General features: G+C 31.6%; 1 long non-coding RNA gene across 1 annotated transcript; it reads left to right on the top strand.

Moving 5' to 3' along the window:
- The first annotated feature begins 29210 nt into the window (after nt 1-29210).
- Nucleotides 29211-59639, top strand: LOC124536522. The gene is made up of 4 exons (XR_006966881.1): nt 29211-29705; nt 36984-37020; nt 50918-50958; nt 59369-59639. It is a non-coding gene; the product is annotated as an uncharacterized LOC124536522 (long non-coding RNA).
- Nucleotides 59640-72089: the final 12450 nt, after the last annotated feature.

Below are 72089 nucleotides of genomic sequence, written 5' to 3'. Positions count from 1 at the left end.
TTTTGGGGTTTGAAACACATTTTGGAATACTTTTTTAACATCACAATATATAATATACATATGTATCTATCAATTTTAATATAATATACATACAGGAAAAGTAAACTATTATATTTTTAAAGTTAAAGTATGGTTAGTATTAATTGTTTCGATTCGTCTATTATCAAATACCTATTAATAGCAGTTTATCCGTAATTATCTTTCCACTAAAAGCAATAACCTGTTATTAAGCAAAAGTTTTTCGGATATCGTAAAAATACTCACATAATTTCCACCGCCACCCCATAATTTGACTAGTGCCAACGAAAAAATCGCCAGATGACGAAATCGTATGACCCCATGATATCCCCCACCCTATAGGTGACGCCCATCGATTTTTTAGGGGACTTATGAACCCCCGGTAGTTTTATAGCGGTTGCTTGTCTTATAAGTTTTTTGGTATCGATTCTAATACAATCGTAAAATCGATTTTGAAGGATTGAAATTTGTAATATACGATATACGAACTCTTTTGTGTATTTAAAAAAATATTCTGGCGACTTTGTTAATTTAAAAAAAACCTACGAATTGTAGTTATAGCCTATTTCATATTATACGGCATATAAAGTTGTCTTCAAATAATTTATAATTAAGTTATGGTAAGTAAAATTAACTAACTAAAAATTGGTTTGTGGTAACACAATGTAACGGTTATTTTTGTTTAACTACATATATGTATTTTTTATCTCTTAACTAAAGCTAATAGAAAAAAGTCTCATAAAATATTATATCTTGAAAGTATTTATAATCTGTGGTTATACTTTTTTAAGTTAATATTTGTTAAGACTCAACGTTTATAACTATAGCTACAAGTCATATAGGTTTGATATACAAATTATCGACTCATTAAAACATATTCGTATTTTCTAAAAATGTCTTTAATCAAATTGATGCTTTTTCTGAAACACAATTGACAATATTTTTGTAAAAAAAACTCAACTCATTATTTTAATAATCTTGTTCGTTAAAAAATATATTTTATAACTAATAAGAATTGGACATTTTAAAACCTATTTTGTACAATAATTCTTATGAGAAAATCGTTTACAGGTAAGGTCACGACGAGCAGCGCCATCTATCGCTTCAAGGGTAAGTACACGAGCTTCTTATAAGAAGTGGTTCTTAAGGAATGAACTAGCAACGCCATCTCTTATCGTACTTAAGAAACAGCGATATCTCTTAAGACATCTATAATTTCTTTTTTTTTTTCACATAATAATTGTTCAAGTGACTTAAGCTGTAATTATTGTCGCCAGTGAAATATTACAAAAAATATATTTTTTGTAATTAAATTGTTAAAGCGCAGGCTGAATTCTTATCAATTATATTAAAATAAGAATTAAAAGCTACAAGTTCATTAAACGAGAATACTTTAACGCTGGCACGCTTTAATCTGTCTGTATCTTATCTATCAGCAATCTACACGCTGAACTGTTTATTGAAACGTGCGTATGACAAAGTGTCGTTAAGCCTATTAAACCAATTATAGACCGAACAGAAATTGTTGGAGATTTATTTATATTACTTTACTTCAATTGCCTTTATCCTTAATTAAGATTTTAAAGATATTTACACTAACAAGACCCACTTAACCATTTAAAGACACCGCAAACAGTTTGCTCATTTAACCATCAGAAAATTCAAATTTAACTATAAATCTGTCATTAAGCAAGCATTTTGATTTAAATGAGGTTATATTGCAAATCAATAATACCTTTTTCCTTAAATGCAATGACCAACAAACGTAAATTAAAAACTAAACAATGACGTCAGCACGTCAACGTGCAAAATAAGAATCCTTGCTTCAACACAATGTGTTTGTTCAAATGGTACATTGTAGTGTCTGGCTGGTCTAGTTTTTAGAATCAACCGCGGAATTCCAGAGAATCAAGTTCAGTCACGGCAAGTAATGAAAGCAATTATCGCAGTCTATTGTCTCACGCGAATGATAGGTCTAACGGAAGCCTTTGACACGATCGTGTTCCTACCTCGTGTACCTTCGCGTTACATTGTTGTATGCGAGGCCCTGTTGCGGATTATACAGTCACAATTTACTCGGCACGTGTAACAGAATAATGTAGTCATCAGGACGTGATTAGTATACAATAAATATTTGTCCGCGAGAGTTCCACAAGGATATATTGTAGGACCGTTCTTTTTACTCGAATACATAATGCAACTTGTTATATTTAAGTTAATAATATAGACTATTATATACGAGGTATTGCCAATAATTGATTAATTTTAAGTAGTCTTATGATGATGTTCAGAGATTAAAAAGTATAGTGAAACTTAGTGATTAATCCAATATACCACAAGACATAAGTTACATGTTAACGAAATATAATAACTATATTTTTAAGCAAAAAAAAACTTTCATTAAATTAAATAATAAAAAAAATAATTAGTTATACGCCGAGTTATTTCGCATTATATAGGTAGTATTTTTGCAATTCATACCTCCAATCATAATATCAAGATTGGGTATTACTCCTTACCTGAGATTCATGATGAATCTTTTGTGATTAAAAGTTCGTTAGCAACTCGACTCGATGTGACAAAAAACTTTAAAAAATATATGCAATTGAAAAACACATTCTCGTAAATGGAATACTGACTCGGAGAATTGCTCAGCGGCCATCTCCGATTATTATTGGAACGGAAAGGAATGAATTGAAACCTTTATCTCTGCATGAATCGCATGATCTTTGCATTCTGCACCGATCTCATTAAAATCGTAAACGGTACGAGATTTTTTATGCTGACTCAGCAATCATATAGAAATGCCATTTTGATTGCCCCGAACGGCCATAGCAAATTTGAAATAGCGTATTTGATATTTCTCCAACGCGCAATGCACTTATGTTTAACTTTTTATGTTTCGTTATAAATAGTATTTAATTAACATGTCACAATATTAATCGCTGTGCAACGTAACTTATATTTTATCTTAGATTTTCCTCCTTAATAAACATCGATTGATATTATGGCCTCATCAGAATGGCCATCGAGTATAAGTATTTAATTAATGTCTTTTCCATCGTGGATAATTTCGAAAGCATCAATCTGGGATCATTGCTATTAACATCTGTAATTTCCCTTAAACATATTCCACGGTTCGTGTCGGTGCGCATCTAATCTGTTTTAAGATTAGACAGGCTTTTACTGCTTACCATTTAAATTTAATATCTGCCCTATAAGCCGTCTCTATCACAGGCTCAGCTCCGTTTATCTCATCCATCAAACTGTCAATCTGTACCCGCCTGAATTGCATGCAAATCGTATGTATTTAAAATAGGCTGGGTGCACATTTACGCTCCTTTTGACGAATGATTGCTCATTGTTGGCACTGTCTGTCTGTCAAGATGACTATTGACAAGTTATGGATTTATTTTTTACATTTTTTTTTGTTTTAAGAATAAATTATTTTAATCTATATTAATATTATAAATGTTAAAGTAAGTTTCTCTGTCTGAATGTCTGTCACTATTTTACTACCAAAGCACTGGACTGAATTTGATAAAATTTGATTTGAAGCAAATTTCAACTCCAAGGAAGAACAAGGGATACTGTTTTCCCAACAAATGACAACTAAACCTCTAAAACGCGTGCGAAGCCGCAGGCAGCAACTTATATATTGAATATGTAAAAACATTAGGTTGTGCAAACAAACTGTAACTAATAATAAAATAGTATGAATCTTAGAATCCGTTTAAATAGTATTTCCAAAAAAGTGACTATTAATCTCATAGATTTGATTACTTCATAATTGTCGTATGCTGCCAACCTTAGAGGTACGCAGTGATTCATCATTTAGAGGTCTTGCAAGGAATCGTATGAATATAGTTTTTGCTGACTAAACGTATCTTTGCAATTTGTTAGAAGTACTATCTAAAAGATAAATTAGAAGAAATTAAATTATTATACGAAATGATTTGCCAGTTATGCTTCTAATAAAACCTAAGCCGTGTTATTTATAAAAGTCTTTGTTAAGCTCGTATTGAATGCAATTTATATAGATTACGCAAGAACAAAATAACTTTCGGCAAAGCCGTCGGAAATTATTTTCAAGTTGATAGTAATGAATTAATCAATCGTAATAATTAATACGAAACCGCTTTGAGTTTTAGTCACAATAAGAAATAAAGTTAAATATCTGTCACAGATTGTAACCAGAGATAAACTAATTGTCATTTTATCTGTTCCCTTAAAGGTTCCACATACCACTGCAGTTATAACGATAGCATCGTAAGCATTCCATTTTCACTAAATCGGGAATAGAATCTGTTAAGGCCTTTGAGTTAAACTAAGCGGCACAAATAACTTGATTAAAATTGACAGTAAATCTGTTAACGTATCCAGTAGACCAAGAACCGTTACGTTGATAGCTTTACTCGATTTAAGCATAAGAAAAATGAGGGACAATAGATCAACTTGATGTGGTTATTAACTTCGACTTGACAATGTTCGGTCTACCTATCAAGTATCAGGGATAAATCATTGCATACGATATTGATACTTATTTAGTTACGAATAGGTATCAGAATGATCTGCATGTAATTGATTTTAAGAAAAAATATGCTTCAAGCTATAGTTCGATTAGTATCGGATTGAATTTCATAGCAATTGTGCAGCTAATTCAGGAATAGCAGAAAGTGATTGTTGAATAGCTTAGAAATCGCAAAACTGCTAGCTTGTTAACTGTTTCTGAGACAAAGTGACGAATGTAATACTAACTGGACCAAACTGTGATTTATTTAACTCTTTACGGTCTATTCTCAGTGAATTATACATTATAAATGGTATTTAATATACAGTGTCAATTTCTGATTATTTTGACCACATTTATATAAATAATTTCAGACTGCAGCAGACTTCTTCAATTAGAATATTTAAAATAATAGCTTAACTTTTTACATTGAAACGTAAAACTGCCATTTCAAAATTTAAACCAATAGGAAGAAATCTGATATGTTACAGATATTTTTTTTATTAACCCAAATACATTATGTCAATATATTTCTTTGCTGTTGTTGTACACGTTCCTAAAACTTTTATCTTATCGTACAGAAGCTTTGTGTAGATATTTTCAATTTGAAGACCCTTACCTTCAGGTTTTTGGTACAGTATTATCAATATATGTCTAAATGAGTCGTTTCATAAGATAAGAATTATACAAAATAATTCGAAACAACGAACGAAACAATGCCACGTAAGCCATATAGTAACTTGTATTATAATTGATAGAATATTTAATAGAAGCAGCTTGACAATGTTTACAGTTATAAAAAAAGGTGTACTAGCTCCCAAATTCATATAAATACAATAAGTATTTTAATTCGAGATATTTTTTACTCTATAAGGTATTATTACAAAAACATCAAGATTGTTTGGGTATTAAAATAGTTTGCAATTTATATATAATTTAATAAATATCAAAGTTATATTTAATATAAAGTTTTCGTTATCAGCTACTATATGGGTACCCTAGTTAACCGCAACAGAACCGCTTTCCTAGCTATTAAGGTATCGATAATGATCGTTGTCGAAAACAAAATATCAACAATAACTTAAAATATTGCAATGTTATTATCGAAAATGATTTTAGCGCAACCAATGATATCAATACTATTGGAGTGACAAAAATTTATTCATTCAATTGTTGTCTTAACAAGCACTTTAAGAATGCGGTTTCTGTGCCATGTAAAATTATTTCTAATACTTTACCTCATAAATTATTTAATTTTACAACTTAACTCTGATTTAATTCAACTCATTGCACAATTGTATATTATTCAGAACAATTATCAAGATACTTTATTTAAACACGTGTTACGTGAAAATCATTCCGTATTATAATTAATGTATTAGCATTGATACTGGGTATATTATTGACAGGAACGGCCTCATTAGCATATAATCCTGCTGTTCTGTAGGTTCTGGCTTAAATGTATTTAACGAAGCAACCAAATTTAAGAAAGTTAGTTAATGTTGTATCGAAACTCAATGGAAAAGTACGTATAAAAAACCAAGAGTATTTTTTGTGGATATATGACCACTTAACATTGGATATATTAAGTGGTCATAACTACCCGTAGACATAGACACAAATAATAACTATTCCTATGATCAAACCATACTTTTTTGATATCGCTGGGAAAACGCTTTAGGTACGCATTTCCTCCAAGTTTAAGTAGGGGGTAAGTGGGATTCTCTGGTGTCCTGGACACTGAGTGCGGTACACCGGAAGTCCTCCTCGTGTTTTCCGTCACCCTATGATCACACCACCACCAAACTTATTATCTTCCCTTGTGCCTGTAGTTGTGTTGACTCACTCGCTCTTTTAAATAAAACATAACAATTATACTGACTATGCTGTTTGGCGATAGAATGTCTGATGAATAGGTGGTACCCAGCGCTTGCACAAAGCCCTCTCTTAGTCAAAACGTAATTACCATAAACATCTGGTATGGTAAAATCTAATTTAATTTGTAAGTCATTACTTTTAATTGTTGTAAATAATAATCTCGTTAAGATTAAATAATATATCGGTAACCAATTAGTAAACAAATTGATGTATAAATTACGAGATAAGTAAGTTTAATTACGGAAATGCGTTCCAGATTAATACTGAAATAAACTAAAAGAACTCTAAATAGTTATAAAATTTTAGTTTTTATTTGATGATGCAATCGCGGCGAGAGGTTGCTTAAGACGATAACAATTAAACACCTTAAATCTCAAGATATAATGGAAGTGACATCAGGCTGAAAGGGAGAAGAAAGTTAACATCAACATCTTGTTCTATCATTAGACCATATATTACTTTAAATTGAAATTTCCAATTTATTAATGTTGGTAAGTGATCTCCAACACCCATAGACAATGACGCTGTTAAAAATATTAACTATTCCTTACATCGTCAATGTGCCACCGACCTTGGAAACTAAGATGTTATGTCCCTTGTGCCTATAGTTACACTGGCTCACTCACCCTTTAAACCGGAATACAACAATACTGAGTACTGTTATTTGGCGGTAGAATAACTGATGAGTGGGTGGTATCTACCCAGACGGGCTTCCACAAAGCCCTACCACCAAGTAGTTATTAGTTTTGGTCAGAGGAACGGCATTGCGATTCAACAAGGTTATGCTGCTAGCATTCTTACCAATATTCCACGCGGTCAAGATTAAGTAAATTATTAAATACAATAAAGTAACTAACATATTTGATACATAAAAAAATAAATAATATCTTTATTCAACATGTACTGGCCTAACAATATTACCTTATACGATCCACTTATATTCATGTTAAAATAGTGCTTCAAAACATATTAAGCTAAATTATAAACGGCATTTATAACAACAATTTTAATATGGAAATTATTCAATTAAACTGGTTTGTTTTGTTAAGGTAAGGTATTATCAGGTGTTTTATTTATATGAATAATAATTGCTATCTTATAAAAAAAAGATGTATTAGAAATAGGAAGACTTCTTGTCTTCAGTCAAATGCCTGCAATCAAAACTTTCGATGTTAAAATAAAGCCTAGTGCAATCAAATATAAATGTATGTAAAAGGGTAAGAGTCTCATGGTGGTAGGACTTCATGTAAACCTGTCTGCGTATGTACCATCCACTCATCATTGTTGTGTTCCAGTTTGAAGGGCGAATGAGACTGTACAAGTAGGTGCACGAAGGACATAACATATTAGTACCTAAGGTTGGTGGCGCCTTGGCGATGTAAGGAATACTTAATATATGTCAAAGTTATACATAAAAAATTTCAAAATTGTACTATAATCACACTTGATCAAATTATAATTGATATCTTATTTAAATGAGCTGAGATGGCCCAGTAGTTAGAACGCGTGCATCTTAACCGATGAATGCGGGTTCAAACCCACGCAAGCAGCGCTGAATATTCATTTGCTTTATTTGTGATTATAATTCATCTCGTGCTCGGCGGTGAAAACAACATCGTGAGGAAACCTGCATGTGGCTAAATTTATAGAAATTCTGCCACACTTGCATTCCACCAACCCGCATTGGAACAGCGTGGTGGAATTCGTTCCAAACCCTCCCCGGAAATTTACAGACTTACTTTTTTTTTACTTTTACTTATTTACTAAAAATACGAAGACAATGAACGTCCAAAACACAAGGCACTTCTAATAGTTCGTATATCTACAGTTGTCGTACGAAGTTGAACAATGTGTACTGTAATTGATGTATAACTATAAAGAAAATTTCGCGTTAACTGTCCGTGCAATTGTGATTCAAGTGCTGCACATCGCATTCATGCAATATCTTTATTAACAGCGCGATCCGTGAACCGAATGACAATTAGAATTGTTATTGTTCATCCATTTAATCCACTTGACATGTACGATGGATTGTCAAGATTTGATTATACTTTGGCATGGCAGACATTAGATGGGTAGCAACTAAAAGATAATTATAATATTTTATTATATCATCATTATATAGTATAAAACAAAGTCGCTTACAGCTATCTGTGTGTATGCTTAGATCTTTAAAATTACGTAACGGATTTTGATGCTGTTTTTTTAATAGATATTTTTTTAATTATTCGAGAGGAAAGTTTTTGTATATTATATTGTCCATTGTAAAGAAACGCTGATTATTTCGAAATTCTCTACCAGATTTTGTATCAGCATTGCACCCGTGCGAAGTCGGTTTAGGGCGCTGGTCTGTAATATATTGTAACGCAATTTTAAGAAGTTACTATGATGAATTAGTGAGCCAGGGGACATAAGTGTATATAATGAATTATTAATATTTCAAACGCCTCTATATCTATCGGCGATGGTGAACATTTACTATCAGAAACCAATTTGGCGGATCGCCATAACATTATAAAATTCAAATCCAGGCAAGCACCACTGAATTTTCATATGCTTAATTTGTGTTTAAAAAAATCCCGTGCTCGGCGGTGGAGGATAACCTGCATATGTCTAATTTCAACGAAATTATGCCACATGTGAATGCACCAACTCGCTTTGAAACAGGTGGAATATGCTCCTTACATTCTCATCAAAGGGAGAGCCTTAGCCCAACAGTGTTAATATTGGTATGAAGGAAACTTACACTAAGGAAGAACATGGGCTACTTTTTATACCCAAATCCTACGAATGCAGCCTCTAACAGGCGGGCGAATCTACGAAAACTACTCTATAAATATTTCAATCAATATACTTATTTATTAAAGGTTAATAGTCATGTAAGACACCTTTTTTGTGAGCCTAATTTGTTTTTAAAATTTTAATCATCCTTGACTGTAAAAGAAGGCTTCTTAAAGATACCTTTTTTAAAAGATATCGTACTGACTAGCTTGGTGAAATATATGGGAAAAACAATTTATTTAATTTTTTTTTATACCAGTCTCACTTATTTGACTTTAATTATTTCAATTTCTCAGAAGTCTATGGCATATATACTAATGTCAATTTACCCGTTATGTTAGACCATATCGTATTTATATTATCCGAGGCACGAACAGGGCTGTGATTATGCGTGATATAACTAAAATCAAGTATGCAACATGACACCATATGCAGTACATATTTGTTTGCGTGAGCCTGCTCCTTCCGTATGCAATTTGAATAAATACAGCCTAAGTATTGTGGTGCGACACGTTTCCATTCGTTTAACACTAGCTGTTTCCTCGTGATTTACTCGTTTTTATTATTAAAAAAAAAACTAAGATTTAAAAAACACGTACATTTAAAAAGTCCATTTGCATAATGGACGTATAATTTTATGAATTGAGTTTAGGTTTTTTTGAGTTTCTCGATAGATTTTAGGTTACCGGTGATAAAATAAATTAACTACTGAGTTTCTTGCCAGTTCTTCTCGGTAGATTCTACATTCCTAAGCAGTGGTAGCTTCACTTAATGTAGTTGTTAAATGACTTTTTAAAAGTGCTTGTAAAAATCTACTTGAATAAAGTATATTTTGATTATTTATAAACTATATTCAATGCAAAAATATCAAATACAAAAATGTTGATATCTTTGCATTGAATTTAATTCTAAAAAGTGTGGCTCAGCACTTCTTTTGGACTGAATGATGACCATAGCGGCTATGCTGGATTCGGGCTCCCTCGTCGTTCCGAATGCAAGCAACATAGTGAAACAGTGTTGCCTAGCGGTAAAATATTTATCTAAGTATCAATGGTTGGTACATTAATGTAGGAAGCGTCTTAACATATGTGTTGAAAACTGGTACACATTTTTTGTGTCACAAAAATATTCTAAACATTTGAATTTCAGATTAAGAGTTTTAATTCGATATAAAATACGTGAGGAATGCCTTCCTAAACGCTATAAAATTAAAAATGAATTTGAGTGAATTAAGTGTCGCATCGTATTGCACCTATCCCATTAACTTTTATAGGTTTTTTATTTTTTTATCGTATAATCAAAATGCTATATATTAAAAATCAAAATCCTTATCTAGATAAAGATAATATTCAATAAAAAAGGAATATCAAATCAAATTACACAGCTGATTAAGTTTATTTAACTAATACTCTCAGACAAAAGTTATTAACGTACAACAATTCGTATTAAGCCTTGAGGCTCTTTAAACACTAGCTCGAGGCATAGTACCATAATTCTTGGTACTCAGACCTTGACAAAGGACTAGGTATTCTAAATTATGTAGGTGGCCAGGTCTTATGACCATAACTAATTGGAAAACGGATTACTTGCATTTACTTGATACACCGCTTGTGTGGGCTGTAGTATTGGTTAAATGTAACTTACGACACACAAAATACAAACGTATCTCAATTGAATAAAGTTTAAAATAAGAATGGCAAATGTGTTAAATCTCCGATAAAGTGTATGAGCTGTTAAGTCAAATATGTACATCCATAAATGTATGCTATTGCAAGCGAGATAAAGGTTACAATTCCTTGACAGTATTGTTTTCTAGAATCACAAACCGCTGTCGATTAATTAGGATAATAGGTAAACCTTAGTTTCGTTCTATAATAAGGCTATTGTTGTCATAAATACAAGCCTGATCGTTTTTAATCACTTTAATATTTAAATGCCTGTCAAACTGTTTATCAAAGATGCAAATTTGCTTTATAATGTAGATACAAATTGTAAATATTTTAATTTAAATGTATACGTACGTTTTGTAATGCACGGAGGATTGTTTGAGCTTACTTGAATACTATTATAGGAGTTGTAGAGTCACTTTGAAGGAAATCAACTATAAAATACTGTTTCCCAAATCATCGTCTGATTTACCGAATCTGAAGGAGATAATTATTGAGTATTCTTGTTGCTACTTTCGTTTATATAATGCCTGAGAAGTAATTAGTTGGTGTACTAATATAATAAGTACTAGGTAATATAATCTTAGGTGTTCTGATACGCTGCGCTAAGGTGTTTGAAATGGTTTAAATTTCATCGTTTATAGTGACCCAATTATAAATCTGCTTTACTCAAATGCATTACAAGATTAGTATACGTATTTCATTTTGATGAGGTAACCTAGAGGTTATAATTGAAGCAACCTTAGACTCTTATTTACAGAACCAATTGAAATCCTATTTTTAATCCGAGTCTGTAAATTGCAGCATTCCGTCAAATGACACTAAAACATTCTAAGCTTGTTTTGATAGGCAGTTTAGTACTTTAACATCTATTTACTTGCTATATCGTTATGTTTAACTGTTTGACAGACCCTTCATTAGTAATAACATTTTTGGCAGCGTAATTATACCCAAGGCATAGTTTATAAAACCTCCTCAGGCTGTGGACCTGAATAACTTTAATATCAAAACATTAGTCGGTCGACAAATTGAATCCGCACCCACTGCCTTTGTTAATAACTATTTCCCTAGTCAGACTTTGATGATAATGACAATCAAAAGAATAAAGTCTTAACATCAATGCCTTGAAAACAAAAAGTTACAAGTCACATACATGTCAATAAGAAATTGAACCATATAACTCGAGTCATATATGACTAATATTCTTTGAATATAATCGAGAGTTTAATAAAAATGGTATAGTACGACACAACTTAGATGGAGCGCCGACAAAATTCGTAAAACCGATTACATCTGAAATAAGTACGCTATGCCAAATTATCAATATTAATTTCTAATGTGAATATGATCTTTCCACAAACGTAATAAATTGTAATATCATGTGACCTAACACGTTCGTCGATTTACATGCACTTGTTTACTCGGGTTGAACTGACGCGAGAATCTATAGCATCGAATAGCGTCTAATGGCGCGATAGGGAGTTATTTCTATTGATTGTAATAATCGGCTGCAATCGGTTTTATTGATTTGCCGATGCTACATCTAAGTTGTGTCATGCTATACCAGATGCAGCGATTAAGTCAACGTATTTGACATTTTCAATATTAATAAGCCACGTGTCAAAACGTAACCGCTGATAATTTTGATGCACACGCAGGTCCTACACGACTGTGTAATACCGCGGTCACGACGCTTGATTTGCGCCATTATAACACAACAAACATATAACTTCAACAACAACACTATGCCAAAACAACTTAAACTCTACGCTCTACGTCCGTAGAGTTGTAGAGTTCGGCATGTAGAGACACGCGTTCGGAATTAATTTGTATAGTGCATGTAGGTATACGGTCTGCGTTAATGAAATTCTTGTATTGTGTTGACGAGATCAGATCTCAGTCACTTCTCAAGGTTTCATTAAAGTTGTTATTATTTAGCTCATAATTAGAGTTCGAGAAATAAAAGCTACTTTCCGTTGTTAGGAATATTTTTATTGATGAGTAAGCTTTACGAATTTGATATATTACTTTGTTTCATAACATTGTAAAATTTTACTTGGTGGTAGGGCTTTGTGCAAGCCCGCCTGGGTAGGTACCACCCGCTCATCAGATATTCTACCGCTGAACAACTTTGTGTTCTGGTTAACTATCCAGTCCAGTTAGCCAGTGTAACTACAGGCACAAGGTACTTAGCATCTTAGTTCCCAAGGTTGGTGGCGCATTGACGATATAAGGAATAGTTAATATTCCTTACAGCATCATTGTCTATGGGTGATGGTGACCACTTACCATCAGGTGGCCCATATGCTCGTCCGCCAACCTATACCATAAAAAAAGAGTTTTTATATAGTTATATTGCTATCCTTACTTGCTTCACTTAGTTTACCTTTAGACTTAAATAAGTAAGGGTCATAGTTTAGTTTCTGTCATGAATTTAGTTGTGAGTTAATTAATAGATTTTTAACATAAATAAACCTTATTAAACTTATAAGCTTTCCTATATAGATTGAATATACCTTTATTTCAGCTGTAATGGTACTTAAATAATTATTTGATTCAGATAAACAGTAAAGAAAATTACTTAAGAATAAATGCTTCAAATATTTTCAAAACAATCGTATCTCATTTGTTTGTGTGACACGTTTTTCATAATATATGGCAACATTCCTCAGAATTGAATAATTGTATCGATTATGTATGAAATTAAAAATTTAAAAAGAATATTAATATTCATTCATATTCGTGATAAAACGATTCACAAAATTTAATTCTGATTTTGATACAATTTTAACAATTTATTTTAATTTATTAAATGTTTATAAATTCATAACAAATGCGTTCATTTAATCTCATTGTGGGGCAGTTATTTTGAGCTTTGTACTGAATTAATTCGACCTCATTCAACATGTTATGGTGTTAATTATAAATGGTGCGGCGCTGCGTCCCATTACTGGCAAATTAACAATTAACAGTTCATTAAACTAAGATATAAATGCATACTTGCGTTTATAAGACTTTTATACTGATATTTGACCTCATACAGGTTATAAGATATATATTTAAATAAATAAATAATAAATAAATATGAGACAACATCACATACATTACGTCACATCGACATCACAATGTAAGTAGCTAAAGCATTTGTGATATTTAAAGTCAGAAGTAACGACGGTACCACAAACACCTAGACCCAATACAACATAGAAAACTAATGATAATCTACATCGACTTGGCCGGGAATCGAACCTGGGACCTCGGAGTGGCGGACCGTTGAAAACCAGTGTACACACCACTGGACCACGGAGGTCGAGGTTCCATAAGAAAGCAAATGTTATTTGATGGTCAGTTTACTAATCGGCTAAGGAATTATAAAATAGAAAATAAATTTATTTCGTCTCTTGAACTGTATGATGTTTAAAATTTATTATTCTTGTGATCGACTAGACTGTGTCGCATGTAGTCAATAAATCTTTTGTGAATAATTTATGATGATTGTTTTTTATACAAAAAACAAACAACAACAGCCTATAAATTTCCTACTGTTCGGCTAAGGCAGGCATTCTTCTCCCTTTGGAGGAGAAGGATTGCAACATATTCCAAAACGCTGTTCCAATGCAGGTTGGTGGAATTCACCTGTGGCAGAATTTGTATAACTAGACACATGCAAGGTATCCACACGATGTTTTCCTTCACCGTCGACCACGAGATGAATTATTAACACAAATTAATCACATGAATATTCAGTGGTGCTTGTCTGGGTTTGAATCCGCAATCGTCGGTTAAGATGCACAATTTCTAACCACTGGGCCATCTCGGCTGTTTTTTTATAATTTGTAGAATATATTATGCACTAAATTTCTCATGGAAATACATGTATAGAATGTTGCAGAATGCCAGAATATTTACAAAGTACGTCGATTGTAACTTAAAAAAAAACCAAACAAAATGCAAAAGAAACGGTTTTGTACGAAAGTTCATAAAATAATAAGTTCATACAATTAGCGAGTTCATGGATGAGTGCCCCTTGGGAATAAAACAATCGACTCCTGGCGATTTCTTTATCATATTGAAATTTTGGTTTATAACCAAAACAAACATTCGAGAAGAACTGGCGAAAGAGATGAGTTCTTTCTCCAGTTCTTTCAGAATGTTTTCTTTTTTAAACCGGCACTGTTGATAGTTTGATAATCAATAAGGAAGTTTAATGCTTGCACTTTGAATAAACAATATATACCTTTTCGTGTACGTGTGAAAATATACGTTTTTGATGTTATAGGTAGCATTGCCCCGAGATGGCCCAGTGGTTAGAACACGTGCATCTTAATGATTAACCGATGATTTCGGGTTCAAACCCAGACAAGTACCACTACATATATGTGCTTAATTTGTGTTTATAATTCATCTCGTGCTCGGCGGTGAAGGAAAACATCGTGTGGAAACCTGCATGTGTCTAATCTCATTGAAATTCTGCCACATGTGCATTCCACCAACCCGCACTGGAACAGCGTGGTGGAATATGTTCCAAACCCTCTCCCTAATGGGAGAGGAGGCCAGTAGCCCAGCAGTGGGAAATTTACAGGCTGTTACTTTACTTTTACATTTTTAATTTTTTAGGTACGATTCCGTACTAACTGCAAACCTGATGATAATTACCGCCCATAGAAATTACAGCTGTGGAAATATGAACCATTCTACCAACCTTGGGAACTCTTTTGTGTCTATATTTACCCTGGCTCACTACCCCTACAAAAAAAATTATGAATGCGTGGTACATACTGGCTGCTACAAAGTCCTACCACCAATTAAAGAGAAGAGGAGATACCAACAATTAATTGATAGAACAATCACGAAAAACGGGCACAGCTACGTAAAATGTTTGGTGATTAATGGTGCTGGAAAATAATTTGAAGTTAAGTTTGATTACTCATAATGGCATTTAGCAATTAAAATATACTGTAAAAGAAACTATGGTGAGTAATATTACTAATGAATATCATGTATAATAAACATTTAAATAAAGAATATATTACACGCCGTTAAATATGTTGCAAATATTATTTGTTACATCAATACTGTTTTAAATATAGAATATCTTTTAAAAATCATTCAGGGTGTTACACATTTAGTCATAGAAGCGTCAGCCTGTAAATATTTTATGATTGGCCTCCATTTTAGAAAAAAATGACAGACATTCAAACAGCTTGCACCCACAATCTTGTGCTAAGTCTTACGTGGTACCATCTCGACTTTATAGTAGTCATTATAAGTCAGTACTGTAGTCGTAAGTGTCAGTTTTTATTTCATTTTTATGTTGATAAAATAAAATAACTCAAATTTAATATCCTTTCATAAACATGCAAATTGTGTATTATATATTTTTTTATAAAATATTTAAATAAATGCGATACAAAGTTGATGTGTAATATCTCCTACATAATGACCAAGTAAATTAATATGTTATTTACATAAACGCCAGTCATTGAGATGACGGTTTTTGTTCGATATCAATCTCAAACAATATTGATCTTTACATCTCATTAATACGGTTCAATTTACCTTGATTAATGTAAGATAGGGTCAGCAACACAAGTTTGGTTTTTATTATGAGATTGATATGCGATGGGCAAATGGATATCTGATGGCGACTACCATAGCTTATATTCATTAGCATCGTAAGAAATTCTAACCATTATGTCGATTTTATGCAACCAAGGAAACTAAGATGTGCCTGTAGTTACAATGGCGTCAACCTTCTAACCGGAGCACTTTAAAACTATAGCTTTTTGACGGTAGAATAGGATGGTTGAGTGGTAACAACTTAAACGAGTGTGTACAAAGCCCTACCACCAGCTAAGTTTCATCATCCTCCAGCCCTTATCCTAATTTTACTTGAGGTCGGCACAAAGTATCATCTTCTTCCATACTTCTCATTCTGACGTCATCTCACAAGCAAAATTCTTTCCAGACCTTTCGTCTTTCACACAATCCATCCATCGTTTCTTCGGTCATTCTTTTCCTCTATCTCCATCCACATCCGTACCACCACCAAAGTAAGTTTGCGCTGTTTATAATAATAATAGTAGTCGCCCGGAGCTTCGCTGTTTAGGGTATTGGTTGTCATGTTTTATACAAAAAAACACCTATGTCCTTTCTTGCTTTACACCAAACCTCATCAAATTTGGTTCAGTAAAAGATCGTGAAAGAGCGAGAGACAGAGCTACTTTCACATTTATAATATTAATTTAGAATATAGATTAAATGAAAAGTTACATTTTTGTATGACCGTGCTGTTCGCTGTTCATTAAATGATTCGTTGTATGTACTCACACATGTGTTACACGTGGGACGCAATGTAACAAGATACTCATTATGATTTGTTCAAACTTGGTCCCTCGGTAATGAGTTGCGTTGTAATGTCTACTGATTTTCTTGGCGATACAAAATACGTGCGTGTGCGCAGGCCTTTCGAAATTGATTGTGACATCCGGCGGATAACTGAATAGATGGAAAAATATAATCTATTCTGATGTTAAAGCGAAGCCTAGTTAATTACTAGTTTAATTTATTATAAAAGTACGTGGAAAGAGAAATTATTGTATGTTTTTAACGGTTCGATTACTTTGGCCTCGAAATATTAAATTAAAAGTAACATATATTATCATTGTTTGTATTAAACTTTGATGAATTAGTAGTTATCTATGGTATACTATAGGAAACATAGCTTTATCTGGATATTTTAATCAATTGGTAATAAGTATAGTTTCTTCATAATCTCTATATAACTTATTTAATATTTATTAAAGATGAATTGATCAGATGGTTTTCTAGCATTCAAAGAACAAATAGACATAGATTATTAATTTTCTTTAATGTAAGTTTGCGATATGTATTCAATATAAAGATATTTTAATATACATAAATATTTTCAAGGAATTAGTTGTATGAGATGACTGTATATAAGATGAAGGAGAAATATTTTTATTAAAATCTATTTTCTCGAATAAGACACAAGATTCTTTTTTTTAATTATTGAATGATTTTCTTTTGGAAAACAAAATAACGAAATAAAGTATATTTAAGTACGAATATAATTGGTTAGTGTAGCATTGACGATTTATGGTATGGCTAAAATATCTTACGCCACCATTGTCTATGGCTGGTACCTCTTACCATCAGGCAACTCATTTAATGCTAACTATGACATAAAATACCACAAAAATACACAATTTTTTCTACAGAGTTCAGAGTAAAGATATTTTTTAAACAAAAACATTTCAAGTAACCTAAAAAGTATGAAATATTACAAGTATTCAATTAACAATAGTATTATTAAAAATTCAAGTCGACACGTCAATTACAGTGCAGGATCGATATCTCGAGACAAGTTTAAGGAACGACTAATTCGCTCCGTCCATGAGAGCAAGATAATAAACCTCGAACGTTTTGGATAACCGCCCACTGCGGACATAACTCCACGTTCCTTGTCTTAGCACAATTAGGAATCCGTTGACATTTTGAATATTACCAAGTATAATATAATAAAGGTGTTTAATAATGTGTATAAAAGACAAAGAAATTAATCTTGGTATACGAGTTTTGGATAAATGTCAGGATGTCATCTTGACCCATCAGCGCGGGCCAATTTCAAAAGAGACAAATCAAATACAGGATTATACCGACCTGTTGACTTCCAAGCAGGATATATTAATTTTAATAATTTTTTAAATGTTGAAAAAGAGTAACTACTGAGCTTCTTGCCGGTTCATCTCGGTAGAATGTACTTTCCGAACCGGTGGTGATGACGATTCAAAAGTGCTTGTAAAAGCCCACTTGAATAAAGTTTATTTTGATTTTGATTGTGACACAAGTATACGTAAAGAAAAATGCACATAATAAATTGTTATACAATCAATAAATTGTTATACTTCCTAATCTTTTACCCTAACATTCCGATTGGATTGCGAATCCTATACGATCGAAAAGAGTCCAAGTGCAGGACCTAAAGCGTTACGTGCTATCCGAAACACATACATACACGCTTCCAATTTTTCAAGCTTAGCGTTATTGGAGATTCTACAATAGAAAAAACTCACTTATCACTACATCTGAGAAACTATAACATTTTCAAACTGGAAATTTAACAGATAGATTCCTTATAGGGTGAATACGGACTAAGAAAGGAATTTACGAAACTCCAGCTCTATTGGGGTAAAACGGGATATTTGGAGGCTGAAGGCCTAAAAGGCTCGGAGAAAGAGTGAGTAAGAAACTGAGGTTCATACAGGTGTAACAAAATTTCATTCTTAAGAATTGTTGTTATTAGTTAGTGAAACAATGATGACATTAATTTTCACTGTAACTGTTTCGTCTCGGTATGTAATAAACTTTAAGCTACTGGTATTTTTGCTTTGCAGTCGGTAGCGTCAATTGCGAATAACTTACTCCTACTTAGCCAAGGGTCAAAGATTATCAATCTCGCTAATGCAAATGCTATGTCTTCTTATAATTAATAAAGTAGAAGGATTAATTGCTCGTATTTAAATTGTAATTTATTTAAATCCAACCAGTAATACGGCGAATAAATTCAATACGTCATAGTCTATTTAAAACTACAGATTAAAATCCCATCATTTAACGTGAATTCAAGTACTCCTGACATGTGTGAATACGTGCGAATAAATTGTATACCTTATTAAGTGCTAATAAGGTTCAAATTGTTACACCTTATTATGTAATGTTTTTGCTCGAGTAAAAACACGTTAGTTGAAGATCATATGGCGTTAGATGCGGAAGCAATCATTTACATTTTATGTTGTAAGTTGAAATATGCGGAATCGAACCAAATCAAGCCCTCTTTACGCTTGACGCTTCGAGGTTTGTTCCAAGTAACAAAGTTTCTTAGATTTGCGCGAACCAAGCGTCCAGAAAGGCATGCGTCTCTCGTTACTCAACATAAATAGACCAATTATTCAATCTGGAGAAAATGACACTTCAACGGGCCACTTTCGTAGGAATCCTCTGTGTTTTCCTGTTTACAATCAAGTATGTTGCATTCTGAGATAATGATAAAATTGATTAATAAATTCAGACTTTCAACATCACGTAACATATTTGCTTCCTATTTGTAATTATTTGGCAGCAAAATGTCACACTTAAGGCATAAACATTGACAAATTAAAAATATATCTACGGTTCGAAATTTAAAAAGTTTTAGTCAGCGTTTTGTTGCATGCAAATAATTATAATCATCTTCAGAAGGAACTTTACAATAATGACTTGTATTATATTTTTAAATAAGTATATTAATGTAAATATGGAAATCAATTAAATAATAGTCGGATTAACAATAAAAAAAATTTTTGGTCCGAAAAATTAAAAGATTTTTGACACTCAAAATAGCGTAACTTTTAAGCTAACTAGGAGTAACTCACCGTTTTGCTCACGTTAAATTTAGATATAATACATGCATGCCTTTTTCCAACTTCAGTAAACTTATATTCTATAAAAGTAAATGCAAAGCAGTGTCGAAAAAAGGATAACATACATTCCTACCAAAATTTTAACCGATCGGTTGCCAATGGTCCACCAATATTGGGAACTAATATGTTATAATATCTCTTTGCGTTTTTACACTGACTAACTCCTACTCCAAGCTGGAACACAACACTATTATATTCCGATTGTCGTTACAATATACGATGAGCAAGTGGTACCTACAAGCAAGAGCTGAGATGGCACAGTGGTTAGAACGCATGCATCTTAACCGATGATTGCGGGTTCAAATTCAGGCAAGTACCACCACTATATATGTATGCTTAATTTGTGTTTATAATTAATCTCGTGCTCGGTGGTGAAGGAAAACATCGTGAGGAAACTAGCATGTGTCTAATTTCGTCGAAATTCTGCCACATGTGCATTCCACCAACCCGCATTGGAACAGCGTGGTGGATTACGTTCCAAACCCTCTCCTTAATGGAAGAGGCCTTATCCCAGTAGTGGAAAATTTACAGACTGTTACTTTACTTTACTTTTTTTAAGTAGTACCTATGACGGGCTCGCAAAAACCCCTACCGCTACTTGTAAGATTACCGTTTGTATGTTTATTTCAAAATACCTCAAGGTAGGATAAATACTTCCGCGGTAGTAGAATATAAAATTTGTACCAATAAATCGCATTCGATACAATTCGAACAATACCAATTCAAGTATTGCCCCGAGGTATGCTAAATTGTCCACAAATACCTTATAATTTATAAAACGTATTAAACCGATCGCAATAATCGTAACTCTGTATCGATTTACGTAACTTTGTCTTTGCTCTCTAATCTCTTGAACAATTTGTATTTAGTAATAAAACAGAATTAGTTTGCTATTAAATCACTTATACACGCCGTCGAATGAATTTGAATTTAAATTAACTTGTTTGCCTTCAATGTGGAACAAATTAAATTTATTTAAAAAAAAAGACTCTTGAAAATATGTTATTCGAAATGTTTTTTGAAAAATTAAAACCAACTTTGATTTTGAAATCGAAAACTTATTGTTTCTCAATTTAATACATTTTTTGAATCAAAATTTAAAAATATTAAGAATAAAAGGAAATTAAAAAGACACAAAATAAGTATTAAAAACGAATGTTTATATTTTTTATGCAATCAAAAATCAAAATTTTAAACATTATTATATTACATTAATAAAGTTCGCTATACTGAAGTACTTTTGATTCGTCATCTTTAAATATAAATCAATAAAATATATCTACTAATCAATTTAACTAAAATCAATTACATTAATAACAGTAGTAGTAGTATCGCATACACATTTCGCGGCTGAAGAAATATTTATTAACGACAAGAATGTAGCCTTATTCTACAACAAATTGATCGATATGTATTGCATATAATTCATCACCATTATTTGACACAAACAGGGACATATCTCTTATTTTTAAAATCACCACCGCCTCTAATTTACGACGTTGCAAGTAATTTTGACATCACCATACCATCCCAAGCGCCACCAACAATAGGAACTAAGATGTTATGTCCCTCGTACCTGTAATTATACTGGCACGATAATACAATGAGTGAATGAGGGGTATATACCCAAATGGGCTTGAAGATATCCTAACCAAGTAATTTTTACTTAACTATTTACTTAAATTAACTCCTACATATATAAAAGTTGAGTCTATAGTGCTGGTAAACGTATCACACATATTCCCGAAACATTTACATTTCCTCACGATGTTTTAATTTACACCAACAGATATATATAGATAGTTAATCATCTTACTATCGGTATCACCATGATTTTTCTCCTCCCAGTATTATATGTTTAAACAAAACGATACAATTGTTTTATTATAACCATTTATCATACTTCAAAATTCATTATCATTTGTAAATGTTTTTAATTCTTACATAAATGTTCGAGCATGTGAATTATTATGAAAGAGACATGACTGCAAGAAAATGACAATCACACACCGGTTGACTTCCATGAGCAAAAACTCAAGAGCTATCATGAAATTTAATGTTCGGATGATTTGTGGTAGGCTGATAAAATTCATGATATCGAAATGGACGAATCAAGAGTTAATTGATATCAAAAGAGATGACCGTTAAACAAAAATTGCTCAAGCACATCCTACAAATATTATAAATGTGAAAGTTTGTAAGCATGTATGTATGTGGGTTTGTTACTTTTTCACGAAAAAACTACTGGACGGATTTAGATGAAATTTTACAGTAATATAGGTTACACATCAAATAATACATGTGCTACAATATATAATGACTTTATGTAATTTGGTCATAATATAACCATACATATCAAAAAGCCGTGCGAAGCCGGATGGGATCGCTAGCCTTATATAGTTTTGAAATATGCTTAAGTATATGTATTTCAAATCACCATTCGAAAAGTTAAGTGAAGCTAACGATTTTAATATCTTTAGATGAGAACAGACGACAAAATATTCATTTTTTTTAATATAGAATATTTATTTTATCTATGACCTGAGATGGCCCAGTGGTTAGAACGCGTGCATCTTAACCGATGATTGCGGGTTCAAACCCAGTCAAGAACCACTATATTTATATATGTGCTTAATTTGTGTTTATAATTCATCTCGAGCTCGGCGGTGAAGGAAAACATCATAAGGAAACCTGCATGTGTCTAATTTCATCGAAATTGTGCCACATGTGTATTCCACCAACCCGCATTGGAATAGCGTGGTGGAATATGTTCCAAACCCTGTCCTTAATGGAAGAGAAGGCCTTATCGCAGCAGTGGGAAATTGATAGGCTGTTACTTTACTTTTTTATTTTATCTTATTGTTTCGGGCAATAATGCTGAATTAACTATTAGAGCAACACTTAACAACTGTCTGTGTGCTCTTTCAATCGGAACTGAGTCACGTGTGATGAATCTCCAAGAATCATCCACTCGAAGTTGGAGTTATCTCAGCCAATAAACCAACACCTTACTCGTGTCTCCTGCTGATACAAAAACATTAAACTCATATCTTTATCGATTTAAGCACGAATAAAACTAAATAAATATACCGCAGAATTAAATTACAGCTTATTATGAGAAAATGGAAAACGAATGCAAATACTAATTTACATATGTTCATATTTTTCTTTAAACAAAAATAAACCTTGATATCTTTAAAATAAGCTTTAAATTAGATCAAAAGTCACGGCTACATAAATATATTCTAACAATTATACCATAATATATATTCCTCAATTAACCAATTACAAAAATGCTCAGCTCCAAAGACCGTGACGCTAGTTGTCTTGAAGCTCATTGGTAGATATTGCCTTAATTATTTCAAATGTTAATTACTATTAATTAAAAAAAATATCGCAATTTATATCTGCCAGTCGAAAAAAAAAACAGCGTTAGGTGAATAATTAACTTCGAAGTATACTTTGATAATGATTTTTGTTTTTAATATAATTTTATCCTAAATGTTCTTATAAATTAGTAGATCGAAATATTATGAGTAGGAAGACGTATTGAAGCGACTACTTTGCCAAAAACGAGTAACTACTGAGTTTCTTGGCGGTTTTTCTCGGTAGAATCTACTTTCCGAACCGGTGGCACTAAATTGTAAAATGACGATTCAAAAGTGCTTATAAAAGCCTACTTGAATAAAGTTTATTTTGATTTTGGTACCCTGATTGGTTACACGTGGCCATGACTGCCAATCATCATAGGCTTATATTTTATGTAGAGCTTATAATTAAATTATAGTCATTTAAAACTTTTACGCACAAGCTCTTGGATTACATATAGACCAAAAAGTAGGAGAATATGTTTTTAAAAATATATGACGAATATATCTTTTAGTTGTATAAGGTGATGTCTATCTTCATAATATAGTAAAAACGTTGTAATTATGAATAAAGTTACGTTCTGATAGTCAAAATATTTTAGGTAGTAGGTTTGTTAAAAGGACTAAAAGGGCTCCGGAATGGTTAATACTTACCATGCTTAAACTAAAACTAACTTTTACTAATACGTTTTAGAAAAATTAGTCCTGGATTTAGGCTCGGGCTCCATCACGGGACACTAATTATTGTACAAATGCGAGCTTCTTGTCGTTTTGGTGGAAGGGTGCTTTCCAAAACGGTGGTAATATTTAAATATTGACGATTAAAAAACGCTTCATTGCTAGGTTTACTTGAATAAAATTGATTATATTAATTCTGTCTTGCTTAGGAAATGTCGTAAATTAGGACAAGTAAGAACGCCTCTATGGAGGCACGTAGAGCCCGTAGTCCTACAAATATCACTCTATATTTTAACAACGGTCTCCCATCGGAGTAAGAAAACGCAATACACTGCACCTGCGTTAGCGAGCACGCTTCACTTGTGCGTGGGAGTTGGCACGCAATTGGTCTTTTAATATGACCGTAATATCGGTCAGAACGTCATACAACAATAATTATTAATATTATATAAATATACTTCAATTGTTTTAAATTCAGTTCATGGTAGATAAGGATAGATCAGGATATATAAGGATACCTCTTCCCCGTCATATTTTTTAGCGCCAAGTAGCAATATTTAATGGTTTTTTTATTGTATGGTTAGGTGAGCCAGTGTAACTACAGACAAGGAGCATAACTTTATAGGATCAAAAGTCGGTGACGTATTGGCAACTTATGAAACGATATTTTTTTTTCGGTGTTTGTGTAAATGTTCCTTTTGCCTACATATTCAATAAAAAAAAGTAAAAAATATAATTATTATCCACCAAGCCACAATCGAGTATCATTAATTAGGTCCAACAGTTTTCAAAACGAGAGATCTTAGCTCAGTATTAAATACATTCGAAAACTGTTACTTAATGTCACTTGGCTCAAAATTGAATAGAGTCAAAATTCCTTCACTTATAATGTCTAAAACACAATATAGCTTAATGTCAGTAACATTTACACTTGCTGACTTACATCAGTATAGGTAAGTGATTTATCGTAGTGCTGTATGGACCCTAGTAGCGCCCCCTGCTGACACTGACAGCGAACGTAGCAAATAAAATGCTAATTCAGCTAAACCTTCTCTGATTAAATAGCTTAAAGACATGTAAACTGTCGAAAGAATTAAATCTTTTCTAAATTGAATTTAATGAATGATGCATTTTGTAACCCTAATATTGTCGAAAATTACATACTTTTTTATAAGACAAAACCCATACGATCTCTACAATGGTTCATACACAATGTAGCGCTGAGATCGCACGGTGAAAGTTGTCACTAAACTCGAAAACAACCCCTTTCACCAAGTGCTGCCACCCTTGAGGAAAAAAATTTGAAACAAACCCCCTGTTTTCTTGTTAGTAAAAGTTCTGCTATTCTCTGGTAGATGGCGCTTCTCGACAACGTCCCGAAGCATCTGCTCGGCGGTTGTTTGTATGTGTGCGGTAGAACGAGATAGCGAATGAAAAATAAAAAAGGAGTAAAATAGACGGCAATATGTGTATACAAAGGCGTGGTTACGTGCATGCAAACCATTTTTTTTATCGCAAAAATGGCCGGAACTTTACACGTTATGTCGTACATCATAGAGTCGTAACTACATTTTTGATATGAAGTCTTGAGTTTTAACATAATGGTATAAGGTTGAAATTAAGACTTTGTTTTGCATAAGTTATGTTTAGCTACTGAATAAGTGCGAAATAATTGGCGTCACAAGCGTCGCGGCGTCTCTAGAGAGAGAAAGTATTACGCATCTAGTACTACGCTAGAGCAGTACTTACGAGCGACCGTTAGGTGGAGGGGGACAGCGAATTAGCAATCATGAGCGATAGAAAGAGACGTCGCGAAAAAAATGCACGAAAAAAATATTTTCACGAAAGGTGCGCAGCGCGATAGAAATTACAGAAACATGGGCGCGGTTTAAAAAATGCCAGGGGCGCCTGCGCCCTCTGTAAAAAGCCGGTGCGAAAGTAAAGGGGGAAAGAGACGCTGTTAGTGAGCATTTTGTGACGAGGTGCAGTGCAACGGCACGCCACGAGCGGCCGCCACTGACGCAGCCAACAAAAACAATAACCGCTAATTATTGCGACTAATAAGCGAATACCTTTTATGTGCAAGCGTAACGAGCTCCGCGATACAAGTGATGGTCGATTCGAAAATTGTTCCAAATTCAAATGTGTGTTGTGTTCGGAAATCGTGTATCAACTGTTCGTTATGCAGAAAGAAGATTATAAAACTACGAGGTAAATATCTGAGACGATCAAATGAAAATTCCAATTAGAATAATTTATTTCGATATTTAAATGCGGTTACACTTTACTTCAATTTTTAAAAATATTCGGCAAAAGGCAATTAAGGTCATTCAAAGTTCAGGTATAAATACATTATTTTCCCGCTGAAAATGTCATCACAGACTAATTGGTATTGTATAATATTTTAATACCCAAGATTTTTTTTTAATCAAGAACTAAATTAAGAGAACTAAATATTTTTTTAAAAAAAAGAATAAAATGAAACTGAGCTTACAATGCAAATTATTCTGATACAACAGAGTTTATATAAGTGTTAAAATAACAATGAAAAATTCCCGCGGAATTCCTTCTATTAAAAAGTAAGAAATATGTTTTGATGTTTCAAAGTGCGTCTAACAATAGTATTTTATGTCACATCCATGACAGAAATCACACCTTAAATTTAAAAAAGTAATTTGTTTTCGTTTACAATTTCAGAACGCTCAATACTTAAATTCTGTATAAAGACTTGGCTGTACGGTGTAATACCTTTGCCTTTTCCCTCTAAGGAAAGAATAAAACGAAAAAAAAAAATTAAATTCTGTATGTTTTTAATGTAAATTATTTATTCGTTCATGAGACTACATAAACCTATCGTTAAAATAACAGATATAAATGCAAAAAAACGTGTTTATCTCAATATTATACGTATCAAAACTTATTTGATAATAATATTACATCTAAGATAAACTCGATAGCAAGTCAGGTGAGTTGATAAAAACAATTATCATATTAGGTATTCATGTTTAGAAGAACATTAAATTAAATAAGGAATTTATTTATATAAAATATAACGACAGTCACAAATTTATTAAAAAAATAAATATATGTAAGTTCATTGCACTTTTTAATACTTAGAGAATGTGAAATGTGAATTATAAATTTAATTTTCGAACTAGACTATCTCATTTGGTAGACAAGACGCCATTATGAATTTGTTGGAATTTCATCTGAGTAATAATATTTAATATAGAATTAATATAAATGTAATGTTGATCTCAGTTTAGTTTTTTGAAAAGTTCAAATATGGATTAGGCTCCAATGAATTTAGCATTTTAAAATTGATATACATACCTACTTATCATACCTGATGTCTTAATAATTCTTAATAAGAAATGTTTCATTTTTGTATTGTGTTCTATATGATGTCATTTGTAATTTGTCAAGTAAATCTTAAGATAGTATTGTAAGTATTAACATTGCGATATTACTTAATTTATGATATAAAGAATTTATAAATAAACTGATTGCTTTGTCTATTTTTAAAATCATTAAAAATCTCATTAAGTTAGGTATTTTTGTTGTCGATGTTAATATCAGATATTTTTTTATACATAACATTTATCTTATAATTTCGAGGCAAACAGTCAAAGGAGGCCGGTCAACTTTCTAAAAAAAAGTATCACGTCAATGTACGCATAATTAAATTTACGATCGAGAAGCATTTGAAACTTTGAACCCGAGGAAATAAATCAACGGTCAAGAGGTTCACACCTGGATCCAACGCACTATCTGCCAGTGTATAAATCATTATAAATATAAAAAAAAGTCGTGACTAGAAACCAGAATTTAGACCGATAATCGTTATAAAACTCGTCGTATTAACTCCGAACTGGGTGGAATAGAATGTTAAATGTCCCCGGTGACGATAGTATTTAAATTTTTAATCGTTGCCCGTGGGTGGAGCGTGTGAGCTTGTCATATTTTACTCATCACAATATGTATTAAAAAAAAAAACATCAAAGGTCTTTACACTCGATTCCTCAATAGCATGGAGGCCATTCGCCCGCCATATTCACATATGTGAATTTTAAATGCGACGTTTTTGCATTTAATTATTCTTTTTTAATGTTATAAATGCGCGCTAACGTGTCGATGTGGACGGTTTACATTCGTCGGTCACATAAGTTTACTTCTACGATTACTTTCGGCTGTTTAAGATAGACAATGTAATCTTTCGGTTCGAAATTCAATCCGTTCAAGTTCGTTACGAGTGTACAAAACGTTTCGACTTCCCAGTTAAGAAATATGAGCTTACACGTCGAGTAAATTAACCTCTGTAACGTCCAGTGGCCCGTGAACACGTATCAATGGTAATTTCAGTGAGTTGTACGCTCGTCAACGCAACACGACGTCGGTTTGAGTATCAAATTTAAAATTCAAAAGTAGATGACAGAGCCTTGTTTATTAAAATTTCAAGACACGGCACTTCTCATCTACGCGTACTTACAAAGTCTGACACTACCGCACTATTGCGGAGCGTTCAACACACATGCGTTACGCGACTCAACTACCGATGTCGTTGCATCCTTTGCACTCATATGAGGATAATTCGGTCTCTCGCTCTACCTACGTTGCGATGTCGGTCGCGGTCCGTTCGTCACGTCCCTCGAGATCGTATACCTAACGCATAGAAGCTAGATTGGCGTGTCACGTATTCAAAATAGGAGCGTTAGTAATGGATAAGAGTTGTATAGGGGGGTGTATGTGTGCGTGCGAGGCAGCGACCCTCCCCCGCGCCGCCCCCGCCCGCGACGCCAACGGAGCGAGTGGCGCGCGTTTACACAATCCGTTGGCTTGGCGCGGGTGATGCTCGCGCCGCGTAGCGACTGGCGCCTTCTCGTGACGACAATCGGCGCGCGAACACGTATCATCTTTTTTCAACTGGAAACTATACGACTCCAGCGTTCCAACCCGACTTTATAACCAATAGGAATTAACTCAATATTTTTTCGAAATAATTCTTATAAGAGTTACAACTGAAGATTAGTGTAGCTGCGAATGTGAATATTACAAAATCCGGCGAAATTTTTTATGGCAAATTTTATTATTTTATTAATTTAAAAAAATTCGTCGCTGACATCAAATTTTATATTGAAATCAAATAATTTGGATTTTATAACGACAAAATAAAAACTGTGAAAAATTAAATTAACATGAAGTGACGATTAGTGCTACAGTGTACGGAAAATTATTTAAATAAAAATGGCGCTAAAATAGTGCTAAGGAAAAATACAAATTTGAAGAATGAAATAGAAAATCAAACAGCAAGACTAAAAACGTGGTGAGTTGAAATTTTACCTTCTAAGTGATTTACAAAGTGTACGAACATCAAGACACTCTTTTGTTTTTAAATATAAACGGGGAAATACTGCAGGCCTATTAAAAATCATAATATTCTTGAAAAAAAAAATATTATAAGGCAAAATATTGCTAGTTACAAATTATGTTGTACTCAGTCAATTCTTATCAGCCCACTTAGCAACAGTAATTTTGCTGATAAAAAAACAGCCACATATTTTTATCTTGTTGCCACGATTATTTAGACTCGAGCCCTTATCGGACGCAAACTCTGAAAATATTACAATTTACTTTTATATAATAGTCCAAAAACTTTTTAAGAGTTTTGATATTTTATACCTAGTTTTTCTATAGTTGATTTTACAGAATACTTGCGCTGTTTAGTTTGTTAAAGTTAACTTCGGTATAACCGATTTAAATATAACTTATAAAGACACTATTCTGCTACGAATTATTTTAAAAATTAAATTTAAAAATATCCAAACGGTTACAACTATAGTTAAACAGAATAATGACAACTTTTGTAAAAAAAAGTTTAAATAATCCCTTGCCCAAGTGAAGAAAAAAAAACACAAATTCAAATTTGAAATTATAAGTAAACTTTAAAAATGTTCGATATTCAAATAGGTAATTCGTGAAAGAAGGTGTAATACAATTTAAAAAAAGAAAAGACATTTGTTACAAGAAATTCTTTAGTGTGTGTTTGTAGAACATTAAAGTGTTATTACGCAGTGTAAATAAAGAATTCATTGATATTTTTTGATAAATTGGTCCCTCAAGACACTAACATTTTGATGCAATTATGTAGCTCATTGAAATATTATTAAATGACATGTTCGAAACAAATCGCCGCTCCCGCTATGATTAAGGGCCATCAACAATGTACTGTTGTGTAGATAATTACTGTTTTCATGTAAAAATATGAAACGACTGTGAAAATCGGCCAAGTGATTTTTTTTTTTGAAATTGATCCGAGTTTGTAATAATTTGCTCGAAATTTATGATGTTATTTAATTTTATCATATTCGATTTTCATGATCATAATAATTGTTAGTAGTATCTATTAAAAAAATAAACTCGAAACTTGTTTTCTCATAAATATATATTGAAAATCGTTCGTACGAAAATTTAATAATGTGTAATAAAATTGCGAGTTTTTGAAAGGAAATTAATATAAAAGCTTCAATCATTTCATTTGAAAATACTATATATTGAATCGTTTATAAAATAACTACTAAACATATTTGATCTGTACAATATTATCTAAAAATAATTTCAACCAGTTGCTATTTTATGTTATAAATTGACTTGCATACGAATTCCGATTTGAACTGAAAAATGGTTTCACATTAACATGTATAATTTAAGCATGTATATTCTCCATTAAATCTGGAATATGAGTGTTGCCACAAATTACAATAAAACGTCGAGTTTTATTGCAAGTTAACAAAAAAAAATAATCAATAATTGTTTTTATACGTTACGTGAATGTTAATAAAACGTTCGAAATTCAAAAAAACTTATAAACATATAAATCATCTATTCGTTGACTATTATTAAAAATTTCGAAGTGCCTCAGGCGACAAGATGGATCGTTAGTTTCAAAGAGCGGGCGAGGTTCAATTCCAGGCCGCTAATTATTATTTATGACCAGCTTTTATCGTTGCTTGCGGCTAGAGGAAGTATTCGAATCATTTAAATTAGATCGACTGGATCGGTAAATGTGAGATTTTTTTTCTTATTCATGAAGTAATCTTACGGACGATAACATAACTTTTTTTTTTTTAATTTAGCTTTGCTAGACCAAGACGAAAGTTTATACAGCGTAATAAGAGTTAGGCCAAAATAAATGCTAATACATTTCAAATAGAAGTCCTAAAAAATCTTATATAGACAACTTTTCTCAAAAAATTGTTTTTAAATTTCATATTTACCTACAATTATTTTATTTAAGTTACTTGAAAGATTTGTGAAAGTTATCATATAGATAATAAATAAAATATGTGTATGTTAGATATAAAACATAATACATACATGAATTTCGATATTTTTCCTTTCAAAACTAAAAAAAAAAACAATTCATTCAAATAAGCTTTGACAAACTTTGCGTCAATAACGTACTGATGTACAACAAAAGTACAACCTATGTAATTAGAGAATTTAATCAAAATCCGTTCAACAGTTTAGCTATACATATTACATTATATTTATGTGTTGTGAAAATAAATAACATCAATTTAAAATTGTATAAAGAATATTTTTTAAAATTTTCTTGTTTAGAATTTAACATGCAAATATAAACTGCAAGTGTGCTTGTACATTAATTTAGAGTGAATATTTATATATTAATTTTAAAACGCGGTAGTTTATAAATAAGGTAGTCTAGGTAGGTAGTTTTAAATTGAAAAAGAAAATTTCTTTAGTATAAAATGGTCCATCACAAGCGTTTCTATATAAAGAGATAAATAAGAAATTCGCATCATATTCTCTTATATACTTACCACCTTTATATGTCGTCATTATATACCTATTTAAATTAGTATGTGTAATTAACGTTGAAAAATATCAAATGGATACGTATATACTTGTTTCAAATTAGTGTCTGTATACAAATATATGATATCTTTAATTAGCAAACTAACAGTCCGAAAAGTCCTAAATAGCCCAATCTTAGAGTTAATACCACCACGCCACTTTAGTTCATACCAAACGTTTTTCTTCATCGCCGAACACGACACGAACAAACAAATTAACCAAGTTAAAATTAAATGGTGCTTGCACAGACTCGAACCGACGATCTCCGGTTACGATACACGTGTTCCATTTTGGTTCACACTAAACATATTTACATATCAATTAATTGATTTGAAATCAGCTTGGAATTCATAGAAGCGAAAAATTTACTACGATAGATCAGACCTTTATGTATTTGTGAATTGGGTTCTGTATATATTGAGATATACATATAGCTAGATATAATAAGTTAAACACACATGTACGTTTTAGGGTTCAGGGTAGTCCGCAATATATACATATATATATTATATACCCATCGTTCTTTGGCATTTCAGTTTAGTTAATAGGAAATTTCATTAAATTCGGTTCAGCGGCTTGGTTATGAAAGTGCAACAGACAAACAGATTTCTACATTTATTTATATTAGTATAGATTATCACGTAAGATTCCTTGCAGCTTGTATTCCTAATCTGATCTTCAATAGACATTTTTAACCGACTTCAAAAAAAGGAGGAGGTTCTCAATTCGTCGGGGCCTTTTTTTTTTTTTTTTATTTTTTATCCCGTAATGTTATAACAATATTTGTCATTTGCAAAAAATAATGCATAACGAAATAATACTTAATGATTAACATTATATAAAATATAGCGTTACATAAAACTGAGAAAATATGATATTGTGTTTCATCTCATCACAGTTATGGTAAGTGCGGATGCATTGCCATAACTGATCTGTGCTTTAGCCATAGTTTTATAATAGGCTAGATGTAACATGTCTCATGTATCTTATATACCTAAGATGACGTCACAACAGCCGTACTTGACAATCCTAATACATAATATGAATTTGTACATCTGTCAGAAACAAAATTACTTAGGATAGGTACTTACTGACGCGATTCTACCCTAGAAGAGTTTTAGAAGTTTATGTACAATTATATAAACACAAAGTAGTGAGTTTGTCCAAAGCACAAACTTCAGACCCGCTTGCTAGAACAGTTTAAGGCCCAGTCTCCAAATCTGTGACCTAGGCTTTCAGTAGAAGTGTCTTAGATAACTATTACATTAAATATGAAAACTGTTTAAAATCAAATGTTTTTATTTAATCTGTATGATATATGATGTAGGAGTATATCTTTAGATTATTTGATACCGGAATTACATTGATATATATACAATGCAAATGTACTTATATAAAAGTATAATACTTATGTATTTATAAAAAATAATTTGCAATGACAATTTTGCGAGTAATATTAATAAATACCTAGATTGAACATGTAAAAAACACAGGCCATAATTTGTTTAGTTACTTAAACTTACTTAGTTTTTAGTTACAGCAAAAACAAGACCTATATCTCGTATCTTGTAATTACAATACCAAATTGTATTTTTAGACTTAAAGTCCTACTCACACGTACATGACTACATTATTCCAAAAAATAATAATTTGAAAATCGAAAAACATTCTTTATTACAAAATTCTAATTTCAAATGTTAATAATATCTCATTAATTTAAAAGCCAATAGACAAATATACTTCAATTAATTTTATACGAGAAAATTAAATGTAGAACACTTCTGGTAACATTTTAATTCGAGCGTGTTAAACAGATAACAGTAAAACATTCTCTAAATATAATTCCAAGAAATCTAAGGGCTAATTATACAAAATTTCACGTCTAATTCTCGAGCGAGTGCCATATAATTCGTTTCAGTACCGACCGTACACATGTCCACACATGCTAACTAGGAAAACATATTTGTTACTATGCGATGTGACTCACGCGGTCACGGCCCGGAATAGAACGGATAACGGCCAACTTAAATACGTAATAATAACATTCAGTATTTAATTTAGTACCTAATTGAAACAATCTAATTGGTGTTGCCGTTTGAAAAAAAAATTATTATAGCTATAAAATAAGAGTTCGAAATTTAAAATTTGAAAGAAGAATCTTTTTATTTTTATTCATATACATATTTTCTTAATAATCATTATTCACAAGCATATATACAATATGATTACTAATTTCAGTGTTATGATATTATTCTTTGTTATTAAATTCAAATAATCTTCAAATTATGTATGTGTTAAGTTAGGGCTATAATTACATTTCAATAATGATAACAAAAAAAAAACTACATTAATAGACGTTGGTACAAATGAACAAAGAAGTGAATGTAATTAATTTAATTAATAGCTATGTTCTTCCAAATTATAAACGATACTTAATTGACCCCGTTAGATACTATTCTTGTCATATATTGCTTTAATCGTCTATTTGTAATGTGTAAAGGTTAAGAGGTAGACGTTTTGACAGGTGATTAAACAAAGACATTTGAAGTGCATTGTTTTTTTTTTTAAACTTCAAGTAACGTGTTTTCGATCCAAGGGCGTTATGACATGTAACAAATGAATTCTCTATTATATTTATAACCTTCTTTTGTTAAATAAAAATATTTTTGTGGTGCTATTAATCGTTGGTTTGTCTCAGGAATATTGTTATTGCTCTAATAAGGTTTTATTGTATTTCTGCATATAATTTCCTGAGTTTTTTTTTTAATATATTAAATTGCTTAGCGAAGGTATTAACATGCAATACTTTTTTCGAATATGTGAGTTCATTACACAGTTACATAGTATATATTTATTTATAAATATTAACAAGATTATTAAGTGAAATGAGTTTAAATGATAACCCCACGACATTAGATATATTTTTTTTTCATACATTTCTAGCGTCAAATCTTTTGTGTATTCAACGTTCGCTGTCAAAATATATTTCTCATAAAGTAACAACCAATTCATTACTGTTTTCTTTAACAAAAGAAATATTGTGTACTTACAAAAGATAACAATTCCTTTTATTGACTTCTATGTCGGAGAACTTTCCTAAGTGGTCTCTGAATTCAATTTTATTGTGTCTTTTTTTGCCCCTTTTTTAATTGTTATAATATCAGTCCACAAAATATTAAGTTACATCTTTTGTTCTATTTGCACGAGTGTATAACAATAAAATGTTTATATGATTAATAGTATTACATTAATCTTAACTAATAACAATTAAAAATAGTGATACGTGACTATTATAATAAATAACAACAGCTAAGGTATTTAATTTTAATCTATTAACCCTGTATCGTTGTCTTCGGTCGGAAAGACCGAAATATATGTTTCTCAGACTTGTATAAATAACCCCCTCGAGTTTTTTTTTTCTTATAAATTCTTATGTGTTGTGAAGTCTAAGAAATAAATAGTCGAGTGTTTACAAATTAATTAGCCTGCCCACGCTTCCTCTAGCGTGGCGATATTACGTTCCTTTCTTCGAACCGGAGTTTAGCAACTTGATATTTTAATTTTTAAGATACAAAGTTGCACTGGAAGTTCAAGTCGGACTTAATATCGTATTACTTGCTATTTTATGTGGCTTCGCACAAAATAAAAAGAACAATTAAACAAAAGGAGGGGCGTGTAACGAAATTAAATGTTAAATACCTTAACTCACGCCCTTTTCTTGTTGTTTTTTCTGCCACAGTCTATACGTATAAGTTACATCTTTTAATTTTTTTATCAATATATAATTTTAAATTATGATGGTTATGATTTTAATACACACCCGTGCATACGGATTCATTTCAGTGGAGTTGAAGGTATTTCAAACGGCAATCCATAATAGCTTCCTAATTTACATTTGATTAACTTCTGAAGACATAAAAAAAATATCTAACAATTTTTGCACGGACCATAAACCACACGAAAACAGTTATCTTGTATTTTTTTTACGTTGCGTGCTGAGGTCAAAATCATTATATAAAAAAGCCAGAACAAGCAACGTAAACATCGCTCTGGTGGAACGACTAAGTCTAGTTAGTCACGCTGTCTATCAAAACAGACTACGTCCCAAACAATAGCGTACACACAAACTTTTAAGCTGCAACTCAAGCATAGTGCTATCTCTCTCTTTCTCTTTGAAGCATACTAATTGTTTATTTCATTCGCTCTTCACATTTATTATCTATAGATTAATTATAGACATTGTATGTCATTTTACTTATCTTTTTTCGGTAGCATTTTCGAATCACTTTAAAATATATTTAACATGCAATAATATTAACGCTCGTTTTAAAATTTTATTATTAAATAATGTTTAAAAATACTCGCTTACGAATGCAATACGATTATACAGCGAGAACATCACGGGTTAACCCTTGAAAAGTCGATGCAAATTTCTTGCATTAATAAATAATGTATGCCTCGTCGACATTTAGATATCTGTGTGAGATAAGCGAAGTTAGACAAAGATGGATGGCGAAATGAGATTGCTTGACACCTCTGTCTGATAAAAATTTTAATAAGCAATCTGTTTCGTATTATTTATGTAAGTGGCTGAATATATTTGCACTTTGAGCGTCGTTTTGTGAAATGTTATATATTTAAAATATATATTTTATTTATGTAAAATGAAAACAAAATTTAAAACTCCTAAATAGCGTTATTTAATTGTTTTTCTTTATTGTTACAGATAGTGTGTGCTTTTGGATATTCCCGCATAGATAAAGGTAAGAATTACAATTTATATATTACATATACTTAATCTAATATACGTTATGAATAAGTAATAGTAATGCTTGCAAAATTTACTTTTAATAAAAATAGATATGTAGGTACATCAACGGCGATGATTGCTCAAAAAAAAAATCATTCGGATGATCTTAAACAGTAGGTACACATTTTATATATCTACAGTATATATTATGGTAAATAAGAGTAAAAAAATCTTGTTGCTGCAAGCATATTTAATAATATAAAATAAATAGATTATGGCATAGTCAATACAATAATAGGTATTTACAACTCATATAAGTACATAGTTAACAATACATGACAAATACGAATTATTACGTAATCATAAAATTCCATTCTACATCGATGTGTATAATCTAAAAAATTTCAAGGAGAAAGTCATGATAAAAAATTGATTGATGATCGGGATAAAGTTTGAAGTGAAAGTCGATATGATAATGTTTTATACACTGACGTCTTCATGATCTTCCAAATGACCTGCTATCAATTGAAAATATTTCATACTTATCTAACATACCTGTTTAGTAATAAAACTAAGTCGCTTTTCAATATAAACTACATCATGTTCTGTTTTCGAAAAACCATTTTTACCTCATGCTCAACGCTCGGAATAATCACCAACTATTAACCTCTATTATCTGATTATATAGGTTCAGTAATTATTTAATTATAATATAGCATATACATATCAATCAAAAAGATTCCAGTAACATAAAAAAAATTACACATGTCTGGACAAAGTTCTAAAACTAGAAAATATTTCGTTGATGAGACACCTAAAAATATAAGCCAATCATAAAAAATACAATAATATCAAATTTGCAAATTAAATTGTTTAAGAAAATAATATTAAAACAATTCGATTCTATTTTCAACGGATGTTATCAGGTTTGAGATTTTTATTTTAGTAGATTTTTAAGGTGTAAGGTATATATTTAATTTTGTATAAAATCAATCGAAATATTTAGATCCCATACATAGAATTAAAACTAAAGTTTATATTTTGAATTAAAATTTCTATACTCTATATTATTACGTCTACAAGATTATAGGACAATCTCAATTTAATGCAATGTTTTATCCATTATAGTAATTTCTTTGTCCAACACAGCCGGTCTAACCCAACCCTTCAACATACGGTGTCTTCTATACCGACTTTCACATCCTTCCTGTATTAAATGTATTCATAACGCGACAAAAAACTAATGCGTATCATTTGACGGTTTTTAGACAAAAGGCCGGTATCTATTGTAGGGTTAAAAGGATTTTTTTTTATAACCGAAATTGGATCAAAAGATGCAACCGATACGTTGCTTTCTGTCCATAACTTTCATTTATTTATTCGAACGAGGTACGTCAGAGGATCTAACGCTTAGTTTAAATGAAATACATAAGTTAAAATCGGCGAGAGTTTTCACCTGTTTAATGTTTGTTTATAATTATTCATCTTGAGTTCGGTTTAAAAAGAAATACATCGTGGGGAATATCGCTTAAGATAAAATATCACCAACCAGTTCTAGATCAACTTGGTGAAATAAGCCGTTCAAATAATCCACAGATGATTTATTTTCCATGTTGTCTCGTACACATTTACAAGTTGTTATTGATTCATGTAACGAATTTTAGAATACAAACGAGCATGGCGTTATTCAATGACGAAACGTTCACGAAGACTCATTATCCATAAGTTATAGATAAGAGGATTTTGAATAAGTACGGAACCGCGAGATTGCCCAACCGTACTACACAAGCCACATTCACTTTCAAAGAAACTTACAAACCACTGTCACAAAGTGCACCATTGTTACGCAGTCCCTTATCTCCGAACACAATAAAGCTACCGTGTGCATCATACGAGTTGAATCAAAGATACTTTGAATAAAGCATACCATTGTCAATATTATAAATATTATGCTAATGCGATAAAAGAAAAATTTTGACTCCGGATCTAAACGACCAGGTGACGCCGTGAAAGGGTTAGAGATTCAAATGTCTTTCGCCCCTATTTGAATGTGATCATTTATTAAGATTCGGTCTATTGTTTAATTTCTTATTCCCATAGATGTGCACGCACGGTTAATAATTTATGTGAGAACAATGTTAGTGATATACATACTTATTTCTTTGCTGTGTTCACGGTTCCAGGGATTACAATAACATTTTGTTCGGAGGTCGTAAGTTATCCTAAATAACGTCCGTGTGTGAATGATATTATTTTTGTAATTGATCGGGAAACAATCTAGCTGAAAATAACAACTCGGTTTTATAACAATATAAAGATTGTTTTAAATTCTTACTTTTAAAACTGAAAACTTTAACTCAAAGATGTCATGATTTTTTCGACCGTCGATAGTGAGATTTTAAGAGTGACGCAAACATTACCTTCGGTCTGTGTAAAATTAAAAAAAAAAAACTAAAAACTATAAACATTAATGAATCCTTGTTACTCATACTATTATTGGTTTTATTAAAAAAAAAAAATGTATAAAAATTTAATAAAGATAAATTTGTTTAAATTTTATATCACTTGAAGTGCCGTCAATTCGATAATTTCATAATTAAAGTACACGTCATTTATTTCCTAATAATAAAGTTACTTAAAAAGTAAAAAAGGCTAATTACGCACATCTGTCATTATTATTTTTTTTTAAACAACAGACCACTAACAGAAACGTTCAGGCTTTTGATTTGGTAATTGGTGTTATTTTCTTTACATCGAATTGCCTGTGCCTAATTATGTAATTATTGTTGAAGAAATAAAAAAATAAACTTCGCTGCAGCGGTAACAGTAATTTTTCATTTTTAGCAGTTCGATGGTTTTAAATTAACTTTGTTTATGAATGCAAATATTGAACCAAAATATATTTAGGTAATATATAAATAGACTATCTTGTCTAGTTATACATAGATTCTGCAAACAGTTCTATTTCAATTAAAATTGCAATTTATATGTGCTTTAATAAATATTTTTTTAATTATAATTTTATTGGTAATAGCTAGATATATATATTAATTAATTATGGCATCAATCAATACCCATCAAAAACGTCTTCAAGACACTTGAAACGTGACAAAATAATTTCAATTTGACCTTCAAAATAAACCCATTGACATCTATTTATTTGCACATATAACGCTTATTACTAAAATGTATTCTTTATCAGCTAATACTAACTTGTTTAAAATTTTAAAAAATGTATACAGATAGATAAACATAATAGTTTAATCATAGTTAATTCAATATCCATGGCATGGAATTCGAAATAGATTTACTGGTACAAGGTCTTATTCACTTAATAATAATATAATTTCTATGTTAATTAATTATAGTGGTTCTCCAGATTGTTATATTTCTTACACGAGAGGCAAATGCATTACATGTATTTTTATTTCCCAAGCCAGCGGCGTGTGGTCGCTTGCAAGTCACTACGTATGTTTGTTTATGAAATACTTTTAAACTTGACGTACAATATGAAAATATACAAGAAATAATCTTTACCACACGCGTTTCGAATCATGCACATGTACATGTTGAAATTATTTTAAACTCTTTTTAATTATGAGCATGATAAATATTGTGCTTAATTTTACGTAAAAATGAATATTAGTTAATATATTACAAGCGACCCGCCCGGCTTCGCTTATTTGCAATGCTGATAGTAAATATATGTACTTACAGAAGTTGTTTATTTACGACATCACATTAGGAACTTCTAAAATTGTCAGCGTTTCTTAACTATATTGTATACAAAAACATTCCTCTCGAATTACTCTATTAAAAAAAAAATGCATCAAAATCAGTTGTGTAGTTTTAAAGATCTAAGCATACCTACACAGAAAGGCAGCGGTAAGCGACTTTGTTTCATATAATTTATAGATAGTTGTTATAATAGTTTGAAATCGTATTACTGTAATTAATCTTTGAATTATTATTTGAATCCCGTTCAATAATCTTAATTCCATTGTCGTTCTATAATTAAACAACATTTTCTATTCAATGACACGAACGCGACTGTCGGCGCATAAGACGCGAGTATTCATTGACAACGTGACCCATTCGTACATATGTATATGTGTATATGTGTGCATGTGTATATAAATATTATTTATCACACACACAAATATAAAAATATTTAATTATACACGGAAACATTCTATCATTTGCTCAAACAATAATTCCCTATAAAAAGCGACAATAATTCCCTGTCCGCTGTACAAGATTTCTATTTTCAAATTAATGCCGTTCGAATTGGAAACGTCTGAAGCAATTAGAGGCCTATAATTTAAATTTTAGTACACTTTCACGTGTGTAATAACAAGACGCACACAGATGGCCGGCGACCACAGCTGTTCTTGACTATTCTTATGCAAAGCAGACTTTCATTGTGTTGTTGCTATGTACGTGTAGTTGTAATAACCGTACCTATTAGTACATCGATGCGATAGGGTTGTTCGATTTTTAAATTATGTGACGTGTCAGTATTTTTTTTTTTACAAACTTTAGCAAACAGTCAATTATTTATGCCAGCTTGTTTGTATCTATTTGTACATCTATAACGATGTGCTAAACGAGTATCGATAGCCCTTTTTTCAATGTTTTAATTATTTTAGTTTCATATTCTTTGTTTTCAATTCTTAATAATAAACGTAGCTCTTTGTATGGCTTCGACTATTTGGTCAAAACCAGTATTCTAGGCTTCAAGGGTGAGTTAGGTAGCGTTATTACAGGAGAATCGAGACTTAGATCCTGTGGTTAGCGGTGCAATGACCAATGCTACTGTTACCACTAACCATAATGTTGCCATAATCTTCGTTACTTGTCTACTAAGTAAGGATTGCAGGTAGATGAGCAAATATAGCTCCTATACATTATATCAGGCTTCATACCTTTATATATTCCTATTATTGGGTAATAACGGTGAAGGAACGTAGCAGAAGCAGTGTGATATAAGCCCTTCTTAAATTACAAGGAACTTTAAATAAGGAGGGATTTTCAAATAAAAGGATATTTCTAATTATCAAATACCTCTTCACCACTGTTGAGGTAACTTAAACAAGGTGTTAATTAACAACAAATATTAAATAGCGATTTCTCAAGTTATTTCATTACGTGAATGGCCTTACGTCGTTCGACTGAAGCCGTTTACTTCGACACCACTCGGATGAAAACGCGAGTTTTATACCCCCATAAAATATTTACGAGTTAGCCATTTGTAGCTGCGATTTGTAATACCTTCATTTTTCTATATTAAATTGTAAATTTAAGATTTTTATTTCGATTACTGTAATAGAAAATGTAATTGCGAATAGAAGTGAAACTTCTTAATTATATTTGTTTCTCTTCATCTCTCTTGTTATAGTTTTCTTAAAAGTCACGCATCCTTAAATCATTTTGTTTACAAATCGATTATCGAATCACCACCGAAAAAGGTTTTACTTCAAAATTTTTTTTATAATGTTCAAAAGCAAACAATTAAAAATCGATTACGTTTTAATGATATTTAACATGTTATATAAAAAATTAAATTATTCTTATATTTCGTTTATTAGAACGTTGAGAACGATAAAAAACAAAATTACCTTCCTTTAATCTGACAATATCAAACGAGTAATATGTCATTTGTGTATTTTTTACACGAACGAGTTTCCGCACATAACGCCGTTTTAATACAAGATAAGCATTAGCCGGTCATACATGTGTTTTGTCACCAACTGTCTTCATGTCCCTTAATTTGTGGACTTCCTCAATAAAATTTTATAGGTGACAATTAAAGTCAATGTGCGGGCCACACGCGGCACAGAGCATTTACATGTGGGAAAAATATTATGTTCGTCACCAATTATTTATGTATTAACGCCTTACATCGGATAACGCTCTTTTGAAATACCATAGACAAAAAATAAATAGGATAATATGCCCCGTATACACATCGCATCAAGTAACACCTAATTGGATCTCGCTGTGATATTATTATATATTTTTTTATGGTATAGGTTGGTGGACGAGCGTATCGGCCACCTGATGGTAAGTGGTCACCATCACCCACAGACAATGACGCTGTAAGAAAAATTAACTATTCCGTACATCGTCTATGTGCCACCAACCTTGGGAACTAAGATGTTATGTCCCTTGTGCCTGTAGTTACACCAAAGATCTGTACCATAGTCAATTGTTATAAATTGATTTAAGCCATGTTCCAAATTCAAATATTAACCGTTGTGAAATAATAATAATGTAGTTAGTATCATACCAGGATCAGCGTTTGCGTACTTTCCGAAGCATATACATATGTTACTAACTCAAAGCGACTTTCTGTAAATTCCTGTATACAAAATAACTTTAATAACATTTATTAGCGGCATTCTTATTAAATAATTAAAAGTTAGAATCAGACTTTTAAATTTCAACGACATTGAAAACATACTGTAAAAAAAAAATATTATGTAATCTATGATTTCATAATGATTATATATATTTATAAATCTAAAATATACTAATGTGATCGTAAGACAAATTACACGTAATTATTATTTATCTATAAAAAGTTTTTAAGTGCGTAGTCATAATTAACAGAGTTCTGTGTCCAATTGGAGTAATTATTAAATAATTGTAACTCAAGTATTTATTTAATAGACTCACAGACCATATACGATAGGTTGTTTTAAAGGAATTTTATTATTGGCACGTAACTCCGGTTGTCATCGATGGGCGTTATTACATGTGTATAATATTTGTTAAGATTATTGTTTCAATTAATTCTATATTTAAACACATATATAATCTATATTACACACACGTGTAACTTTCTGTATTAAGTGATAAATAAATGAAACCTCTTTTGTTGTGTCAAATTTAAAAAAAAATCTATTAAAGCAATACACGTGAAACTCAAAGAGGTTTTAGTATATGATATTATTTATTAAATAAGGTTCTGACGTCGTTCCTTCCCTTCAAATTAAGACAATGTATCCATTCAATGTTTGTAAGTTATTAAAGCTTGTCGAAATTTTTTTCTATATACATTTAAATTATACAATTTTAACGTTAACGACTCAGTGGAGAAATGAAAATTAGCAATAATTATTTCATTAATTGCAAAGACTGCCCACTTTCAATGATTTCCGACATGCAACCGATTGTTTTTTTTATATATCACACGGATATAATCCAATAGCGATGTTCATGTGAATGAAGTAGTAAATTCTATTCGCAATTGTGTGGAAATAAATAAATACGCGCGGTAGTCATGCCACCAACCCCGTCCGATCCATCACGACGCGGGCGTGTCGGCCGAGTGACGTCACGCTAATCGCTCCCTCGCTGATAAACGCGTCGCCATTTTGAATTTCCTCTTTTATTTTATTTTTTTCCCATCCGTGCGCAAACGCAACCGCTGCCTGCGCTAATTAAGTTGCCTTGTTTGGTTTGAATGATTGCATGCAGATATTATTTAGAACTGAGTTATTCCATTTTTAAATGAGTAACTCGTTTATTTAATTATATATATCTATATCGATCGGGCTGATTAATATTTTAAATCGTTATAATGCTCGTCGAATTTGTATATGAACAATTAAACTTCGTAATTCCATCGATGTATTTTTCTTAATTTTTTTTTTTTTTTAATAGTGAATTAAGGCTAGTAAGTACGTATTCCGTCAAGTTCCCGATCACGGTATCAAATTATTAAGCAAGTGGTCTGTCGGCTTTTCGAAAGAGAGTTATTTTTCACGATACACGATAAAACCAGTATACAAATGGGACGCGTGCAAGTTTGCTGGGGTATCGAGTTTCGGCATCACTTTGTAACATGTTCGTGCATACCTTATAATTTTTAAACTCGACCAAATTAACAATTAATAGCGTCGTTCAGAAATTTCGTCTAGGAAATATGGACGCGTCGAATTCCATTTCAAAGATCCTTATCTAAATAATCTGTATCGTTTCAAATGATAGCAACCATACGCTGATGATTAAAATTCTTTAAGTTTTTAAGTTACAGTTAATAAATGTTAATGTTTTTGTATCCATATGAAATAAAGCTTATACTACTAGTGTATCAGTGTATAATTACCCTTACTTTTATTAATGATTCATACAACTTTGTCCAATTAATATTTTGTTATGAAACGAATATATCATGAGAGCTTAATAAACCGTTTCACCAGTATATTAAATATATATATCACGCCTGGATTTATTTACAAAGGCGAGTAGCATTATCTCATTAAAATTCCAAGTGCCTTCTAAAACCGTCAACGGAAGGCATTATTTGTGTCTGTCATCAGTACGTGTCTGTGGATAGGAAATTAATACCGACTGCAATGCTCTAGCATTAATGACTTGCTTCGATAAAACTCGAGCCATAAGGAAAAACCGATGGTTTTACACGTGAAAACAACACAGATACATTAGGTATAATTATTTATCTGTGGTTATAAACGATGAAATATACTTTTTTGGATGCATATCAGAGGTCGTTGCTACGGTAATTGGATGCAATTATACTTTATAAAAATAAGATTTTCAATTGCATTTATTAATAGATATCTCGATGTTATCCAGAACAAAAACGTAAACAGGAAACGTCGGTCGTTACAAAGTCAAAACTGCGATCATCGTCTGCGAGTAATAATTGTTTACGGATTAATCGATTGAACAGAAAAAAAAATCGATTAAAATCGTTTTCATATCGTATCTCGGTTTGTCGGAAACAAGAGTGCGGTTATAAATTCGAAAACGGCCCAACCTGTCGCAACCGCGGGGACATTTGGTTAGCGTTCAAATTTATTCTTTACCCTTTTTTGTTCCACATTTTGAGGTAAAAAAATGTAAATAATACGATCCTTTGAAATCGGGGAAGATACGAGTGGGGTAAAGTTTGAGGTACACTCGAACCAAAGGGCCTTTGTTTATTTACCCTCGTTGAATTCTTATCTGACCGTTAAAAATCTATATAAATAAATTATTTCTTTTCGAGAGTACCAATAAACGAGTACTTTTTTTTTTCAAAATATTTCCGTGCAATTTATTTAATTACAATTTTTATTCTGTATCTAAGAAACGCTTATGTATGTAATACTTTTGATTTTATCGTGACAATAAATTTAGTCATTTCATCCATTTCATGAAAGATCCAAACTTAATAACTTTATTTTATATCATTAATCTATATCAATATTATAAATGTGAAAATAACTCTGTCTGTCTGTCGCTCTATCACGACCAAACCGCTGAATTTGATGAAATTTCAAAGTTAATGTACTTCAAAAAACGACAGGCTATTTTGCCTTACACATGTCAACCAATACCCTAAAACGCGAGCCAAGCCACTGGACTAGTATGAAATAAATGAAATCACTTAAATTTACAACCTGAATGATATCCAAAATAGTTATAAATCCTAGTTATAAAATAATGCTCGGTGTACCCCGGCCCTTGGCATGTATCTCGTCTGACGGGACCACTCCGCTTGAGGTTAAGTGCAGGTATCTTCATTTTTTGCCGCTCTCAAAAATAGGTTATAACCTATTTATTTTATTTTTTAAATTGGGGAGAGCTTGAATGTTAATATAATTTGATCGCATGCGGCTCAGAAGGGTTAAGAAAGCCCCATGCTACACCCAAGAACGTGTTATTTGATATTAATTTAGAGTAAAATAAAAAAGTGGATTAAAGAGACATATGGCGATTACGGGTTACACATTCTCATAATTAGATACCCTTATTATGTTTCCAACTTACTAAAATTAATAACATTATTTTTCTTGTTATTAAATGCAAAATCAACTTTAGTTTTTTCAAGTAGGTTCGTACAAACACTTTTGAATCTTTCAAAAATATTTTGTAGATTCAACCGAGAAACAGAAATAAACTCAATAATTACTTTCCACTGTATCAATGTTAATAAAAAAAAAATCCGTAAAGAAAATATTTTAAATTAATTTCGACTGGCAACAAAATCCGTGATATATTGCAATAATAAAAACAGAATTACGTTCCGATTCACGAGAACGATGGCTAATTTCATTAGTTTTTGTCACTAGTGAGTGTATAACGCTGATATATTTTAAATTATACACCGCATCTATTCGCCGTATCTTGATGTATCATTTCATAGAAATATCCTTCTTGCGTCGTAATTATTTGAGGTCGTTTTTCATTGGAAGTGAGCGATTGAACGATGTTTCAAAGAAACTCATGTGAATGGCTCTACCTGCTTTGAATTCATATGTGGATAGTTTCATGCGTGACACGCCGTGCACTGTGCTGTTTGTTTCATTGTATTCATTTAAATATTTATGTGTGTGTTTTATATCATATGTCATACATACTTTCATGCACACACACATATTTTTTGTAATGTGTTAAAATTAAAAATAAAAAAAAAACAATATTAACATAATACGGTATATTGAATTTTTGTGACTTGATAATTTTGTAAAAATTAATAATATTTGTAAATGTTAATTTAAAGTTTTGGTTAGTTCTGTATAGTACTATCCAATAGCACCTGCTCTCTTAGGACCGGTCTAGGAAAAAAACAACGTTGTTTAGTTAAAAAAACAACAATTTAAAAAATAATCCTTCGAATTGTTTTTACATTCAAACGTAACAGGATTATTCAATCATGGAATGTCAACTTTGACGTTATTGTTAACAAAATAAACTGAAATATCGTTAAATATCCAATAGCTTCAATGAATATAATATATCATAAGTCGGACTAACTTAATTATCTAAGTGTGAGTGAGCACACATGCTTGCTATACTTACTTGTCAATCTTGTAACTTTATTATACGTACTAATGTGCGAGTCTTTCTCATATAACATTATCTAGACAAATAAATAATCTATTTTATTAATATATATATATTTTTACACTTGCAAAAGCAATCACAGATTATACAAAAGAGATCTGTCACGTTCGCTAATAAATAATCGTTGCTGTATAATCTGTGTCCATTAAATAAATCTTCTAATACTTTGTTTGCCAATATACTTTTTTGCATTGACATAATTAATATTCTTATATTATGTTTTACATAGTAATGTGTCCTCATATGTTCTACCAACATATCAATACTATGTGTGGTCCGGTTTCGTAAAGTAAGCCAGTAATTACAACGGATATATAATCTTAATTCTCATAGTTGGAAATGAATTATAAGGAATAGTACGTTCTTACAAAGCCATGTCCATATGCAGTATCAATTAAATAAAAAAAGTCTATCAATATACAAGCTGTATATAGCTGTACATATTGATTGAAAAAATACTTTATATGTAATGTGTCTTTTAAGTCTAGAATAGTCTCAGAGGCTGATCCTATGTAGGTGGAATACACTACAAGAACACGTTTTGTGTATGAGTTTTTATCATAGATATATTATATGGACTTATATTATACTATTAATAAATAAAATACACCCTTTATATACGTTACTTGACAGTGTTATCGCACGTATAACAATTCAATCTAACTTAGATTTCAATCAACGTAATTACTTTTGAAAAAAACACAATAAAGAATGTGAAAAGCTATCCGTTTTCGAGAGCATTCCTAACAAACGAAGTACGATAACACGTAGATAGCCACGGTATTTTGACACAGACCAGTAATTATAGTTCTAATTATTTAAAAACTGTCTCCCCTATTACTTTATCTACTCCCCATTCCACGCTATTAACCGCATATTTTCGATAAGAAAACTATTAGGAAAATACCTAATGCGAGCGTCGGCCCTTTTATTTATATTAATTAAATTGTTAATTTGATGTTAGATAAATTATTAAAACAATTGCGTTCCATTCTACGGAAAGGCGTTCGATTGGTCGGTCGTGTTTCTATTTATTCAAATACGATATTTTAATATTCACATTTTATACGAACGGAGCCTGTTTTATAGTGCCTTTTGCGTTTTAATATCCTCATCGAGTATTTTAATCGATTCGAATCTATATAAAGACGAATCGAACTATGTTTGTTAAAATCATAATGTTGATGTTATTATTAAATGTAGTAACTTGATGGGAATGTACGGGTTTTTAAGACTATTTGTAACCGGAGATAACGACTAGCTAGCTGATGGGTAAAGTTAATTTTGTTTGATACTTTCGTTATTACACTGTATTGCATAATGTTGGAATCTTTTATGTTATTTAAATCAAATATTTATCGAAGTTCAAGATTTCTGCACTACATTAATAAGCTAAAAAATCAGAGTATCTGTGGATGTTGTTTTTCTTACTAGAACAGGTATTTCTTTGAACGTAATTACGTAAGAGTAAATTATATGTTTGATGATTGAGACTTCTATTCTATTCTATCACGCCGTTTCAATGGATCATTGTAATACATATGCGTCAAAAATGCATCAGACACATCCAGATATACTCCTTCGCTGAACACGAGATGAATTATTAAGAAAAAAAAATATCATATTAACACGGCTCGTAATAAAGTTGGAGGGCAGGGCTAACAAAGAGTTAGGTCGCGTAGGTCGCAGCGGACGTTGCACGTGCGGTAAAAAATTTAAATCATTACATACACAAAAACAGTCCACTGACTCACGTACTCCTTTATGCTGGTGTTTTATAAAGGAAATAAACAGTTGACGATCGCCGACAGTCCGCGCCAGCGCTCATTCGAGTACAGTGATTAGACTCTATTTGTCATGACGTACGGCATCGTGGTCATAAGCCTTTACAAAAAGCTTAATTAGAATCGATACACGTAAGATATCGATATACGTTAGATATCGATACCTTGAAACGAGTGAGTGCTTTTTATTCAATAACGCATCACTGATTGGATATATGTTTTTTTTCTGTTCGTAAGTATCTATACCTAAATCATTTTGTATCTGTCGTCTGCCTTAATGATCTGATCATGTATTAATATCATATTATAAAGATGTATATGATATGATGTTTTTGTTTCATTAATGTACATTATAGCTGCATTTAGTTATAATATTAAATGAACAAATTTTTTCCTGATTTGGTGTGACGCGTTGATGCAAATGCATTTTCCTTTCCAATAATTCTCAGTAGACGTTTGAAAGTTGACAGTAAACCAGATGACAATCTGGTTGCATACAAAAAAATTTGAAAGTGGAAATAATGGGAAAACTATTAATTAATTTTACGTTCCAAATTAATATATTAATTAATTAATTTTGTATCAATTACATGTCATATGTGAATTATATGACAATTAGTAAAAAATGCAAAGTAATATTATATATCTATATGTATGATTAATATATATACATATTGTAATTATAAGAAAACAATGCGTCAGTCTTTCGGACTAGTCCACAAGATCAATGTTGACCGAGGCAAGGTCGCGGGTACACGGACGAACAAAAACCGATAGATACTTTTTATACGTATGTTTTGAATCTTTTGTTCGTTTTTTACATTCATTCTTCTCGATCGTTTTTTTTTTTTAATTTGTAATGCAGAGTGCACATTAGAGAATTTCAATCAATATCCTAGAATAGCTTAGTTTAATAATGTTATTTTTTTACACGATTTCAGCTAGACTTTTTTTTTATTTTTTTTTCATCGTGTAGTAAATTGTTAAGACATGTATTTATGAACAATTTATAGCGTATTGTCAAACGAGTTTCTCATTGTGAGATTGCTGGTCATACTATCACAATTAAATGAATGACTGTATATATTTATTATATAAAACCTAATTGGTCTTGAACCTTCTTGCTAAAAATGAAAAAAATAATAATAATGCACTGAAATCAATCTTCAACGAATGTCGAGGTTAATGAATTTCACGTAAATAAAATATTTTACACTTTTTGAAGGTTATATGAGTTAAAACTAATTGCATATTCTTTTGTTTCAGGATATATGCGGAACGGTCGTTGACACGAGATGGTTGGTGAGGTATGTTTATTATAAAACATTCGGTAAAATAATTAACATACTTTAGTGAACACAAATTAAGCTGAGATGGCTCAGTAGTTAGAACACGTGAATTTAAAGTACGGTTACGAATTCAAACTTGGGTTGGTATTTTCATATTCAGCAGTTGAGGAAACCTAATTGGTCGGATAAAAATTTGTGCCACGAATATTCACCACAATGAGCTCAAAGCCTTCAAGGGAGGAGGAAGCCTTCACCCATCAGTCGTACTGTCATTTTTTTTTAATTTAATGTCCTGAATATTTTAGACCTTTTGACGTTAATAAACAAAGCTAAATATCCATAAATAACCATTCAAAACAGACTCATAGTAAGTTACCTATTGGTAGACGGACGTGCAGTGGTACCTAGTAGGCTGTCACTATGGTACCGAATCATTGGCCAGCAAGTTCACCATTAATATTAATTACATTATATGTTATGTCCCTGTGATAAACTGGCTCACTCATCGAATTATATCACACAAACTATATAAACTCTCTGGTATACGTTATGTACATATAAACTTTGCAAAATTGCACATAAAAGAATAATAATGATTCCAAATGTTTCACTAACGAATCCTAAATATTATAACCAATTACTAAGTGAATATTAATATATAACAAAAATAAGTTCAATTAAATCCTAATCAAATATGACAAGTATAAATTCATAATCAAGGGAACCGGTATTGGTATCGGAATTAAATATAGATAAGATACAATTGAACTGCAGTTGATCGGGTCCGGTGACCGGTCCGGCTGCTAGTGACAGCTTAACGTAAAGCATGTATTACATTTAATGCTATACTTTTGACTTAACAACGCTGTAGTATTAAAAAAAATAACATCAGATCACAAAACTCAAATTAATTAAAAGAAAAATTCTACATTTTCGATATGTTATATAAAAATAAACCTACTTATTATTGATAGTATTATAGTCTCTTAATATTTCTTCTAGAAGCTAATGGTAGTATATATGGAGTTCAATTGTTGTTTTATTGAAATCAAACAACAATCTAACAAATATATTTTAAAGGAAGGCAATGTATATGCAAGACCCCCGATGTTACATGTTTCAAAGACAGTGGTAATCACTTTCCATCAGATCAGTCTCCTTCTTGTTTGCCACCGATAACATAAAAAAAGATTTTATAAATGTATCGCAACAATATCGCTCTATATATCAAGTGGGTGGTCAGCCTTACAGCCAGTGTAGTTCCCGTTGCATTGTCTTTGCACGTCACAATGACTCACGCCATTGTATAGCACACAATGCCCTTTGTGCATTGTGCAGATCTGGTGTTACGTATTAGAAAATAGATAATTAGTCTACATGTAGATTGAATGACACATGACTTTCCTATCGTACTGTTCGCTGTCTAGTCTCGATATAGACAATTATCTTTTCTACAACAAATCTCAAATAGAATTGCTTAGTAATTCGAATGTGCACCAATGGATGGGTTCAATTTTAGCGACAGTTTTTTTTTTTGAAGGTTATACTCGATGGTGAATTCGCACTGTGGTTCAATATTTCGGACTAGTCCAGTAGCGTAAATGTGAAAGGCAGCCCCGCCTTTGTTAGAAACATAGATAGAATGTGACTCATATATTGTATTAATTAGTAAGATTTTGCGCGCTCACAAACCGCATATACGTTTACTATTTGTCATAATTTCTTATTAAATTTTCCTTGTTGTTCGGGAATTTTATGAACTAGAATGATGAGAAAAATTATTAATTAATTCCATGTAATAATTACCGTTGATCAAATTAATTTTCTCTGTTCATCGGTAAATAAAGAAAAAATAGAATAGGTAACACAAATATTAGTCATCCAAAAAGGTTTAACCGACCTCAATATTTTTGTGTAAACGGATCACAATAAAAAAAGTCAAAGTACGGTAAGTGACTTGTCTATTTTCGTTTCACATAAAAATGTATAAACTTTTTTGTACCAACTATTGATCGACCGTAAGTTTTTGTTAAACGAAACGCAATATCGTACGGCACGCGTTCAAAGGGGATCACCCTCAACACTAGCTACGTTTTACTCTACAAATGGCAAAAAGTAGGAACAGAAAGGGTCCCGATTATAATAGATATGCGAAACTCAATTGCTCTCCTAACTATAAAATCCATTGAGTCCTACCCCTTATTCGGTCAACGTAATTTAGCCCGTGTGTACATGGTACGAATTATATTTTATCTGTGGTACGCTTTTCGAATTTGGAAGACCCTCCGAATTTCGATCGCGCAAACTTGTAGGCGGGAAAAGTGGTCGTTCATTTTGTAATGTCAAAACAAATTAGCGGTATACAGATTTTATTGACGTTCTCATTTTAAATATTTCTTGTATTTTTTTTACTAAATTACACCAATTAATATAAAAATGAATAACCATACAATATTTTACGTTAATTAAAAAATTAATTTTATGTTGTAAAACGTTCTTTAAAATTAATTTAATTTTTTTTATATGGTAAGGTTTATTTTTAATTATATTTTCAGTGTGTTATTTTTGAATATCTTGATAATTATATTGTAACGATTAAAATGTTACCCTTATAATTATATTTTGTTAAATTTATTGACTAATAACGTCACACAGCGATGCTTGATATTTGTGTGACGGATTGCTTTAAAGATAACATGAATAGCACCTTTACTTAATTATTATAAGAATCTTGTTAACATAAAGATTCCTATCTATGCAATTACTAGTTACAAACTTGTAACCTATATTTTAATACACCTGTCCGTATGTCCTCGTTCAATCCAACTTATTACATATGTAATTGAGGAATTTAATTCCATAAAGTTATAAGCGATTTCAAATAAATATGGAGATACGCTTTTTTGTTATTAGGTCAAAAATTTTATAAGCAAATAGGTGTTTTTTTTAGAATTTAGCACATTTCATTGTAATACTATCATTAGTAGCAAGGAGGTATTTCCAAGCAAGGGAAAACCGCTTAACAAATATAAAGTATATTTTCCTTAAAGACAACTGAAAAAATGTAATGAATTCTTAACAATGACTTTGTCATAATGAAATCATTGTCATTACTATTAGTAAGGTATAATTAAAAAAACAAGATGAATATTTTAATGGAGTGATATAAAATAAATTCAAGTATTACTTATATTTTATATATTTCACGTAATAATTTCAAGAAGAATCCAATTTGCTTGATTGAAACATGTCGTGCCAAGTATTTTCTGGCGTTGTGCCGGAACTTGGATTTTATATTTATTTCATTTCTTAAATCACTTGATTTTTTAATAAAAATACATTTTTATCGATTTCAAAGACAAGAATGATTTAAAAAAAGAATAACTAATTATGAAATAAAAAATACATATAAACCATAAGATCGTCTCTTGCAATTATTCTATTACAATTTAAAAAATAGAACAAGACATTTTAAAAATAGAACAGAACATGCTACATACAATCCAATAAATTTTATTCGTGTTAAGATTTACCAACCGCATAATATTTCCCTGTAGATCAGTTAAATAAATTGCCTTTAATTTTTATGTGTTATTCGACCCAAGCGATACACACCCTCGAAACATACACGCTGTCTATATCTTCTGTAAATTTGTAATATCCATACTTATATATTCAGAGTTCTATATTCAAATGACGATTACATTCGAAATATTTGTTAGACATGTGTCGCAACAACGAAATAGCTTAACTGACATAGTTATGTTGTACAATAGGTAAACACTAATCGTTGATCGTATGCTCTTTTGATACTGAATAATGCGTTTGTTTTGTATTAAAGTACGATCGATTCACGTTCCGTTATAGACAAATATTCAATATAATTGTTTTAAATAGTTTACATACAATTATCGTAATTATTTATTAATTTTAATATATATTTTGAACATTATAGTATAATTTTAATACAAAAAGAAAGTAATAACAAGTTCTCATCATTTTATAACATCCTGTATCAAAATTTATCGAACAGAGTTTCTTCAAACCCGAAATCCACGAAATTCGTATAACGAAATTGCTTATAAGTAATTCAAATATCCAATGATGAGTAGAGTGGGTGGCGACGCGTTCTGATGGGGTAAAAATTACCCCCGGGGGTAATGCGTGGGGTGCTACCCTATGTGAGCTCATGTGGCCCACACGGGGCATGCGGACGATGCTAGTTTTTATGTTATCGTTATTAAGACTATTATCGCTTGTACGTTTCGAGAGGAACTCGCGAGCGATGTGTTTATGTATGTAGGAGGGTATGATAATAGTGTATTTCCGATGTGAGCGAATCCCTCCGTACGTACCCATTGGTAGCACTCGAAACGAGAAATTCGTTGGTAATGAATGACCTCAAACTAAAGCTCAATTCGAATTCCGTATTCGATTTTCAAATGCGATAAATTTCAACCAACATTCGATTTTTGAACATAAACGTTAAACTCGTGAAACACAACGCAAAATTTTATAACTGTAAAAGCAAGCATCCAGATATGACGTATGAATCACGGGCGGCATCATAACAAAATGCGGACTGAGTACTTTTACGATTTTATTGGCTATAAAAATAACATATAGCATACAAAACGGTCATTAACACACACCTATTAAACACCTCCCTGAAATAAGCTAAACGAGTGTTTGCATTTACGCGTCCCGACAAGCGGCGAATGCATTTCGCCAAACGGTCGTAATTCAAAATAAAATGGCGGAGTGAAACAACTCGAGAACGGCAAGTTCACACATAATTACACAGGCATTTAGTACCTTTATGATATATTAGGCTACCTTGTGGCAACCAACAATCAACACAGGAAGAGGCCGATCTGAATTAGAGCCGTATTAGCGCTATCATGATTTATACACAGATAAACTGAAGCGAATGCTTATTAAACACAAATGTGAAATGAAATTTCCTTTCTGTTACGTTACAAAACAAATTATTATCTCTCTGAGTCTTTAGTTAGCTAATATCTATGTTCCGAGCGATTAAGTGCTAATAAAAACTAGCTAATAAAATCACTTGAACGGAACCCTCATGAACCCGTATATCGTTCACTCCTATATCCTTTTTAATTGTCCCTATAAAATTTGAATATGGAACGAACGGGAAATGTCGCCGCCATAAACGCACGCACGCATGCATCGCCTTTTGGCGAGACAAGTTTTAGCGAGCAAATGGTCCGTGCCGCAAGAAAATCATATATGATTTATGAGCCGTACGTTTTTAGCTAAAGACTGTATAGCGTTTACATGTTTAACTTTTTCCGTCGTCCCTGTACGCAGGCATTACGTTACGTTTGATTAATTCAGTTGTGACAACGAGTACGTGTTTCATTTCGCACGTCTAAGTCGCCAATTGTGCGCTCGGCTAGTCACAGGTGAGCCGGCACTCCTCCCGTGCAGGGCCCGGTTCGCGTGATGGGTGCGTTCTATCAAAGTTCCAAGTTCACTGGTGATGTACGCAGCGGGCGTCAAACGCGTATTTATTGGACATTCGCAGCGCTGCGTCAGACGTAGATAGGAAGCAAACTGCCGACGTGCACGCGATCGCTCGGGCCCGTCCGCGTTATCGCGGATTCCGATCTGCCGTCATAACGAGATAGCGAGTAATTAACGTTTTTAAAGAATCGTTATCGACTTCATTTTTTGGACGAGCGAGATAATTTGAAGTAATCCTGCTCGAGTTTTAATTTAATGATGTCTTGTGTACTTGATTTGAATTCAATTGGTTATTTGAATGGAGCGTTTGGACTCCGATAAGGAAAGTCAGACGCAGACTTGCGATGCGTTTTCTAGCGCTGACTTTAGCCCCGTTTCCATCAAAGCACATCTAGCATACAAATTTTTCCGTTCGGTGAGTTATTGCGTTAATGCCGTGCGTACCCGCACTTATTGAACATCGCGTGGCTATTCAATTGAGCCATACATACATATTTAGCTCGCATTAGGCTCGGGAAATTGGATTTATCGCTTCGTAACTTTCACACAAACATTCCTTTCTTGACTAAACGTAAATATGAAATGTTTATTTATTTTTTTATGTTCACACCTAATGACTGTTTAACATTCGCCTCGCTTATTATGTGCTAGTTAAGAAACTGAATTTAAATAGTACTATTTTAATTAAGTAATTAATATGATGAAATATTATTATGACTGCTAGGCGGCTTATTTTGTAAAGAGTTGTGAGCCAATAAAATCTGAGTAACACGTCCGTGTTGTAGCCGCAGTCCTTAATATGCGGCTTAAAAATTCCGTTAAAAAAATCTTATTTCAAAAATGATTCCAAGTTTAAAATAATAAAATGTCAAAAGTTACCGTACAACATAAATAGAAAAAAGTGTTCTATATTATTTCTGATTTGCATTCGAATTTTGAATTTCGAATAGAACACGAAAAAAAAATCCCACAAAAACAATAAACAACGTAAAACCATAGCGCCTCGGGTTATTTATACATTCGTATCTACATCTGTAACTGGGGCGGGTAAGCCCGAGATTTGCGAACTAATTTCAACTGCAAATCCCTAAAATGAGCGGGATTTGGCACGACGACGGGTCGTTCGCCTGTACACACCTTTATGGCCATTTTTATGTATAGATATACATTTATAATATCTCTAACATCTTTACATTACTGACAAGACATATCTGCGTGATGTGATATGATAATGTCATAACGGTATTCCTAATTTGATATTTGTCTATCTGACTTTGATATAGGAAACACGACCTTAATGACATCTAGTTTAAAATGTAATTAGTTTATATATGTTTGCACAATAATATTTATAGTATTTTGGTAAGGGTTTGTGTATTACGAAGATAAATAAACAATAAAGTTAAAATTTATTACGAAAGCATGACAAGTTATATAAATGTTGTTTAATAAAAATACACGTGCCGTATTTTTTACGATATTATTTGCAGTGATCTTAGAATGAAACAAATAATCAGATAACGTTATCAGTGAAAAGTACATAGCTCACCTCACTGATTTTGTAACAAACGTTTATCTTTGATACAACTCTCGCCTTGAGGAATCACGTGGTTATTTCATATTACATAACTAAAAATACGGTAAAAATAACAAGAAACAAGCATGTCGCTGAATTACATCAGACTTATGCAGGTTACCTCACGTCACGAGAATTTTCTTTACCACGAAATGAATAAAAAAAAATTGAGTACTCATGTACTCAAATTTAATCATTGGTTTAAGATTTACGTTTCGTAACTACTAAGCCATCTCTGTCTGTAAAAAGTATCTTCTAAAATTGTAAAATGTAATATTACAATATTACATTACATAATTAAAATAACATTTGACGTGTTGCAAATAAATAATGATAACATCTCTGTCACATAACATTTTCTATGTTTGGCATTTTTTTTAACAAAGATTATTATAATTAAAGATCCACCCGTCGTTAAAGTAATTATACTCGGGGCGCGGATACGTCAGTTGGTACCTTTCTGACTCATTTGAATGCTTTATTATTCTATAACTAAATTTATTAGCGAATATGTGTTCTTAATTTAAAAGGGTCTTAAACAATACTTCAAATTTAATTCGAAATATGAAAATATTCTTATTTCAAATCTCTTTAAAAAATACTTATATTATTTGAAAATGGAATACCTTGATATTATTTTATTGTAGATACTAATATATTTCGTCATATAATTTTGTTACAAGATCGTTTATGACTATGCTAAAGTAACGGGCTTACTCGAATCGTTGCGTATACTCGTACTATTATCAACATTCGAGTTTCCCATACATTATCGCTTTTACGATTGTCGTAATCTACGAAATAAATATGGAATTTAATTTAATTTAAAAATCGAATCGAATAATTTTGAATCTGTATTGTCATTTAAAAACTCATTTCATATTTAAACTGAGGTGACCCTTCTACTATTATTCATTGGTTCACTACGTTCGGAATGAATCAAAATTTGCATAGTCACGAGAATTTACTTCCGAAATATTTCTCAAGAATTTCTATAGCCGATATTAATATTCGCTACCGTGTTGGCCTTTATTATTTCAAATTTCTTATGCAAATCGCCGGCGTGGCTTCCCACGAGGCGTTTAGAAAAATTTGCATGACCAGAAGGGTTGAAACTTATCTCCTTACAGCGAGTTCCTCGTCTAGGATAAAATATGCAAATGTTCGGATACCTACGGAAATTAATTATGGGGGTTACGACAGCTGTTTTATTCAAATGTTAATTTTGTTTTTTTTTTCTTTTTAAATGTAATGTCAACGAGCGTTGCCAGTGTGTTACGTAGTATGTGTTGGAACTTGCTTAGAATAAGATTGGTGTGTTTAAATAATATTTAAAAAATGTTGTGTTCTTTTTTCAAATAGTTTGGGAAGAATTTCTGTTGAAGATTATGAAGAATTTTGAAGATTTACATCATCGATACGAACATATCCTGGTGAATGCCACTAGCGAGGTATAGAGTTCCTACGTAATATACAACTGTAGGAACTTCATACCGTGCTCTTGGGTTTGCCAATGATCAACGTGCCTTCTAGAAGATTATAGAAGATCTGAAATAAAAATATTATTCTTCTTAATTATCATAAAAAGTGTCATTTTAAAAAAATATTTTTCTAAATTGTATCTTAATTTTATAAATTGAAAATATTATGAAATATAAATAATATGAAAATTATATAATGTAAAAAATATTTCGTAAAAATAATTGTATATTTTTGTGTTGTAAATAAATGTGATTTTTGTTATGTGTGTGTACTTATAAAACGAACTTTTAAATTATACCTGTATATAATAATTGTAATAATAGAAAAACGTATTTCATGTACAAAATTAAACACATGCTGATTTAAACTTTTTTTTAATTATAGAAACAAGCTAGATTTTATTTTAATAAATCCAAATTCAGAGTAAATAAACAAATGTTTATTACATTAAATAATGATTTTTTTTATTACTCCAATACATAAGAATACGAACAGCAACATATAGTGTTATGAAAATTAATAGATAGAGAAAAACACCATGTACCTTTCATTTCAAGGTTATTTAAAATTTTATCAAAATCGGTTCATTATTTTCACAGTGAACAACAGACAATTACTTTCGCATTAATAATAATAAAGTATGCTAAATATAAATGTTTTTATGAGACAATCGACCACAGCTATTCTTTCAACTCTATCTGTAAACTCAACTCTATAAATTATATAAAGTATGTCTGCGTATAAGATGATAAATTGAATTGGTAGATAATAATTTCGAAGAACATATCATTGTCTTACTTTTTTACACAGTCGGGTATTAGTTTTTTTTTTTCAATAGCGTACTATTTCTCCATGTTGGAAGGCTTGATTGGTCATTACAAGGGTCGAACACAATAACGATACTATTATCGAAAGATTCTTTATGCAACGGCATATCGAATCCAACTGCGTCATCAAACCTTTTTTATATATATTAAGCCTAAGGTTCAACCAGTGTCTGTCGAATCGTGATCTTTCAAATTAAAAAAAAATCTCTATTTAAGAAGCATTTTTGAGACACAATGTTTCTAATAAGAAAGCCTGAAGTGCTGGCAAGGTATAACTTCGATAGTGCTAACACAACTCTTTCAACATCTACATAATTGTTTACAATGTTATTAGGAATGTTTAAATCAACTTGAAATATATTCAATGATAATTGTTTAATAATATTCAGTATTTTAATTATAGGAATTCTTTAGTGAACTTATAATATCTTAATCAACATATAGTGTATTATATAATATCCCGTTATCTGTCCCTGTGTATGGTTAGATATTCAAAACTAGACAACTGATTTTGTGAGGTAAATCAGTATATAGCAAATGATAGCTGAACCCTACTACATCAGAGCAATGTACTACAGTATTGTACACCTTGAAAAGGCCTTCAAAAAAGTCCATGGTGGAATAATTCCCTAAGGGATAACCCACACTCGCCAATAATTTGACACTTAACAAAGATATTACACTCTAGGTGTGCGCGTGACCATGTACGTATTTAACGTTAATAAAAAGAAATATTATTGTAGCCTAAGTTACTCCTTATTATATAAGTTATCTGCCTGTGAAAGTTCCGTCGAAATCGATCCAGCCGTTCCAGAGATTAGCCGGAATAAACCGACAAACAAAAATTGTAAAAAATTACATTTCGGTATATGTTAATACATACATATGCATTGAGTAAAAAAGGGCTATATATTACAAACAAGACACTCCAATCTTATTATATGTATAGATTTAAAATGTAGGTTACATAGCAGTTGTGTTAAATAGTTATGCATCGTGCCTTGTCGAAAAAAAACAACAAACATCAAAATCCTCAGCGTTACGTTGAAATAAATGTTATCATATTTACGTGTGATTAAGTTAGTTATGTAATAAAAGTGATTATTTAATATAAGGTTTGTTGCCTTATCTAAAAGATTTGGTCTAAAGATATGTACGTGACTGAACACACTGATACAGTCAAAGAAAGACAACGCTTTATTGCACACCAATCAGTTCACAGTCAGGGCGTGGAAAGGCGACCTTATTGCTTTAAGCAATCTCTCAGAACTGACTAAAGTATATATAATATAAATAATAAGCTATCTGTAAATTTCCCACTTCTTGTCTCATGCCTCCTCTCCCTTCAAGGAGAAGGTTAGGAGCATATTTCACCATCCTGCTGATTCACATGTGGCAGAATTTCTTTGATATTAGACACATGCAGGTTTCCTTACGATGGTTTTCTTCACCGCCGAGCTCGAGATGAATTATAAACACAAATTAAGCACATAAAAATTCAGTGGTGCTTGCCTGAGTTTGGACCCGTTATCATCGGTTACCATGTACGTGCTCTAACCATTGAACCATCTCAGCTCTTTCTCTTAGAACTGTATCATGAAATAAATAAGGAATCAGGATTATGACAAAGTTATAATAATCAAGAATTCGGAATTCGAAATACGATATAGGAATATTTGACAAACTTGCGCCGTGACGTATTGACGTGACGTTATCTCTTCAAAGCCTTCAACTTCATTCCATAAGTTCCTTTAAGATAAGGTTCCTGTCACAGCTATTGAAGCTATCAGATCTGATAACCAAATCTGATAATCAGTTATGATAGTTGCATTTGGTTCGTTATCTAGACTTTAAAATGTTTTTTTTTTTTTTCTAATTTAAATACTAGGGGTTTGTAAATATTTACGATATTAGTATCACTATTATTCACTATTTGGGAAAACGTGTTCTAGAGTGGAGACCGCGTCTCGGCAAACGTAGTGTAGCACGTCCATGGGCACGGTGGAGTGACGACTTACGCAAGACGGCTGGCAGGAGCTGGATGCGAGTAGCCCAAGTACGATCTCAGTGGCGTGCAATTGGAATGGCCTATGTCCAGCAGTGGATGGAAATGGGCTGATGGATTGGATTGGATTGGATCACTATTATCGGGGAATGCTCGATGTGAAGACTGCTACCATTATTAACGGGAATACGTAGGATAATGTCTATGAAATCAAAATCAAAATATACTTTATTCAAGTAGACTTTTGCAAGCCCTTTTGAATCATTTAAGTAACTTCCAACAGATTGAAATGTAGATTCTACCGAGGACAGTAAAAAGTAGGTAGTTATTCTTCTTTTAAAATACAAATTCATGTTAGTTAAATACAGTTATATATGTATGTAATATAGTTACTATTCTATTTGTTTCAAAATTATTATATATTTATACATGTATTGCTCGTATGCTAGTCCACCGATCTCCATGAAAATAGATGCATCCCTATATATACACATATATACGCAATCAACATAACCTCAACCGGTTTGATAGTAAAATATCAAATATCAAATAGAACATTTACAAGTTTATAAACATATTATTTGCGACCAGTAATTTTAATAATGATCTTCAGCAAGAAGTTCTATTTCGAACTGAGCAAGATACTCAGCTTAACGCAGACAGCGGAATCATAAAACCGGTAATCTTACCGCGTTATCTAAATCGAAGACAGAATTTCTACGTTTGAAGTATTTACTATATCTTCTCCGCTTATATAATCAACAACACTTATCACATATATTTGGTCTCATCCCAAATGTATTTTATTACACTGGAAGAAAAAGCATTTTGTTAACTTTTAAGGCAGGCCGCCTACCAGTCGCGAACCCTTCTTGGGAATGTTTTAGCTGATGGCTTGCTTTCCTGCCGCCATACGAGTTATTGAAGTAAAAAGCGTAGGTATTGATGAATGCTCCTATGGCAAAAAATGCTATGAGCCGGCTTTCGTGACACCCACGTTGATATCGGGAAGAAGCACTAATCTTTAGGCTTAATTATAAGTGTTTTTAGGCACTTCTATAACGAATTATATTTGTTTATTTTTCTCTATTAAAAACTAGATGTAAGACCGATGTATAATAAAAAATTGACGATGTAATTTCATACACTGTCAATTTTTTTAGGAGCGGTGAAATTAAAAAATATATATGTTTTATGCTTATGTTCTTCCATCCAACTCAGACTATTACAAATAGTAAATTTCATCAAAACGATGTGATTTAAGCGTCAGCAGATAAGACGGAAGTGACAAAAAAAAACATATTTTGCTATTAAAGTATGATATGCTTATGGTAGGTACTTATGTATCATTGAATGTTCTGATAAATAAAGATTTGATTTCAGTTTATTTTGAAAATGCAATATTAAAGCTGTAGATTGTATTCATTGTAAGTTTAATTACTGAAAATTATACAACATAATATCATATATGTAACATAACAGTCAGGAGGTTTTACCTGTTATGTTCTAATTAGCGCATAACATATTTATTATGTACAAGCGTTTCAATCGTTCGTTTAAGATTAGTCACGTTGGAATTTGAATTTTGACACCGCGACGATTACACATTCGATTATCTGTAGGCAATTATCTATTTCAATAAATTGTGTAAATAATTTGAATAAAGATAAAATAGATAAATTTAGCGATGTTAAAAGTCACATCGATCCTGACTTAGGTTATTGTCTTTCCCACTCCTAACACAAGCGATAAGCTTAAAAGGAGGGGTAAATAGGAATATTAGTAACACCATAATTAATTTGGGGCATTGCTTCTAATTTTTTTTTTAAGTTTTTATAATATACGATATGTATTCTTTACTGGGAAACGGAAATTATGACGTGTTAAATCAAATCAAAAACAGGATAACCGTAACAGTTATTGTTTGGTATTTTTATTGCAAACAGCTTAGGTAGTAACATATATTAGTTGGGCCCACACAACGTAATAATAATATTAACAATTTATTATAAGGATTGTTTCAGTTTTATTGTCATATCATTTCATTACATAGAGGAATTGGGGTAGTAGATTTGTTCAAGTTAAAATAAATATATCAGCATAATCTATATTTGTATTATAATACGAAAGTTATTGTCTGTCGGCCACGCTACTTAACTATTTTGATTAAATTTGATATGAGGTACCTGACAACCAAATTTGGTGGTAGCCTCACTTAATATAGTTGTTAAATGACGATTAAAAAGTGCTTGTATAAATAAGCCTACTTGAATAAAGTATATTTTGATTTGATTTAAAAATCGATACCGTATACGGATAGCAATGAAAATATACATATGTTTGTATATTTTTTCTGCCATTTAATCTATACACTTTGCTAAAACTCACCGCAAGATAATTCTGTAGTACAACTTGTATACCATCAAAACCGCTATGACACTTATTATGTCTACAGAGGTCAACGACTTCTATATCACTCATACTCATTGGCGCCGTAAATGTTAACTGATCCTTATATCGTCCATGCACCACCAACCTTGGGAACTAAGATATGGACCTCATTCACTGACTCACTTCAAACGGTACCACAACAATACTATTGTGGTAGAATGTTTGATTAGTACCTATAGCTAGCACAAAGCCCTACCAAGGAATATATATACATATACATATATATACCTATTCCAGTCTTCACATGCCAATCGACCAACGTCAACAGTATGACATAAACATTACTCATCGACGGAAACCGCTGATTATATATATTCATACATTACTTATTTACCTATTCAAAACAATTATTGGTTTCCAACTTTATGTATACATAGGTACATAAAAAATAACGTGCCATATTTTATATGATAATCTGATTTAGGGTTTTTTTTACATGCTACTTTATGTGAAACTAGCCCCTAGATCTTCGATGTTTTGGTGTAAAAAGCCTAGGTCTTTCTAACAGCCTGTAAATTTCCCACTGCTGGACTAATACTTCTCCCTTTGAGGAGAAGGTTTGAGCATATTCCACTACTCTGCTCCAATGCGGGTTAATCGCTACACATGAAGTCAAATTTCGTTGAAATTAGACACATGCAGGTTTTCTCAAACACAATTCAAGCACATGAAAATTCAGTGGTCACTGGACCATCTCGGCTTTGACTTCATACAAAATGTCATCGAATTCTGTTCCGTGGTTTGGCAATAGACAAACAGATGGACATATTTTTCGTTTTAAATAATAGTGTAGGTTTTACGAGTCACTATTAGTCTCACAAGGGACAGTTATCTCCTATTAAAGTTGCTGCTTATTCATAAGTAAATAGTTATATACTTTATTTATCACGACCAATGTTTCCTATTTTACTAACATAATCCAGTTGTGGTAGAATCTGGATTGGATCAAATAGGGAACGTACCGTTACCGTCACAAGTTACTCAATGTTGCCAAGATCTGACAAAGCGATCTCGTAAGATCCGCGATCAGCCTTGGTTCAGCAAAAGTGCAATAAATGACTCGTAAACTTGCATTGCCTGCGGTGTTTAGAGAGGCTTAATGCCTTCATTTCGAGCGTAAACTATATAATATTAGATCTACAACAGCGACGGATAATATGGGCTATAAATAGTGCTTCTTACTTTGTCATATATGGTTCATAATTTTTCGAGGAATCTTGTATTTATCGTTATAAACAATTTCTTATGACTATTTATAATAATAAAAAATATATTATATAAAATAGCTTATAGTGTCGGCTTCACACAGAGCCCATACAATAAGGGTCTATAAGGATACACATTTCTTAGATGGAATGACAAAATTAAATATTTTTTTTTTATGATATACATATAAAACCTTCTTTGTTTATTTTAAAATTGAATTGAAATCCGTTGCGTAGTTTAAATGATCTCAGCGTACAGATGACGGAAAGCGACTTTGTTTATAACGATACGGAGATATTAATATCTGTGCTAACTGTGCTTTGTGGTTTATCCCCAATAAAATTATATCATACATGGTATAATAAAAAATATTTATATTTATGCACATATAATATTCGACTAAACTAGACGCAAAAAATGATAGGAAATTGTTTTCAATGGTTAAAATGGAATATCTAATTCTGTATAGGTATAACTAACAACTAATTACTAACAAGCCAAATATTTGCGTAAAGTATAATATACCTATGATTTCATAAAATAATGCCTTAATATTGAGGTAATCTAACTATTGACATTTATAAATGTGACACTGGGTAAACACACATGTCTGTGAGCTCTAGTAACTTAAGGAAAGTTTTTTAATTATATCTAAAAAGAATAAATGACTACCTAACTAGATAATACCAAATAATGTTAGTAGCTATATTGTGTAATACAGCTACTAACATTATGTGCTTTTAATAAGTTGATTAGTTTATTATGATGTTATTACTATATGTAATAGAAATGTATGTAATAATAGTATATTAGATATTTAAAAACGGGATGAAATTTCTTCCACCGTAATTATTTCAATGATTGTTCAAATTTGGAATGAATTCTTGTATTAAGACTTAGGCACGTGCACCCTTCGGAAATCGCGTTATGTATATTTATATAACATTCATATAACTCGAGCTGTGCTTAGAGCTTAGATAGAGCACGTTCGGTTCGATTCTTGGGTATAGCTTTCATTTCCAAAGCTTTTGTTTTGTCACTATTCTTACTATTAGTTTTTAATTCAATAAAATATAACAATTGAAATATGTTAGGAATTTATATAACAGGAAAAATCTATTTTTGAACTTGGATTTGAATAAAAATATAAATTCAAATTGTAAGCACTGTTTTATTTTACGTGCGATGCTGGGACAGGTCGCTAGTATCTGACAAGTAGGAAGGTAGGTAGGAAGTAACTGGTTGTATGTTATTAATACGATAATAAGGCTGGTTGATTAACGGTAAAAAAAAAAAAATTGTAGTGAGTTCCAAATTTATCCTCACAGACTAACTCTACAGAGGAAACACTGGTACAAATATAGTGTATCTGTTACTTAAGATACAAGACGGATAATTTTTTTCTTACAATGTATGTGATGGGTTGGGTTGGACAGCTTAATGGCGCTTAGGATGCGATAAAGCTATATACCTGCCAGCGTCAGATAAACGATGGTTACCCATCAAGGCAGCAGTTTAAATCAGATCGAGCCGTGATTATTAGAATGCATAAAGTGTACATAAAGCTTAAAAGGTTGTCGAAAAAAAACCAAGTTAGCAATTAAATCGTTTTTTTTTAAATTCAAGTACAGATTTATATTGTGATTACAATAAAGGCTCCGATAAGTTTATTTGTGTTTTTGTAATTTCTTGCTCGGTTCGAAAACGTCGTAAAGACACATGTGTCAATGTATTGTGGTGACGTGATGAGAGATTAAAGCCTTCGCTTCGAGAGAAAAGGCCTTAGCAATAGTGAGGTTATTGCCTTATTTATTTTACTAGCGATCCGACCCGACATCATATGGGTGCAGTGCTGATACTAAGTATACTACAGGATGTCGTATAACACCCACTGTTTTTCAATCTTTAGATAATACATAGTTCTTAATATAAGTGCAAAATATGTATTTATTTACGACATCACCGTAGTAACTTCTAAAATTATCAGTGTCTCTTTACTATATTATCCATGTATTATATACAAAAACCTTCATCTCGAATCACTCTACCTATTAAATAAAACCGCTACAGAATCCGTTTCGTAATTTTAAAGATATAAGCATAAAAAGAGACAGGCACTGATAAGCGACTTTGTTTTATACCATGTAATGATGATGATTAAAACATAAGAAAGAAATCTCATAAAATAACAACTCAAAGTAATTACTTTGAGTTGTTGCAGATTTTCGAAACAAATCATGTTATAAACTTTAGTAAATACACATTTATCTGACTTATTTCATGTTGTTCGTCTATGTGATTTAAAGAGGGTAGTTTTGTAATATTTCTTGTTGTATTTAGTGGTAACACTTCCAAGTCCGAATGACTCATTTCCTTTGGGTAAAATGTTAAAGTTATGTGTTTTTAATCTGGTAATTATTAATATCTCAGTATTTAAGAACAGTGTATAAGCAATCTATATATCTTGAATGTATATATGTAATGATATGAAGATCTTGAGTATCATCACGATTCAACAATTATTTACAGCGTGAATCCTGACTGACTGCTTGCAAATTTCAAAACAGGCAACGTGCCTTTCATCATTGTATAGTCATCTTCGTCTAATGATTATTGTGCTTTTTTATGGTATAGATTAGCGGACGAGCATATAGGCCACCTGATGGTAAGTGGTCACCATCACCCATAGACAATGACGCTGTAAGAAATATTAACTATTCCTTACATCGTCAATGTGCCACCAACCTTGGGAACGAAGATGCTATGTCCCTTGTGCCTGTAGTTACACTGGTTGTAAAAAGTACAATAAACATATTACGTGTAATAATGTGCCATGAACAATATAATCTAATATAACCTTCCCCCCGCCTACCCCTCACGGAACCTTTTAATAAATAAATTGTATATAATTATGTATACATAACTAATACTCACATAGCACTCAGGAATAATGTAGCTTCATTTATGTTTATAATTTAAGTATGGATTACACTGGCTGATTCTAAACAAAAGTGTTGATTGACTAGTACGTTCTCTATAATTATTTTTGTATTATCTTTAACACGCCTTGAGAATCGCCTTGCCATTGGTTGAAATATAAGTTTAAACATAAAAATAAAAAATAATTCGAATAAGTTTATTTTGCCGGATATTTAGTAACTCAATTTTTTTTATTTACGAATCCGTGGTAGATTTTTGACAATCAATAAAACAGTGTAAGTCTTTTATAAATTACCAAAGATATTTTAATTCTAGTAAATGTCGGCGTATAAAAAAAACGTCAATTTCATAGGTGATCAACTGATTCATACTAATGGTTATTATTTATTCTTTAAAAATATATTATATATTTGTATTATAACATATATTCAGACATTATATAAGTATGCCATTTGTTCGCGCCTGCGATTTTTATTTTAATTATATCTATATTATATAAACAACTAAATTTATTTAATTTTAATTAACATTATTTCACCGTATATAAAAACTTTTTTACAATATTCAAAAAGAAAAAGTAATCTATAAAATCGAATGTTCTGTGATCTTCTTTTGTTTTTTTTTCATTCACTTATTAACTACTAATGACAACGTAACAATGTATAATTATATTACAAGAATATCAAGATTAAACTAGTTTTAAAGCAATTTTTTGTTTAATTGAGTTCGAACTCCAGTGTTTAAGTTATAGACACCATGTGTATGGTATATAGCTGTGCCCGCGACTTCGTGCGTATTTGAATTTAACAAAAACGTTATTATTCAGATCACCAGATTTTACTATACCTATAATTCTGTATTAGGCAGCATTTGTTATATTAATTTCTTGATAGGAGCCACCCGACGTGAAAGCATTTTATAAATAATTTTAAAAAAAATGTAGCAATGATTACTCCTTATTAAATCAGCTATCACCAGTGAAAGTCCCGTCAAATTTGGTCCAGGGGTTCCAGAGATTAGCTGGAACAAACATACAGAAAACTTGTAAAAAAAGTTATTTTGGTATATGCACAGTTTATATATATAGACGCATCTAGTAAATAGCAGTTATTTTAACATAGCAAACATATACTTATAGATTTATGTGTAGATATCTTGGTAATAATAAATGACTACATATGGGCACTCGGTCTTAGTCTTTCCAGGAACTCTGAGTTAATTTTCTATACAAGATACAAGTTTTTATACAAAGCGGGAGTCATCTGGCACTGACATATACGGATGGACGAGATATATGTATTATTTTTATACTTCATCGCGCAAAACATATAAGTACTATATAGGTAACTATTGTTAGAAATATTACTTTATGTAATTCATATTTTGTTAGTGTATCCAATTTCATGAAAGTTTCGATTTTAAAACGTCATTTTGGCTTTCAAAAATAATACAAGATGTATTCCCGCGCAAGAAAATTATTAAAAAAAAAAACAAAAGAGAGTCGCTCGTCGAACGACAATATATTTTTGTTAGTTCGATTTTTAACTTCAGGACAATAATACGTTATAAAAATAAAACAAATAATAAATAAATAATCTTTTACTGGTGTATTCGTTACTATGTAAGTAGATGTGACTTCTAATTATTATTTATTTGCAAGATAAAGTCGAAATCATTTCAATATTGCTCATTGAATGTCAATAATCTACAAGTTTTTGAAGAGAAAGAATTATATAAAAATATTGTTGTGTGCTCCTTAACTACGAGATTTCTATCTATTCGTTTGTGATGATTAGGTGATATTTATTTTAATATCTTCTAACAGACACCATAATTATGGCTTATTTTTTGTCGGTTACCATGACAACGGTTTTAAATAAATAAATAAAAATGAGACAACATCACATACATTACTCTGATCCCAATGTAAGTAGCTAAAGCACTTGTGTTATTGAAAATCAGAAGTAACGACGGTACCACAAACATCCAGACCCAAGACAACATGGAAAACTAATGATAATCTACATTGACTCTGCCGGGAATCGAACCCTGCACCGAAAACCGGCGTACACACCACTCGACCTCTGAGGTCGGTTTTAATAAAGATATGTCAAAATCAAACATAGCTAAAGAAGCGTATGAATTATGAATATCATTCGTACATGGCATATTTGAAGTTGATTTTGTATTCACTTTCGTCTTCTGTTCGTATGCAAAAATCTAGAAGACTTCAGATTTTTTGTAATAGGCAGCATCAGAAACAATCACGATTTAAACACACACACACACACATGCAATTGAGCCTATGGGCTGATCGCATTAAATCTAAGCAACTTAAATACAACTAAATTACTACACACTAATTGACTATGATAAGATTAAATAATGGTCCCAATTTTTACACGAAAGACATCTGATGATTTGATCCAAAGTCGCGGCAAAAATGACTCGAATTCGTGGTCCAAGCATGGACAATTGTTTCTTGAAATCGATATCGCAACGAGTACTAGTAAAAAAAAATTACAAGAATCACGATTTAAGCACTTACTTCCACATAATTCAGAAACCTGTAGCTATTTTGGAGCATCGGAAGCAATACCGTAACAAGGGTTTATGCGATGAACTGATAGTTGGAAAAAATTTTCGCGTTTTTTCTCACGTGAAGTGGGGGTGGATGAATGAGATTCACCTGTATCGAAATACCCATTAAAAGTGGTAGGGGGTGGTGGTAGGGGGTTTAACGGGATTGCTTAAGGCATGCTAGGCATGAACTGGACTAATCCAAAATTATATTATTGATATTATAATCTTATATCAAATAAGAACGCCATTTGCAAATACCATCGACAAACCTTTCATGAAAATGTTCAATATAAGTTTTTAATCAAAATCTACCACCGGTTCGGAAAGTAGATTCTACCAAGAAGAAGAAGGCAAGAAACTCAGTAGTTACTCTTTTTTTACATTTAAAAACATTTAATCATACCCCAACACACTATATACAACTTACATACAATAAAATTGAGCAATGGTCAGTTTTTTTAAGAAAAAGTTTTCGTTTGCAATCTAAATATAACTTATGTGTTAAATACTTTGACAGATTTTTTTTAGGTTTAAATATAAAAATAACCTTAAGAAATAATTACGATGTATTTTTTTCTTTTCAAGTTAT

Source organism: Vanessa cardui, chromosome 16 (genome assembly GCF_905220365.1).
Source record: "Vanessa cardui chromosome 16, ilVanCard2.1, whole genome shotgun sequence".
NCBI classification, from domain to species: domain Eukaryota; kingdom Metazoa; phylum Arthropoda; class Insecta; order Lepidoptera; family Nymphalidae; genus Vanessa; species Vanessa cardui.
The sequence above is the reverse complement of the archived record's forward strand: the minus strand, read 5'-3'. Positions and strand labels throughout refer to the sequence as shown.